Source organism: Odocoileus virginianus, chromosome 10 (assembly GCF_023699985.2).
Source record: "Odocoileus virginianus isolate 20LAN1187 ecotype Illinois chromosome 10, Ovbor_1.2, whole genome shotgun sequence".
In the NCBI taxonomy this organism is placed as follows: Eukaryota; Metazoa; Chordata; class Mammalia; order Artiodactyla; family Cervidae; genus Odocoileus; species Odocoileus virginianus.
This window is the reverse complement of record NC_069683.1, coordinates 63,045,407-63,117,495: the sequence shown is the minus strand read 5'-3', so window position 1 is coordinate 63,117,495 and position 72,089 is coordinate 63,045,407. Positions and strand designations below refer to the sequence as shown.

The window sequence follows — 72,089 nt, the reverse complement described above, 5'->3', positions numbered from 1 at the left end:
ATGAAGGTATTTTGATGATGGTCATTCTGACTGGTGTGAGGGGATACCTCACTGTAGTTTTGATATGCATTTCTCTAATAATCAGCAACGTTGAGCATCTTTTCATGTACCTGCTATCTATCCATATGTCTTCTTTGGATAAATGTCTATTTATGTCTTTACTCAGTTTTTGATTGGGCTGTTTTTATTGATATTGAGTTTCATGTGCTTTCTGTACGTTTTGGAAATTAATCCATTTTCAGTAGCCTTGTTTGAAAATATAGTCTCCCAATCCGTAAGTTGTCCTTTCATTTTCTTTATGGTTTCCTTTGCTGTGCAAATGCTTTTAAGTTTAATTAGGTCCATTTTTTTTTTTTTTTGGTTGCTATTGTCATTTTTAATTTGCTTACTTTTACTTTTTATTTTATATTGGAGTATAGTTGATTAAAAATGTAGTTTCAGGTTTACTGAAATTGATTCAGTTATACATATACTTGTATCTATTTTTCTTTAATTATTTCCCCATGCACATTGTTACATAATATTGAGCAGAGTTCCCTATGCTATATAGTAGGTTCTTTTTGATTATTCATTTTAAATATAGCAAGGCATACATGTCAATTCCAAATTCCCTAACTATTCCTTCCCCCCGCCTTTCACAACTGGTAATCCTACATTCATTCTCTATATTTGTGAGTCTGTTTCTGTTTTGTAAATAAGTTCATCTGTACTTTTTAAGATCCTTTATGTAAGTAGTATTTTTGTTTTTATTTCCATTATCCAGGAGATGGATCAAAAAAATATTGCTGTAATTTGTCAGTGTTCTGCCTATGTTCTCCTCTAGGGCTTTTATAATAACTGGTTTTATACTTACATCTTTAATCCATTTTGAGTTTATTTTTGTATATGGTGTTAGACTAATTTCATTGTTTTATAAATAACTATTCAGGTTTCCCAACACCACTTATTGAGGAAATTTTTTCTCCATTGTATATTCTTGATTCCTTGTAAATTAATTGAGAATAAGTGTGTGAGTTTATTTCTGGGTGTTCTATCCTGTTCTGTTGACTCCTATTTCTGTTTTTGTACAAGTACCATACTATTTTGATTACTGTTACTTTGTAGTATTTTTTGAAGGCTTGAATACCCATTCTGTTGATGATCAAAAATCTAATTCTCATGATTCCTAGCAAATTCAATTAATTTAGAGTTTTCTCAATCAATTGTAAAGGTAATTACAATTCCTTCTTTCTTTCTGGTCTTCGACACATGAAGATATTTGCTAATAATCACAATTTCAATAACTCTCTAAACCTGGAAACTATTTGAACCACATTTCTGGCACTATTAACTACACATAAAAGTGGTACACTAGCCTAAACGAGGCTGTATGTCTGTGTTGTGTTATGCTGTATTGAGTCACTCAGTCTTGTCTGACTCTTTGTGACCACATGAACTGTAGCCCACCAGGCTCCTCCAGGCAAGAATACTGGAGTGGGTAGCCATTCCGTTCTCCAGGGGATCTTCCCAACCCAGGGATCGAACCCAGGTCTCCTGCATTGCAGGTGGATTCTACCAGCTCAGCTACCCGGGAAGCTTGACTATATGCTTCAAACTATACATAGTACTTACAATGTATGTTTTTTATGGCATGCTTAGATGAGATGGGGATATTGGTAGAATTCCTGCAACATTTACCAATTCCCCAATTGGCAAGCACATAATCTGCTTGATATCATATTCTGTTATCTACGGTGTTCCTAATTATTTTACTCTGTTAAAATCCTATAGCCCAGATATTTTTATTTAGCTAAGAAGGGAAGGAAGAGGGAATTAATTTAGATTCTTTCCTTAATAGGCAATTTTTGCAGTATATTATTTAAGTTGAAAGCCAAGATGAAACACATTTTATTCCAACTGTTCTGCCTCCCTATTATGTCTCCAAGATGAATATTAATTTAAATAGGAGAGAGTTTATAAAAATATACAATAAAGGTGCATAATATAATATAAAATTATATACAAATTATATGTAATACAAATATATAATATATAATATAAATTTAATCAAACAAAATTATAGCTAACTGCATTTAAGCTTCACTTGCCATACCTAACACACTTGCATAGTAATTTGTATATGATTGATATAAATTTATGTAGAATAATTTTAATTTAATTTAACATCACTGGCAATATTATATCATTACTTATTTTTATTTTCTATTACCAAAATTTAGTAAATAATTTTATTATGCAAATTGTATGCATTATTCTTGTGGAACTCTCCAAGGGTTTTATTAGCACAAATTTCTAGACATAAAGGTACTGAATTAAAAGTGAAGAATATATAATTTTCTTCTTGAGATGACAAAATGATTTCAAGACAGGCGTAACTAATTTACATTGTAAGCAAGTTAAGAGGGTACTATTTTTTTTTAACAACTCCTCACAAAAACTTGTAAAGGTAAGAAAGATAATCTCATAAATTTGAATACTTTCCTTACTTCAGAAAATATGCTAATAACTGTGATAAAAACAAATTAGATATGGTGGTGGGAGGTTGAAAAATACAAAGCCTGCAGAAACCCTTGTCCATGTGAGTGAGGCATAATATGAATGAAATCAGAACAGACCACTCCAATCACAGTATAATAAACAAGTAAAAATAAATATAGGCATATTATTCTTTGGATATTTGCTCATGAGATTTAGTGATAAGGACAGAGATTTTGGTACAGGTTTTTTATAGACTGAATTTGGTAGATGAAGTTATGTCTGATCTATTTGATATTTAAAGAGCTTAATCTTTGCCACCTTAACAATATAATAATGGCAGATGAGATTGATTTTTAATTATCAGCAATCCATCTAAGTAAGGTAAGAGAAAACACTCTATGAAGCATCTGAGGAAATTTTAAAATGCCACTAGGAGTGTCTGGAGCAGAATGTCATAAAAAGAGCTTTAATAACTCTGAGTCTATCTTATTTTCCTTATGTTTTTTTCATTAGTCCAATAATAAAAGATGATCAATTCCAGGACAACAATGCCAAAAATTAAATACAGAAGAGAATTGATTCCTAAGCAAGGGCATAACCTGGCATGGTCTTACTATAGTATAACCGCAAAACCTGGATTCTAACTAGCAGTAAAAATACCTAAGAAAAATCTAAAATATTATGTGCCAAGTGCTGTTTTAAGTACTTTACATGTTATTAAATCTATTAACTTTCAAGATAGCCCTGTGAGGTGTGTGTATCACATTTATTTTATAGATGATGAAAATAATCAGAGTTAAGTAAGTTGCCTAAATTCAAAGATCTGTTGAAAATACAAAAAGACTAGATTGTTTGCTCAAAGTAATGTCTTATTTGGCTTAGGGTGATGATATTGATAAACAGAACATTGAACACCAAACAATTTTATAGATTTATCTATAATTGCCCACTTAGATTAGCCTGTGTATTTCTCACTAGAATAATGACTACACTTTCCAGTAAATCTGTGTAAACTTGACTTGAGATGGGCGTTTAGTCAATGTTTGTCCATAAAGAGACTCCAGTTCCCAGATTAAAAGAGCCTACGTCAGATATAATTTGTGAGAGTGACCTAGAAATATGACATATCAAATTAAACAAAAATAGGATTAATTCTTTCATGAAAGCATTGTGAAATGAATCCCATTGGTTGAATTCTACTAATAAGTAGAGGACCCACCAGTGAAGCTAATGATAGAAAAGCACTGAAAAATAGTGTATTACACTTGCATACTAATCTCTGAAGACTAAGTTATTTTTTAGGGTATCCAGAAGATCTTTTTATATTTTTTTTTCCTCTAAAGGAATGGCTGAATATGGATAAAGAATTTGCAAATCATATGCTTTTGGGCACCCTTGATCTTTATTAATAATCAGGAAATAAATGAAGAAGAAAGGTTAAGTACTGAGGTCTGTTCTTATAAGATATATCCTTCTAACTAGACCCTAGACTTTCAAAGAAATCCAACAAAATAAAAGAGTTATCCTTAAAATGTGGAGCTGACTTCATACCATAGCTGAAATTGTTGAGAATAACCACTATTCCAAATTCTCCCTGGCTTGAATGATGAAGAAAGTGATCAGATGAATAATGAGATTATTTGTTTTTATCTGGCCATGTGAAATTTAAAGGTGATCTTACTTTCAGAAACAATGTTCAAGGCAGATTGGATATACATAGTCTCAGAAGTATATATTTATAATATCCCTGTCGTGTAAAGCAGTCTTTCTGCTTAGCCTAGGTCACCACATAATTGTCCTTCCTGTTTACACTCTTCCTTAAGTCTTTCATTTCAGCTCTTTGCAGATTTAATTTCAAATAAAATGTTCATAAACATATAATATAATTGAAAACGAAAGGCAAAATTTCTCATTTGATATTGCCAAATTACACAAGAGAATGCTAAAATAACTGTGCACTTTGCCAAAAGAGTCACTTTTGGCTTTTAGAAGACTAATCATATAGCTTGATGAGAATTGTTGGCAAACATATCACACCACTGTCATAATTCAAAAGTACACCCTATTAAAACTACTTAAAATAAAGAATGGGCCCTAACATTAATAGTGTTATTTGCTATATTTCACAATCATACATTATTAACTAAGGTTTAAAAAAATTCCTAAGCATTTATGCCTATAAAATTGAATATCTAAGTATTTTTTTAAAATATGCATTTCCTGTTAAGCAAAAACTAACATAGTGGCCTGTGTTACCAGATCCTGCACAAGGAAATTTAGATCCCATTTCTAACTAAATCCATGCAACAGTTTCACAGGGTAGATATTATTATCCTCACACTACAGTTGAAGAAAATGAAACACAGAGACCAATGTGCCATGATTCAAATAGTAATAGTGGTCAAAATCCTTAACCCATGTTACATTAACCTAAGTTGAAAGCATTTATTTAAAAATACTGTGATTTAATTATTTTACTTAGTAGTATATGTACCACATACTACGTAGTATAAAGTAGTATAAAGTCTTTATGCATAAATGATTGTGTGTGCTAGTCACTCAGCCCTGACTCTGTGACCCCATGGACTGTAGTTTGCCAAGCTCCTCTGTCCATGGGATTTTCCAGGCAAGAATACTGGTGTGGGTTGCTGTTCCCTTCTCCAGGCGATCTTCCTGACTCAGGGATCAAACCCAGGAATTACCCATTGCAGGCAGGTTGTTTACAGTCTAAGCCACCAGAACAGCCCTATAAGTGAATACCACTTAATAATTTATTTTACTCTATTTGATGTGACAATCATCTTGACAAATGTTATGCTATGTACCTTATATTATTTCAAGGAAAATAACTGACATTGGGAAAAAAATGACTTTTAGATTAGTGATGAAGTGTAAATTTTAAATAAAGGTAGGGCGAGAGTGAAAAAGTTGGCTTAAAGCTTAACATTCAGAAAATTAAGATCATGGTGTCTGGTCCCATCACCTCATGGGAAATAGATGGGGAGACAGTGGAAACAGTGTCAGACTTTATTTGTGGGGGCTCCAGAATCACAGCAGATGGTGACTGCAGCCATGAAATCAAGAGACGCTTACTCCTTGGAAGGAAAGTTATGACCAATCTAGAGAGCATATTAAAAAGCAGAGACATTACTTTGCCAACAAAGGTCCGTCTGGTCAAGGCTGATTTTTCCAGTGGTCATGTATGGATGTGAGAGTTGGACTGTGAGGAAAGCTGAGCGCCGAAAAATTGATGCTTTTGAACTGTGGTGTTGGAGAAGACTCTTGAGAGTCCCTTAGACTGCGAGGACATCCAACCAGTCCATCCTGAAGGAGATCAGTCCTGGGTGTTCATTGGAAGGACTGATGCTGAAGCTGAAACTCCAATACTTTGGCCACCTCATGCAAGGAGTTGACTCACTGGAAAAGACCCTGATGCTGGGAAGGATTGGGGGCAGGAGGAGAAGGGGACGACAGAGGATGAGATGGCTGGATGGCATCACCAGCTCGATGGGCATGAGTTCAAGTAAACTCTGCGAGTTGGTGATGGACAGGGAGGCCTGGCATGCTGCGATTCATGGGGTCGCAAAGAGTTGGACATGACTGAGTGACTGACTGAACTGACTGAAATGAAGACATTTTTAGCTTGATAAAGTTTTATAATGTGGTATAATTAACATAATTTTTTAGTATGGTTTCCTTTCAATGGTTTCAAGACGTGAATAATTTAGCTATCACTCTATGCAGATACTCATGAATTATTGATCTTGTCTCTGTTTAACCAAAATTATTTTGCTCCAATTTTTCTTAGATGGCATTTATTATGTAGAAATACAAAGAACCCGATTATTTATGAATTAGAATGATAGACCAAAATTCTTTAAAAATTTCAAGCAATGTTCAGTTTCATGAGCATTATTTAGCTTCTAAAATTATGTATTATTTATCTTTATTTGACATAGTTTGCAGGTTAAAACAACACAATGACTATAGAACAAGAGGACATTTGACTACAGAATGAAATGAATTATACTCAGATTATCAGGTAAAACTTTCTCAGGCCTAACTTCCAGTTCATCTGTATATAAAATCTAAGGTAGAGTGCAATGAATCAGTATAATGGAGATTACTATTGGTTAAAGCAAAATATGCAAATTTTAAAATTGAACTCATAAAATGTTAACTTTGAGCCTGAGCCATAAACCTATTTTGGAAATGCAAAAATTGGTTTTCCTGTAAACTTTTGTTCCACATGAAGTCCTCAAGAATATTCAAGGACAAAAATGTTTCTCTTTAATTTAAAAGGCTATTTTTATATGCATGTGAAATGCTTCATGCAGCTTTTCTGCCTAATTCAATCCCTCAGTATGTTGCAAAGTCAGTTTGAAAATCTTTGTTTCTTCATATCATACTGAAGGTTGTTTTCAAGAAAAATGTCCTGCAAAGAAAATTTGAGTATGTGGGAGAAAAGAAAAGCACTGATTAGTTGGTTGGATAAGAAATAAGTGTGACATACTGTTCTTTCTTCTTGTTTTGATGGAAAAAGATGAATATATGATGTTTCTTTTCCTTTCAGAGCAATGCCATGTACTATCAACAAATACCAGCATGTGTATTGCTGCTCAAAAACACATTTAGTGAAGGATCACAAGTTCCCTCCTATTTATTGATGTGATAAAAATAACTTCTAAATAATAGCTCAGTGAAGAGAATCAGGAAGTATTAGGTCTGATCCTTTGATTTGAAAAACATTAAATGATGAAAATAGAGTAGAGGAGAATGAAGATGCACATAATTATAGAGAAAGAAGCAGGGAAGCATGTAAGGAGCGAGGAACAGAGTACACACTATAGCTGGTCCTCTTTCTAAGGAAGAGAGTTTATTACCTTTGTGAACACACTCTTTGGCAAACTATCTTTTATTACACACCTATTATCCAAAATATGATTTATGATAATCATCATGTTTAATCCTTGTAACAAAAATGTTCATCACATAGAGGCACTGACAACTAAAAATTAAGTAATTTGCTCCAGATTACAAAATCTGGATGCAAACATACTTCCTAAACAATCACTTCTCATTATATCAGTAAGTCTAGTTTTGGACTCTGTGTTTTCTGAGGCATAGATACATTCACTTATTCTTCAGTCTTGTGTTTGCATATTAAAATTTGTGGCTTTCAATATCCTATCAAGTCTCAGCTCAAATGCTATGTCGTCAATGGAACACTGCCTGATACTTCACAATTGAAAGAATTTTTTTAATTCAGAACTCATGACTCAGTTAACTTTCTCATTGCACGGCACTTTGTACTACAGTTAATTTTGCAAATATCTGTACTAAATTGTAACTTATTTGAGGGTTATACTCATCTCTCATTTTTCAATTCTCTACATTTCTACAACTGTCAGATACACCATAATTACTGAGGAACGGACTCATTTTAGAATGAAAGGACAAAAAAATTGACAAGGCGACAAATAAACCAGTCAACAAATTGTCTTTCAAATAGTTGATCTGATCACAACATCTTTAAAATTCAAAGTGGTATTTGATTTTGTATGGAATTTCAGATTTGCAAGATTTTTGATAGCTTTGGTTTTGCATAGAATGTATATATTTGAATCAAATATTTCCCTGGTACTATCAAATAGTTTTCACCATACTTAATCATCAAATAATAAAATTGTTTATATTTGTTAGTATTAAAGAAGAATTTACAATTCTTATTTAATTACAATCTCAACAGAACATTTCTGAAGGGTAAGCAAAAGTGACATTTGCCTACAGAATCATTATTTATACTGATTTAAATTTTTATATAGAGAAAGTGTAGTAAATATGAGACAATAAAATTACTGGAGTTGTCAAGTAAGTTTCATACAAATATTGTAAATATTTCAACTCAACTTAATGTGAAAGCTTTAGTATTTTAATAGTAATATGGAAACAGTTTTTATCTCAGAGCCATAGATTTTAAGTGCTTATGTATAAAATGTATTAATGATGACATATATTAAGAAACATTTAACTGTAATGAATAGATTTTAATTTATAAGCAAATTATATTCCACTATATGAAAACAAAGAAAAATTTATTATTTATAAAATCAATCTTTCCTCTTTTTTGCCTCCACAGAACATAAGAATCTTGTATCTGGACATACTTCTCACGGAGTTCTCATGGCAAGAATACTGGAGCAGTTTGCCATTTCCTCCTCCAGTGGAAAATGTTTCATCAGAACTGTTTACTATGACCCGTTTGTCTCGGGTGGCCCTGCACAGCATGGCTCAAAGGTTCTGAGTTACACAGGCCCTTTTGCCATGACAAGTCTATGACCTGTGAAGGGGATTGTCATGGTGAAGGGACTTGCATAATTCAGTGAAGTGCTGAGCCATGCCTTGCAGAGCCACCCAAGATAGGCAGGTCAAAGTGTAGAGTTATGCAGAAGGAGATAGCAAACCACTCCTGTCTTTTTGCCTTAAGTACCCCATTACCAGTATGAAAAGGCAAAAAGATATGATGCTGGAAGATGAGATGCAGAGGTAGAAAGGTATCCAGTATACTACTGGGGAAGAGTGGAGGGCAACTACTGATAGCTCCAGAAAGAATGAAGTGGCTAGGCCAAAGCATAAAAGATGCTTTGTTCTGGATGTATCTGGTGGTGAAAGTAAAGTCTGAGGCTATAAAGAACAATATTGCATATAAACCTGAAATATTGGTCCACAAATAAAGTTAAATTGGACATGGTCAAGCAGAAGATGGTAAGATTGAACATTGATATCTTAGGAATCAGTGAACCAAAATGAACATGAATAGGTAAATTTAATTCAGATGACTATTATATCTATTACTGTGTGCAAGAATCCCTTAGAAGAAATGGAGTAGCCCTCATAGTTAATGAAACTGTCTGAAATGCAGTACGTGGGTGCAACCTCAAAAAATACAGAAGGGTCTCAGTTCATTTCCAAGGCAAACCACACAGCATCACAGCGATCCAACGATGCTGCAGAAGCTGAAATTGGTGGGTTTTATGAAGACATACAACACCTTCTAGAATAACAACAAAAAAGAATGACATTTTCATCATAGGGGATTGGAATGCAAATGTAAAAGGTGGAGAGATACCCTGAATAAGAGGCAAGTTGGGCCTTGGAGTACAAAATGAAGCAGGACAAAATCTAACAGAGTTTTTCAAGAGACCACAATGGTCATAGCAAGCATCCTTTTCAAACAACACAAGAAACAACTTTACACATGAGCATCACCAAATGGTCAATACTGAAATCAGATTGATTATAGATTGATTATATTCTTTGCAGCTGAAGATGGGGAAGCTCTATACAGTCAGCAGAAACAAGACCTGGAACTGATTGTGGCTTAGATCATTAGTCCCTTACTGCAAAATTCAAGTTTAAATAGAAGAAAGTAGGGAAAGCCACTAGATCATTCAGGAATGTTCATCCTGGGTGTGCTAAGTTGCTTCAGTTCTGTCTGACCCTTTGAGACCCTATGAACCATAGCCCACCAAGCTGCTCACCAAATAGGATTATCCAGGCAAGAATACTGGAATGGATTGCTATGCCCTCCTCCAAGGAATCTTCCCAACCCAGGGATCGAGCCCAAGTCTCTTATGTCTCCTTTGTTAGCCAGAGGGTTCTTTACCATTTGCTCCACCTGGGAAGCATGACCTAAATCCAATCCCTTATTATTATAAGTGGAGATTAAGAATAGAATCAAGGATTAGATCTGATAGAGAGAGTGCCTGAATAACTATAGATGTATGTTTGTAAAATGTACAGGAGGCAGTGACCAAAACTTACCAAAAAAAAGAAACTCAAGAAGGCAGATTTGTTGAGGAAAGAAACAATAGGCAAGGGATAAAGGGAAAGACATACCTAACTGAATGCAGAGGTCCAGAGACTGGAAAGGAGATAAGAAGGCCTTTTTAAATGAACAGTGAAAAGAAATAGAGGAAAGCAATGGAATGGGAAAGACTAGAGGTCTCTTTAAGGAAATTGGAGATATCAAGGGAATATTTCATGCAAGGATGGGCACGATAAAGGACAGAGATTATAAGGACCTAACAGAAGCAGAAAAGGTTAAGAAGTGGCAAGAATACACAGAAGAACTATACCAAGAGCCATCATAATAATCAGGATAAGTACGAGGTGTGGCCACTCACCTAGAGCCAGACATCCTGGAGTGTGAAGTCAAATGGCACTTAGGAAGCATTACTATGAACAATGCTAGGGAAGCTGATGGAATTCCAGCTGAATTTCAAAACCTAAAATATGATGCTGCCAAAGTGCTATACTCAAAATATCAGCAAGTTTGGGAAAATTGCAGTGGCAAAAGGACTAGAAAAGTTCAGTTTCATCGCAAAGAAAGGCAATAACAAAGCATGTTCGAACTACTGCACAATTTTGCTCACTTCACATACTAGCAAGGTTATGCTCAAAATCCTTCAACCTAGGCTTTAGCAGAATGGAGGTCTTCCAAATGTACAAACTGGAATTAGAAAAGGCAGAGAAACCAGAGATTGAATTGCCAAAGTCCATTGGATAATACAAAAAACAAAGGAATTCCGGAAAAAACATCAATGTCTGCATCTTTGACTACACTAACACCTTTGTGAGGATCTCAACAAAATGTGGACAATTCTTAAATAGATGGGAATACCAGACCACCTAACCTGTCTTCTGAGAAACCTGTATGCAGGTCAAGACGCAACAGTTAGAAATGGATTTGATCCAACTGACTGGTTCCAAATTGGGAAAGAAGTTTGACAAAGCTGTACACTGTCATCCCACTTATTTAAATTATATGCAGACTATATCAAGTAAAATACCAGGCTGGATGAATCACAAACTAGAATCAAGGTTCCCAATAGAAATATCAACATCATTAGATATGTAGATAATAACATTCTGAGGGCATAAAGTGAAAAGGAATTAAAGAGCCTCTTGATGAGGGTGAAAGAGGAGAGTGAAAAACCCTGCTTGAAACTCAGCATTCAAAAAACTAGGATTATGGTATTCAGTGGCATCACTTCATAGCAAATAGAAAGGGAAAAATTGGAAACAATGACAGATTTTATTTTCTAGGGGCCCAAAGTCATAGCAGACAATGATTCAGCCATGAAATTAAAAGATGCTTGCTCCTTGGAAGGAAAGCTATGCCAACCCTTTGGTTGTTCAGTCACCAAGTCCTGTCCAACTCTTCATGACCTCATGCACTGCAGCATGACAGGCTTCCCTGTCCTCCATCATCTCCCAGAGCTTGCTCAGATTTATGTCCTTTGAGTCAGTGATGTCATCCAACTATCTCATCCTCTGCCACCCTCTTCTTCTCCTGCCCTCAATGTTTCCCAGCATCAAGGTCTTGTCCAATGAGTCGGCTCTTCACATTAGGTGCCCAAAATATTGGAGCTTAAGTTTCAGCATCAGTCTTTCAAAGGAATATTCAGAAATCATTTCCTTTTGATTGATCTCCTGGTTGTCCAAGGGACTCTCAAGAGTCTTCTCCAGCATCACAACTCAAAAGCATCATTTCTTCAGCACTAAGCCTTCTTTATGGTCCAATGCTCACATCCATACATGACTGCTGGGAAAACCATAGCTTTGACTATATGGACCTTTGCAAAGTGAAGTCTCTGGTTTTTAATATGCTATCTAGGTTTGTCATAGCTTTCCCTCCAAAGTAGCAAGTGTCTTTTAATTTCATGGCTGCAGTCACCATCTGTAGTGATTTTGGAGCCCAAGAAAATAAGATTTGTCACCTCCTCTACTTTTCCCCTATATATCAGCGATGAAATGATGGGACCAGATTCCATAATCTTAACTTTTTGAATGTTGAGTTTTAAGCCAGTTTTTCACTCTCATCAAGAGATATTAAGTCCCTCTTTGCTTTCTGTCTTTAGAGTGGTATCATCTGCATACCTGAAGCTATTGCTATTTCTCCTGGCAATCTTGATTCCAGCTTGTGATTCATCCAGCCTGACATTTCTTATGATGTACTCTGCATAATTGTTAAATAAGCTGAGTGACAATATACAACCTTGATGTACTCCTTTCTCAAGTTTGAACCAGTTCATTGTTCCATGTCTCTTTCTAACTGGTGCTTCTTGATCAAAACATACAAGCATGATTAAGGATTCTGTCACAAGAGCAAGGTAGAAACATAAACCAAATATATCTACACTCAGCTATGTCCATCAGATACTGTGACTCCAATGGACTATAGCCCACCAGATTCCTCTGTGCATGGAATTCTCCAGGCAAGAATACTGGAGTGGGTAGCCTTTCTCTTCTCCAGAAAATCTTCCCAACACAGGGATTTGAACCCAGGACTCCTGCATTACAGATTCTTTACCATCTGAGCCACAAGGGAAGTCCTGACACTCCTAGACAGTGTATTAAAAAGCAGAAACAACACTTCACTGGCAAAGGTCAGTACAGTCAAAGCTATGTTTGTTTGTTTTTTTTTTCCCAGTAGTCATGTACAGATTTGAGAGTTGGATGATAAAGATGACTCAGTGCTGAAGAAGTTATGCTTTCAAACTGTGGCACTGGAGAAGACTCTTGAGAGCCCCTTGGACAGCAAGGAGATCAAAATAGTCAATCCTAAAGGAAATAAGTCCTGAATATTCATTGAAAGGACTGATGCTGAAGCTCCAATACTTTGTCCACGTGATGCAAAGAGCTGACTCATTGAAAAAGACCCTGCTGCTGGGAAAGATTGAGGGCAAAAGAAGGAGGAGAGGGCAGAGAGTGAGATAGTTAGATAGCATCACTGACTCACTGGACACGAATTTGAGCAAACTCCAGGAGATATTGGAGGACAGAGGAACCTGGTGTGCTGTAGTCCATAGGTTTGCAAAGTGTTGGGCCTTACCTACCAACTGAACGAAAACTATACTCCTATATTAGGATGACTTAAATGTTAAGGTATATAGAGAGAGACTAGAATGCTATAAGTTTCCAGAGATTAACAGATGCATACCACTTTTCAGCAGTAAAATACCTTTGAGAATAAACAATCTTGTGCAGTTGCAAAGTCAATGGCACAAGTTCAATTCTATACACAAAAGTTTCACTTAATTCTTGTCATTTTTAAATTTTAATTAGCACTCTATCCGTGGATTCCATTATAGACAGTATTATTTAATTAGCACTCTATTCATGGAGTTCATTACAGACGGTATTAATACTTTTCATCAACATTCAAATGAAAACCATATCATTGATTTTACTTTGCCTAATTGTGGAATGCTAAGATTTCCAAGGATTTCCCTGGTGGAATATTTCTTATAAACTAAGGAGAAAATGAAAGCTTTACAGAACATGCAAATATTCTGGACATACTCCTCTAAAATACTGGTTTTTAAGCTGTTATGGGCTGAACAGTATCTCTCAAAAATCACACTTTGAAACCTTTACTCCTGGTGCCCCCAAATGCGATTGTATTTAAAGAAAAGGCATTTAAAAAGTAATTAGATTAAAGCAAAGCTTGTAAGCTGTTAGAAATGGCAAATGACTACTGGTGTCTTATAAGAGAAGATTCGGAGACAGACAATATGTGAATATGTCACATATGTCATATGTGAAGATACCAGAAGATAAACATCTACAAAACCAGGAGAAATGTCTTAGAAGAAGTCAACCATGCCAACACCATGTTCTCAGACTTCTGACCTCCAGAATGATGAGAAAATAAATTTCTATTCTGTTGCTCAATCTGTTGTTCTTTGCCATGAAAGCCATCTCAACTTCTAAGATCTGATTGCAGATCTTAGATCTTCTTGGTTTCCTTCTGCCTTTTGTATTCAGCCTATATACATATACCAGGGTCATCTTATTTATACAAACAAAAGATGAATAATTTTCCATATTTTAATTTCCTTAAACTTGCAAAAAAACATCATGTTCCAGCTACTCAAAGTCTTGGTTCTAAAAATCCTAAAAAATGTAAATAGTTGGGAGCTGGTATTATAGAATCACTCTATCTGATTCAAATTCACCTTCAGTACTCACACTTCTTGACTTGAGGCTTTGGCTTTGTTAATCTTTGAAACAAGAGAAATGATGATGCATATCTTAAAATGTTATAGTAAGGATTAAATTAGATTAATATGTATAAAGCATATTGAACTGTGTACAAAAATAGAGTAGATATAAAATTTATTGTCAAACCAGGATTCTTTGAGAGTGATAAAGGGTGCTTCTCATAATCATGCCAGTGCATAGTCAGAAATTGATATTATCTGGACACATGTAAACATAGGGAACATGAGTAAATATTTACTGTTTCTATGATTGATAACTGATAAGCAAAATGTTACAATAGATATAGTTAAGATCCCTATAGCTTCTGGCATAAATGTAGGTTTCATTCACCATAAATTAATTTCATGGCTCCTCTCACTACTTTTGCTCTATGACCATGTTCATTCCAAGCTTTTAAGAAGCATATATTGTGGAGTGTTTTCCTGAGTACAGTAGTTTAGTCACTCAGTTATGTCCAACTTGCAACCCCATGGACTGTAGCCCACCAGGGTCTTCTGTCTATGAGATTTTCCAGGCAAGAGTAGTGAAATGGGTTGCCATTTCCTTCTCCAGGAGATCTTCCCAACCGAGGGATTGAAACCAAGTCTCCTGCACTGCAGGTAGATTCTTTACTAACTGAGCTACCAGAAAAATCCTGAGAAGCTTAAATCAAGTTTGTAATGAATGATATACTCACATCAAACATAAATGGGACATAGTCCTATGTTTAAGCACAGAAGTTTGATCCCCCAATTGCTGCTCTGTGAATAGGTCCATCAGCATCATCTATCTAGATTTAATATATGTGCATGAATACATGATAGTTGTTTTACTTTTGCTGACTTACTTCACTCTGTGTAATATGCTGTGTTCATCCATCCATTGAAACATATACATTACTATATGCAAAATTGGACAGCCAGTGGGAATTTGCTACATGATGCAAGGAGCTCAAATCCGGTGCTCTGTGACAACCTAGAGGGATGGCATGGGGTGAGAGGTGGGAGGGATATTCAGCAAGGAGGGGACACATGTATACCTATGGCTGACTCGTGTTCATGTATGGCAGAAAGAAGCACAATTTTGTAAAGCGATTATCCTCCAATTAAAAATAAATAAATTTAAAAAAAGTCTGATCCTCACTACATTTCAGATACTTACCAGAATTTTCTCTCTCAAGGATACAAAATGGGATATAAACCTGTCCTGCAATGGGTATCAGGCCCATAAACATGTGTTGACTCAGAGTTGGTTTGCAAGATCAGCCTTGTATACAGAGAGGATGGTGATTAGTGTTTGTGAAAGGTTGTTTCTAAAGCCTGACAATTTGCCCCATTTTACTTGAGTGGTTTATCTTGTGTGATTTGCTTTCTCTTTCAGTCAAGGAATTCCTAAACCACTCAGATTAAGACTGTTTTAACAGTAAGCTACTGTAACTAGCATATACTGTGAATACGCATGCATAGTGTAAGAGGAATTTCAATATCTCAAGATAGGCAGGCTTTTAACTACTAGGACATATAAGGCCAGCTGCATATAAAACACTCTAAAAATAAACCCACAGTAGACCTAGGGATTTTTTTGGTTTCTTTTTGATATGTTACTTTGCAATTTTACTTATCCCTACACAAGGCTTCCCAATTTAAAAAAAAAAAAAAAATGTAAGAAGCTAAATGTAAGAAATAATGCCTCTTAAAATACTTTTTAGATGTTCACAAAGGCATGATAAATGCACAAAGAATTAACAATTCACCTTGCTATCTATTCATTACGTTAATTGTTTGAGGATAGGAAAAGATTCAAGCTCATGAAGGCTATGCCTCAATGTTTAGACAATTTATATTTGCCAGAGCTGACATAAATGTAGATAAATACTATTTTTTTTGACACATCTGGATTTGCTTCAGAAATTATCTGTCAGAAGGTTGGGATGGGTCAGGTTAAAAAAAAATATTTATTCTTAAAACTACCATCCATAACAAAATTAGACTCCATCATTCTCAATTTTAGTGTCTGATAAAATGAACCTTTAAGACCTTTTCTATATTTGCAACTAATAACCCCACAATTTAATCTTACTTAAATAGCCTTATTCTCATTTTTTCATAGGCATAGAATGTGTCTGCTTAGAAATTGCAATTTTAGAAAAACAGTATTTCATGCTGTGAGGTTTTTATTTTATGTAACTGTATTTGACATGTTCCCAATAATTCAGATTTAGGAAAATGGTTTTGGGGAAAAAAAGAAGTTCATTTGGGGAATAGCTTAGTTCTAACAGGATATCCTTAAAATAATTATCTTTAGTTTCAAATATCTATATATTAACAATCAATTGTTATCTTTATATTGTATTGTCTTTTATTAATATTGAAAACCCAAAGGACATGCAGTCATGTAGTTTATATTGTTTGCACCTGTATGTTATTAAGAAAAACTGGGCACAAATGACTTCTAATGAAAGTTGTGGATATTAATGTGAATGATAATAAAGGATAATGGATCCAAAGATTTATGTTGACCCCAAAATTTTCTTCTGAGTTCATCCTTACTTTTCTGAAACTGCCACCTATTTTGGTGAATAGACATGATAATTGATGCATTATGGTATTGGGCATCTTGCTCATCTTTCATTCCTCTTTTTCATCCCTGCTAGTAACCAATTTAGCAATGCTGTGCTTAGGCAGTTTGGGGACAAGGAGGGGCTATTTCACCAGCTTCCTACTTTTCCACTTTTTCCATTTCCCATAGCTGGTATTAGACTGAATGGCTTTTTCTACAGTTAGATAAAAATATAAACTCTAAATACTATTTTAAAAATTTTAAAAGCTTCAATAAGAACAGCAACTTCTCAGGAATCCTACAGTTCTCTGAAAGGTATTATTTCTCTTACTATTAAAAAAAAAAAATCAATGTGGGCACATAAAACCCAGCTCAGGTGGCAATACCTGTATATTTTCCCCAAAACCCTGTCTCTCTTTTACAACCATTTGACTCATCTTCTACATTCTGACACCTGTGATTAAAGAATTTAAGGGCTATAATTTTCTACATGTAATGATTAATCCTAACTATATTCTGCAGCTTTAAACCACTCAAAATAAATACAACTCTTAAAAAGCTATTAAAGTTTCAGAATTTTTAAAAAGTCATCAATAATGTTAGGCTGCAGAGCAAATGTAAATCTATAGCCATAGTCATGTTACATATTAGAAATTTGGTGGCTGTATTTGCAGATTTCGCATTAGCAGGAAAAAGACCTATTTTGGTAATGAATACCTTTGCCCCATTGAACAGAATAAAGGGGACCTGTAGATTGTAGATTACAAACATCTGATAAATGGTTCCTCTCATGGAGGGACAAAATATAGTAGATGACATAGAGAGTGGAAACGTTATTCCAAATTTCATTCCCACTAGGCAAAGCAATGCCATCACGAAAACATAAAGAATGGGGAAACTGTTTGAAATAGAGCAGGAATTTATGGCCCTTGCCCCATCCCCCCACCCCCCGCCCCCATGGCCTCATCCTTCCTTTTGTCTATGGAAAAACTTCAGTTAAACTGTTTTGTTTAATAAGAGAAATGAGAAGATGCAGATTTTAAGAGCAGCAGTCCAACACAACTAAACAGTAATAGTTTAGTCATTAAACAAAGCCAAGGACCTTTAGTTCAAGCACTATAGATAATATTCTGAGTCATATCTTGTGAGTTGTCCTCTAGATACAGACACCCCTACCAGGTGAAGGAAGTCAACCATATGATAAGTGGGATGTAGACATGACATAAGCACCACAATTCCAACAACTGGCCTGAAAGAAATGGGAACAAACTGACCTTGGAATTGAAGATTAACTGTACTTAAAACGATCAAGATGAGACTGGTCAGACCACTAATGACCAATTTCAAGATACTCTCAGGGCTGATTGTGCTGTTTCTCCATGTAGTTCCCTGCTTCCACCTGTAAAAGCTCTTGCCCACTGATTGACAGTTGCGAAGGGCGTCTCCCCCCGTCCCTATCGCTGCTGTTTAGTCACTCAATCATGTCTGACTCGTTGCAGCCCCATGGAGCATAGCCCGCCAGGCTCTTTTATCCATGTAATTCTCCAGGCAAGAATGCTCTAATGGGTTGCCGTTTCCTTCTCCTGGGGATCTTCCCAACCCAGGGAACCTGGGTCCCTTGCATTGCAGGCTGATTTTTTATTGACTGAGTCACCAGGGAAACCTGCCCCTTGCCACTCCCCATTGCAAATTCAATGGAGATTTCAAAATAAGGCAAATTTTCCTTTCCATCAAACTTGCCACTTTATTGGCTTTCAAGTGACTAGTAGCCAGACTCCCCTTTCAGTAATAAGTTTACTTTACAACTCTAACATACACCCTTCTGGGTGATATCCCATGGGTTTCCTTTAACTGGTTCACTCGCTTTGAATTCTGGCCCCCTCCTACATTTTTTTGTTTGTTTTGTTTTTGTTTTTTTGCATTTCTTAAAAATTCTTTATTCCTGCATATGTTAGGTAAAACAGAGAGCAACATGAGTATGATCACCAACAAATGGTAACTCTATCAGGGCTAAAAATACAGCCATCCAACTATGTCAGGGTTTACAATTGCAAATTTTATTTTTTTTTTCTTTTTTTATTTTCATTTATTTTTATTAGTTGGAGGCTAATTACTTTACAATATTATAGTGGATTTTGCCATACACTGACATGAATCAGCCATGGATTGACATGTGTTCCCCATCCTGAACCCCCCTCCCATCTCCCTCCCCTTCCCATCCCTCTGGGTCATCCCAGTGCACCAACCTCGAGCACTTGTCTCATGCATCCAGTCTGGACTGGTGATCTGTTTCACACTTGATAATATACATGTTTCGATGCTGTTCTCTCAGATCATCCCACCCTCACCTTCCCCCTCCTACATTTGATTCTTGTCACCTCTGGCTTTCACTGTTCACCATCATTTGTGTTAGCACCACTTCATTCCCTATCCTTGATTCCTTCAAATCCACCAGGGCCTGGGCATCTAAATGTCCCTAACAAGTGGAGCGGGCATATGCACATGTGTTTTATAATTTTTAGTGTGGACATGATTTGCAGGACCTGGTACAAAATGAAAAATGCAGAGCTCTTTGTTCAGAAAACAGAAGGATAGTGCCTTTAAAGTTACTAAAACATTAAACTTTTTCTTCCTTTCATGGTTTTTCTGTCTGTACTTGACATGCTGTTTTTAATTTGTATTTAATGTCATTCTACATAAAGATAAATTAAGTTGTTAAACTATTACTATAATTTTATCATGTATCTCTATATCAAACAATTCCAGTTTTAAATGCAAATATAATTGTGTTCAACTAACACATGTGGAACCACCTGACAATTCATATTTGTAGCTAATACATGTGTATGTATTTTGTTCTTTCTGGAATGATGGAAATGTTAAAGGAAACTAATTCAAGTATTTTACTTGATACACTCACATTCTACCAACATTCTCAACTGTTAGCTTATTAATGAGCAAAGAAAAAATAAAAAGAGAAGGAACCAGTGTATTGCTTTATCTTTCCCATACTTTCTGTATCATTGTTTTCAGTGTAAATGATTGGCTGATACAGGGAAGTAATATGAGTAAGAAAAAATGGGAGAGAATTCCTAAGTTATTTATGTTTTTTTAGAGTGGGATTGTCTCTGTTCTGTATTCAAAGTAGAAATAGTGCCTAGTTGCTCAGTCGTGTCCAACTCTCTGTGGCCCCATGGACTGTAGCCCACTAGGCTCCTCTGTCCATGGAATTTTCCAGGCAAGGATACTGGAGAAACTGCCATTTCCTACTCCAAGGGATCATCATGACCCAAGAATTGAACCTGTGTCTCTTGCATGTCTTGCATTGGCAGATGGATTGTTTTTCAGCAGCTCCATCTGTTCTGGTTCAAATAGAAAGCATGGTTTATTGGGGTTGTCAGCCCCCCTACTGAATCAGTCATTGTAACATGCTTACTTTGTACTGATGGGTTCAGGACAGACTGCCCCCACATACGCTACTTTTGGCATATTATTTTGAATTAAATTTACTTGAGGAAAAACTTGTACAAGAAGGACATTCTGATCTTTCTCTACATCCCCCTGAAAGGAGGAAATAACTCTCCTGTGTAAAAGGTATTCTCAGTACAAGTAGACAGAGAGAAACTCTTATTGCCAGAAAAAGGGAATTCGGGGCTGAGAAATCTGTGTTTACAAACTCTGCTCCATTTCCTCACTAATTAGTACCCAGCATAAGTTTCTTTATCCTGTCAGTTTGTCACGAATATGTTTCTTTGTCTAAAAGCTGTAAAAGCTGCTTTGGCCATTTCTTTGGGCTTCATGTTTTTATGGAGCTCCCATACCTACATATTTAATGTTTTATCCTGTTAGTCTGTCTCATGTCAATTTAATTCTTAGACCAGCCAGAAGAGCCTAGAAGGGCCGGGAAAAAGCGGCCCCTCCCAGTTGTACTTACTCTGAGACTCTGCACTCCAAGGCATTACGGCAGCCCTAGAATTCTGTGCTCATGTGGCACAGTGAATGTTTCATGCAAACGAGGCAGCAAGGAAAAGCAAAGGTACATAGCAGGTAGCTTCCCTGCTCACATATGTTCTGTTGTCCCACTAGCAAACCACAAGCTCAGAAATTAATAAGAATTTCAAGAGAATAAAAGCACATCATCAAATCAAGAATATAGTCCTTCAAAGGGACCCTGAGGGAATGAATAGATGGGACATTCATGAAATCAGCACTGGTGGTCTCTTCCCATCCATCAATTCCTCCTGTTAAACAGATATATTACTGACCCCTCAAAATTGGGACTGCCATCTCCTAATATACATGCCTATTACTCTTTCCTCCATGAGTCACCTTTTCAATATGACTTAACTTCAGAATCTTCTATTTATTCCTCTTTTTTTTTTTCTGTGCTTTCATGTCTAATGATTCAAGAACTGTATTTATTGGTGTACATTTATTTCTAACGTTAGAAAACTACCTGAGAGTAGCTTAAGAAAAGTGAGAATATTGGATTACATAGCTGAGAAGAACTGAGGGAACACATAGAATAAAGAAAGTGTTGCAAAAAACAGGACAATAAAAACTAACATTGTGGCCTTAATATCACCAGGCATTTGCTTCTCCAACTGTGTCTTAATTCCTTTCATTTCAACTAATAGCTTAAATCCAAATGAGTTCAAGTTTAGGAATCACATGGAGTGTCTCACACATGGTAAGTATTCAATTAAAAATATTATCATCATTTATAATTGCTATTTGTATTATAAGGTAGGAAGTTAAGCTTGAGCGATGAGGTATGGCCTGGCTGAAAGGGGTGCAAGCTGACCTCTAAACCCCATCCCAGACACACCCGGGAGGCCTCACAGATATGCTACAAAATAACCACAGAGACTTTTCCAACACCTGCACCCTAGGCACACAGTGGGTACAAACTAACCACAGGGACTTCTCCAAGTAACCTTAAGCAGGTAGGAGCCTGCTAAAGGTTCATAAATACTCTCCACCCACCCACACGCGCACACACACACACACACACACACACACACACAATTATAACGAACTGAGTCTGAGTTATGGGAAGACACACAACAGAGCCTGCTGTTTTGTAATTTGCATTTGTCAATCAGCCTTGACCATATGCTCATTTGCATTCCCTTTTATTTATTGGTGATGGGCACTTGCACAGGTCACAACTGAAAGGAGGACAAGGAAAGTATAAAAAGGGGGAAGCCAAGAGGAAGGAGGAGGATGACTCCTTTGGGGTCAGCCTGTTCCCATGTCTTGGGACTGTGGGTCTAATAAAAGACCTGTCTGCTTGAGTGAATTGAGCTGTAACTTGTCTGTTGTTTTAAACCCTTTACACAAGAACCCAGGAAGAAAAATTAAACTGACCTGGCAGTATTATTATTCTTACTTTCATGAAAGAATAGGGGAGGCTTCCTCCATCCATTCCAGCTTGGCCTTTCTGGAGAGAAAGATTATCACTCAAGTAATATCAAGGTTAAAAGAAAGGGGAAAGTATTGGTAAAGAGGGACAATTTGGATTGTTTGCTTCCCAGTATCATATGGTACAAGTTGGGAACTCACATTTAAAAAAAAAAAAAAATTGCTCTTTACTTAAAAAGAGTAAATCAATAACAATGGCTGTGTCATTTTATGATGCTCCTGATTGCATTGGCACAAATAACTTTGTTTTTCCATTTTGTCTGCTACTTCCCTAGTTTGGGAATTTAATAATTTTCATAAATAGTGTTCTGGGATTATATTTTAATTTATTAGTTGACCTCCATTGTATACCATTTGTAATCTATCAAATAGAAGTTACTGTATGAATATTCTTATATGTTCTGATTCATGACTATAATACTCAAGCAAGACTAATAATTCCACATTATCTCATTATCTAAATCCTAATATGTAAACTCTGAATATTTTCTAATTCTGACTCTATTCTTTTTTATTTCAGCCAAAATACTTCACCTTTCATTTACACTGAGTCATGCCCCAACATGCCTTATAAATTCTCAATCTCTTACTTTTGTTCAAATCGATCTGTTGATTTCAAATACACTGATCATCAATATCTTTCTAAATCCAAATTAGTTTGTATAAAAGTATTTTTTAACTATAAAATGCAATATAATTATTACCATTATTATCATCCATTCTTCAAAATTTAGTTCATATGCTAAAATTCACTGATAAAGCCTTTACTAATTTATCATTTCAAAAATAATCTCATATTTTTATGCTTTCATAGTGTATTTATTTTCATATGATACTGCTTTTTATTCATATTTTTGGATTCATATAATATGTTGTACATAGTGTCACCTAAAATAATATGGTCTTTCTTTTCACATAATCTTCAAAAGCAAAAATTGAATTGATTTTGTCTGAAACACATCATAAAAATATCACATGATTTCCAAACTAACAATTTTTTATTTTTCCTATTTTTTTCTTCCTTATGTAAGGAAACATTTAAAATTTGCAATTTTTTAGTTTCAACTTTTTCCTTTCTAAAGTTCAAATAAAAAATGCTTGCTAAATTAAAACAGTATGCATATGTTATCCCTATAATTTTTCTGAATATTTGTGTCTATCAATTTTTCACTGAGTCATGTTCAAGTCTTTGCAACCCCATGGACTATACCATCCATGAGATTCTCCAGGCTAGAATACTAGAGTGGGTAGGCATTCCCTTCTCCAAGAAATTAATATAAGCATAAAGATTTTAGGTGATTTATAGCTATTTATCTTTGTATATGTCATGTGCATGAATTTTTCTTGTAAAAAATATTATTTTAAGGTGGCAAATCAAGTATATGAAGATAAATATAATGAGATCAATTTTAAGTAATCTTTTTAAGGAAAGTCACCTTCTATGGTCCCTTTTGTTATCTCCTAGAGCAGACCTCGTGGACTGAATTAAATCAACCAGATGTTAGTATTATCAGAAAACCACTGGTTTATATATTTTTGCCTCATTGTACAGCAGCACTACAGTGGCAGACGTGAATAGTTGAGATAGAGCCTTCATGGGTCACAAAGCATTGATAGTTAGCCTTTTACAGGAAACAAAGCTTGCCAACTCCAGGGTCTGGTAAAACATTTAGTAAGTTGTCAATAAACATGGTATTGATTTTAATAAAACCATATATAGTTATTGCAGGTCTATTTTAAACTAGACTGTCAGCATATTATTTTCTAAAAGTTTTATGAAAGGACATTTTAATTTTCTATAAACTTTTAAATAGGTTTTCTTTGGAATCCTACAGGGTCTGGTTTTCTACAATCTGACAAAAAGTTGAATACATTTCCTGAATTTCATGTTACATACTATATTGTGTCAATGTTTTTTCTATGGTTTATTTTCAAGCAGTATTATAGAACAGGTTAGAAAGCTATACAATAATATAATTATTCACAACATTACATGGGAAATGCATGGTACACAGTTCTCTCACGCCATTGGAATCAAAAATGGTGAATGTGACTTATTTTGTAAATGTCAAAGTTAATGTTTACTTTATTAATGAGCAATCAAAATACTCCACAGTTAGAGATACCGAAATCAAAATTATTTCATCTTTATATTGTAATTGATTATGTGTTTTTTAAAATTCAAGAATATCCAAAATTTTTTAAAGATGAAGCAGTGAGTATTCCCAAATTGTTATAAAGTTATTTAAGTAGACTTAGAAATGTGACCATCCAAAAACTTGATTTTTTTCTACTATATATAAATTATAATTCAGCTGTTATTTATCACTATAATAAAGCATCAGTTATTGATTTTCATCATATCTAAAGTTGGCAAAATATTAGTTTTTGTCAGATATTTTGTTTTGAAATTTTCTTTCTTAGTCTCACATATATAACTTAGTTTTTCTCAGAATATATCAGCAATTCGTAGACTGGAGGATAGAGATAAGAAAACATTTCTAAATTTTCAGAAAATATAGCTAAGTGTTATGAATATTTTAGAAAGTTTCATCCACTTCTTTGAAGAATTTGTCATGTACAAAATGTTTAGGAGCTCTCTGAGGTGATATAATCCACTATGATCACTACATAGTGTAGAAGTGGAAGTGAAGTCGCTCAGTCGTGTCCCACTGTTTGTGACCCCATGGACTGTAGCCCAACAGGCTCCTCCATCCATGAGATTTCCCAGACAAGAGTACTGGAGTGGGTTGCCATTTCCTTATCCAGAGGATCTTCCCAACCCAGGGATCAAACCCAGGTCTCCGGCATTGTAGACAGACGCTTTACTGTCTGAGCCAACATCCCAAATCAGTCATTAGCCTAAATAGCGCTTTTGACCATCAGACTTACGTACACCCAGTGGTCTACACACTTCTCTGCTAGATTGTTTCACAGGTACTGAAACTCAGCATTCAGTAATAAAATCCATCTTTACTTCCTTGATTTGTTCTTTCTCTCTTGTCTTTTAGCTGCAAGAAAGATTTTAGGACTCACCAGTTTCTATCTGTCTGAATTCAAGAGGCTCAAGACTGCAAATACAATCAATCGCAATGCCCTCTCAGTTGTACCTTACTAAGTACATCTCAGGTTTCATTTCAAATTTCTTTGCAGGGCTTACAATGCTGCAGATTTGGGCCTTTATTTACCACTCCCAGCCTGAGCTGCCAGCATCCTCTACCGTCTACTTCTTTCTTTTTCTTTTTTTCTTATTGGAGGATAATTGCTTTTCAATGTTGTGTTGGTTTCTGCCATACAACAAAGTGAATCAGCCAAAAGTATACACATGTGCCTTCCCTCTTGAACCTCCATTGAAACATCTATATTACCATATGTAAAACAGATCACTAGTGGAAAGTTGCTGTATAACAGCCTCTGCCTGTCTGTCTCTCTGTGCAGGTGTTGTCATGAAAAAACCATGTTTATGAGAGAAAATTGATTCATTTAAGTGAAAGAACCATTTTCAGTGTTCTTTCATTCATGTCTGACTCTGTGCGACCCCATGGAGAGTAGCCTGCCAGGCTCCTCTGTCCCTGGGATTCTCCAGGCGAGAATACGCGAGTGGATTGCCCTGCTGTCTTCCAGGGGACCTTTCGTGACCCAGGGATTGAAGCTGCATCTCTTATGTCTGGCAAGTAGGTACTTTACCACTAGTGCACCCTGGAAAGTCCATACACACTCTATTTTTCACTTCTCAAGCTATCTTAAGTTTTATATAAGTACCCCTGAAAAGTTTTCATGATTCTTTAAGATTTGGCTGACTTTCCCCTCCTAGTTGTTCATTTTCTAGACTCTATTATTACTACTGTAATGTCCACACTCACTTTTAAGTAAATCTACTCAGTAATATGCTGGGAAATATTTAAGAACTGGCTCTCTGGAAAGCAAAAGACTAAGAATGTAGTATTTCACAAATCTCCTTGATGAATCTGATTTCATCAAGACTACTGATATGAATTACCTGATTTGCACAATTCTTAAAAATTTGACAATTGGCTATGATAAAGGCCAGATTCAACACACTACTGATTTTACACTATATATACCTAGTATATGTCTCAGTTCAGTTCAGTTCATTCACTCAGTCCTGTCCGACTCTTTGCGACCCCATGAACCTCAGCATGCCAGGCCTCCCGGTCCATCATTATATGTCTAGCACCTTGCATAATGACAGAGCATAGTGAAGACACATTAAATGTATATTTTTATTTCAGATAAAAAGAGAAAAGTGGCAGGCAATCACAAATGCTCATTCCATGAATGTCTAATGAAATTATTTAAAAAATGTTAAAGAAAGAAAATAAAGCAATTTTAAAAAAGCTAGTTAGGAGGAAATTAAGATAGCCAATAAGAATGCTAAAAAAGAAAGGGCATAAAAGAGAGGGAGGTTCCCAGCAGGGAGGGAAGAGAAAGGAAAGGAGTTATTGATGCGATTGGGTTTAAATCTATGATCTTATTATTTATTTTGTATTTTCTTATCTTTTGTGGTCATTTTACTGCCTTTTATAAAACCATATTTCTTTTTCTTTAATTTTTTTTAAATTTTCCATTATATCATTTATATTGACATATTGCTTATGCCTCTTTTAATTTTTTTTTTAGAATTTTTCCAAGAATTTACATATACATTTTTAACTTATTACAGTTTACTTCAAAAGATACTCATTCCATGTCATGTATGGTGGCCTACAATATACTTCCATTTCCACCCCTTATCCACTGTATTGCTTTGTTGCATGTTTTACAACTACATATATTGTAGTGAAGTGACTCAGTCATTTCTGACTCTTTGCGACCCCTTGGACTGTAGCCTACCAGGCTCCTCCGTCCATGGGATTCTCCAGGCGACTACTGGAGTGAGTTGCCATTTCTTCTCCAGGGGATCTTCCCGACCCAGGGATCAAACCCTGGGTCTCCTGCAATGCAGGCAGATGCTTTACCCTCTGAGCCACCAAATGCAATTTATTTGTATAAATAAATAATAGCTTCAGTAACAAAAGTGTCTTTTAAATAAGTTGAGAAATTTAACAAAATCGGCTTCTATATTTGCCCTCCTTTGCCATTTTCAGTGTTCTTCATTCTTGCAGATGCCAATGTCTTTACAATTATTTCTCCTCAGCCCAAAGCACTTTTGTTAGCATTTTAGTAAAGTGTGACAGTTGTCAATTCTATCATTATGTGTAATTCTAAATGTCAAATTATTTTTCAGTTTTTTAAGGAATTTTCTTTTGTGCAGTAAAAATATTCTGGCCTCTTTTCTGGTAAAATTTAGTCATTTTAAAAATCTTTACACTTTAAAAAAAAAAAAACTTTATACTTTTCAGTATATAGCATCCCCACTCACACTATTTTTAAGAATTTCTTTTTATTTTTGCTTTTAACAGTTTGGTTAAGGTTTACATTTACATAGGTTTGTTTATTTTGTCTTCATCCTGCTTGGGGTTTACTGAATTTATAAACTTTAATTGTTATTTATCATATTATGAAAAATATTATATTTTAAATTTAGTAAGCATTTTATTTTTAGAACAGTTTCAGATTCACAGCAAAATTGGACAGAAATTACAGAGTTCCTGCATACATACTCTTCCCAAACATACACATTCTCCCCACTATCAAATTCTGAACTGCCACGGTATGTTTGTTACAATCAATGAATATACACAGATACTTTGTTATCACCCAAAGGCTATAATTTATGTTTAGGGTTCGCTCTTGGTGTAACACATTGTATGGGTTTGACAAATGCATAAGGACATGTATCATGATTATCATATCTTTCAGAATAGGTTCACAACCTTAAAAATCTTCTGAACTCTGCTTCTTCATCCCCCCTTCCCTACAGCTACAGGAATCATAGATCTTTTTATTGTCTCAATAGTTTTTCCTTTTCTAGAATGTCATATAGTTGGAATAATACAATATGTAAACCTTTCAGATTGACTTATTTTACTTAATAATATTCATTTAAGTTTCTTCAATGTTTGTTTATGGCTGGATAGCTCATTTCTCTCTAGCACTGAATAATATTCCTCTATTTAGATGTACCTCATTTTTAGTTATCCATTCAACTACTGAAGAACATCTCAGCTGCTTCCAAGTTTGGGAAATTATAAATAAAGCAATTATAAACATCTATATGCAAATTTTGTGTGTATCTGAAAAATATGATTATCATGATATATATCATTATGTAGTTGTCAACACCCTTACAATGTACAATGTTTTCAATTTGTTTTATTTCCTTTTTTCTTCTTACTACATTAGCTATGAGTTGAATACAAGGTTGCAAAACAAAGGTAAGAAGGAGCATTTTTCCTATGTTCCTGCTCTTAGAAGGGCAGATTTGAATGCCTAATCATTAAGAATATTTGTTGTAGGTTTTATGTAGATTTTTTTTATCAAATGTGGAATGCCTCCTCTATTCCTAGTTTGCTGAGTTTCTATCATAAATAGATGTTGTGCAAAGTCGCTTCACTCATGTCCGACTCTTTGTGACACTATGAACTGTAACCCACCAGGCCCCTTTGTCCATGAGATTCTCCAGGCAAGAATACTGGAGTGGGTTGCCATGCCCTCCTCCAGGGGATCTTCCTGACCCGGGAATCAAACCGTGTCTCCTGCAGCCCCTGCAGGTGGATTCTTTACCACTGAGCCACCAGGGAAGCCCAAATAGATGCTGGATTTTGTCAAAAGCTTTATCTTCATCGATTGATATAATTGGAGCTTTCCAGATGGTGCTACTGATAAAAAATCTGACTACCAATGCAAAAGACAGAGGAGATGCAAGCCCCACCCTTGGGCCAGAAAGTCCCCTTAGAACCAGAAATGGCAACCCACTTCAGCATTCTTTACTGGAGAATCCCATGGACAGAGGAGCTTGGTGGGCTATAGTACTTAAGGTTGCAGAGTCGGACTCTACTAGGCATATACAGCATATTGATATAAGCACAGATGTTTTTCCTTTAGTGTGTTGAGGTGAGGGGTAACATTAATCAATTTTTGAATGTTGAATGAACCAGGCATACCTGGGATAAATTCCACTTGGTTGTGGTCTATGATTCTTTTATCATTGTTGAATTTGGTTTGCTAATCTTCTATTTAGAATGTTTGCATCTGGGTTTGTGTGTGCTATTGATTTTCCTTTCTTGTAATGTTTTCATCTGGTTATGGTAGTAGAGTCATTCTGGCTTCATAGAGTGAGTTAGGAAATAGTCTCTCTGATTTTATTTTCTGAGAGAGTTATAGAGAACTGTATAATTACTTTCTTAAATGCTTGGTAGAATTTACCAATGAACCCATCTAGGAATGACATTTTCTGTTTGGAAAGGTTATTAACTATTCATTCAATTTTTTGAGAGATAGGCCTATCTCTTTCTCCACTGAGTTTTGGCAAATTGTGTCTTTAAAGGATTCGGTCGATTTTATCTAGGTTATTAAATTTATAGGAATAAAGTTGTTCACAGTATTTATTATCCTTGTAAGTACGTAGGATCTGTAGTGGAGTCCCCCTTCATTTCTGGTATTAGTAATTTTGTCCTTTCTCTTGTTGTTTGTTAGTTGCAGTTTAGGTTTTCTTACTCTGGAACTAGTTCCCATAGAAGTTTCCTCTATTCCCTGCTTCTCACAATCATAAGTTATGATTCTCTGTATTTTGCTCTATTTCTCTGCCTATTTGGGGAACCATAATTTTCTCTGGAAACTCACTTGTCTGTCAAGTCTAAGAAGTATTGTTGGTTTTCAGTCAATTTACCTTTTTACTTTTTAGGATGGAGTAGTGACTTTTAAGCTCCTTATGTACCAGACAGAAAAAGAGTTATTATTTTTCTAATATTCTGCCTGTAACTTTCTCTCATCTCCTTCTCAGATTTCAATTACATGTAAGTTAGATATAATAATATTGTTCCACAGGCCATTTGCAAATATGAGGTTTCTATTCTTTCTTTTGTATTAATGATCATCTTTCTTGTTATATCATTTATATTTGTCATATCTAACATTTTATTAAATGATTTACTGTAATTTTTTATTAATATTTCTGGTTAACAGCAAAATAGTGGATTTCAGTTCCTGCTCCATTAAACTTCCCTTTGCTTATTTATATATTAATTAAATTTATTTAATTGATGATAATTTTTGCATTTGTTCTGATTTGTTATTATGGAGAAATAGATTTTTTTTAAAATTTTAATCCACAAACCATTCTGATAAGGGTGCTAAACCAGTTCAGAGAAAAATTGTGGGATAAGGACCTTAAGCTGGATATTTGTGGACAGTGATGCTTGGAAAATTGCTAGACATTAACTCTACATTTTCCTTCTAAATGAAGCTGTGGTCTTCTTGAGTTTTGAGTTTGGCTTAAGAATAGTGGAAAACTCTGATGTCTATATATTTTCTTTTCTGGACATATATTGTAGTATATACAGAAGAATAATACATATAGGAGGCATATTAAAGTAAGAAAATACATTTACTAAGCTTGAATGGACCCTCTCTTCAAGACAGCCACTTCTTTTCATGGAAAGTCCAAAGTTAGCAGCTTGTAATACTCTACACTAGAGTAGGTAGCCTTTCCTTTCTCCAGGGGATCTTACCAACCCAGGAATTGAACTGGGGTCTCCTGCATTGCACACAGATTCTTTACCAACTGAGATATCAGGAAAGTCCACTACTCTATCCAGCTTCTCTCATTTTCCAATATTAACATTTTTTGTCTGAAATAGCAAACAAGCAATTTAATATGATCTTTCTTTCTTTGGAAGTCAACCAGATTTTAGGAATTTTGATGGCAGGGAATTCCCCACCCTCTACTCTTTGTCCCTTTAATGATTCTAGTTAAGAAAATATGTTTTTATTTACTGCAATGGAAAATGTCATTTATCTGTCCAAAATTTCCATGTGGTTTTTTGGAATGGTACATACTTCCAGTTATAAGATAAATAAGTACTAGGGGTATAATTTAATATATGACAAATGTAGTTAACACAGATGTATGTTATGCATGAAAGTTATTTAGAAAGGAAATGCTAGAGGAAAATTTTTATTTCTTTAATTGTGTACCTGTATTGCATCCAAATGAGGTGATAAATGTTCACTTAACACATCGCAATAATCATCTCATGATATCTTAAGTCAAATAATTATGCTGTACACCTTAATCTTATACTGTTGTATACCAATTATACATCAATAAAACTGGAAGAAGAAAAATTGAATAAAAATTATATCTTATATAAGTTAATTAGTTAATTATAGTATACATTCAAGTTGGTTTCTAGATTTAAAATAGTGGAGGAATAAGTTGTATTCCAGAATAAAACCTTTTAAAAGAAAATTAAAATACAAAGTGTGAACACATATGCTTTAGTTCAGTTAGCTCAGTCACTCAATCATCTCCAACTCTTCATGACCCCATGGACTGAAGCACACCAGGCTTCCCTGTCCATCACTAACTCCCAGAGCTTGCTCAAATTCATGTCCACTGAGTCGGTGATGCCATCCAACCATCTCATCCTCTGTTGTCCCCTTCTCCTCCTGACTTCAGTCTTTCCCAGCATCAGGGTCATTCCCAATGAGTCAGTTCTTTGCATTAGGTGGCCAAAGTAAGAATTTCAGCTTCAGCATCAGTCCTTAAATGAATATTGAGTACTGATTTCCTTCAGGATTGACTGGTTGGATCTCTTTGCTGTCCAAAGGACTCTCAAGAGTCTTCTCAAACACCACAGTTCAAAAACATCAATTCTTTCATGCTCAGCTTTCTTTACAGTCCAACTCTCACATCTATACATGACTCCTGGAAAAGTCATAGCTTTGAGTAGATGGACCTTTTTTAGCAAAGTAGTGTCTTTGCTTTTTAATATGCTATCTAGGTTGGTCATAACTTTTCTTCCAAGGAGCAAGTGTTTTTTTTTTTTTTTTTTTTTTTTTTTAATTTCAAGGTTGAAGCCACAATCAGCAGTGACTTTTTGAGCCCCCCAAAATAAAGTCTCTCACTCTTTCCAGAGTTTTCCCATCTATTTGCCCTGAAGTGATGGGACCAGATGCCATGATCTTAGTTTTCTGAATGTTGAGCTTTAAGCCAATTTTTTTCACTCTCTTCTTTCACTTTCATCAAGAGGCTCTTTAGTTCCTCTTTGCTTTCCACCATTAGGGTGGTGTCATCTGTGTATCTGAGGTTATTGATATTTCTCCTCGCAATCTTGATTCCTGCTTGTGCTTCATCCAGCACAACGTTTCTCATGATGTACCCAGAGTATAAGTTAATTAAGCAAGGTGACAATATACAGCCTTGATGTAATCCTTTCCTGATTTGGAACCAGTCTGTTGTTCCATGTCCAGTTCTAACTACTTCTTCTTGACCTGCATACAGATTTCTCAGGAGGCAGGTCACATGGTCTAGTATTCCCATCTCTTGAAGAATTTCCCACAGTTTGTTGTGATCCACAAAGTCAAAGATCAATTTTTTTTTGATGAACCAACAGATGTTGGCAACTTGATCTCTGGTTCCTCTGCTTTTTCTAAATCCAGCTTGAACATTAGGAAGTTCACAGTTTATGTTCTGTTGAAGCCTGGCTTGGAGAATTTTGAGCATTACTTTACTAGCATGTGAGATGAGTGCAGTTGTATGGTAGTTTGAACATTCTTTGGCATTGCCTTTCTTTGGGATTGGAATGAAAACTGACCTCTTCCAGTCCTGTGGCCACTGCTGAGTTTTCCAAATTTGTTGGCATATTGAGTGCACCACTTTCACAGCATCATCCTTTAGGATTTGAAATGACTCAACTGTAATTTTCTCACCTCCACTAGCTTTGTACATAGTGTTGCTTCCAAAGGCCCACTTGCGTGTACAAAGCATAAGTCTTGAACTCTCTAGTAACAATATACTAAATTTTCTTTGTCAGTGCATTTCTCAGCTCCCACGATATAGACTGAAATTAAAAAGTACCCGTATGTTGACAAGGGATATCCTGCTCTGCTCAGCTGGTTATTGTTAGATTGCAGTTTAAGGTACAACATTGATCTGTGGTACTCAGCTATGCTTTGGTTCAGTCAGAAATCTCAGAACTCTGAAGAAGGGAAAAAGAGAAAGTAAGAAATGAAATGCACCTTTTTCTCTATGAATATTAAAATGTAAACGAAAGAAAGGAAAAACCTGAAAACTTATTCTATCATAAGTTTGAGCTGATGTGATACATAAGCATTTTCCATGAAGTATGCTTTGAAACCTTGGTAATATTGGAGAGGATTTAAAAGCTGTTTTAATGTTTCAGGGAAGTTATGGTGTAGATGTAACTCTGTGACCTGACGCTAGTTTTAAGTGATAAAATTGTTGTGCACTTAATCTGAAAGGACAGTTCTAAATAATAAAGTAGCCAGTGTTATTCCCCAGGAGAACTGAGACCTGGTTAATCTGTTGTGAACTTTGGAGACACAATTTATACAGCAGACTTCTAGATGTGATTCTACTTATAGAAAAAAAAAATTGTATGTGTTTTACAAATTGTTTACTATTATAATAAAAAGACCTTTTGACAGCTGTGTGTCATTTTATCCTTGGTCAGCATGTGTCATTTGAATCTTATATGTATATCAGTTATGTGAATCCACAGGTAATGTGTGTAAATGCCAAACATGGTAAGATTTTATCTTATAAACATGATCAGATAAAATAACCCCTGATAGAAACTAAGGAAAGTAGCAGAATTTTTAACCTGATGACTGATATTACATGATTTATGTTAAATATTTATTCTTTTAATCAATGAACTAAGCATCAAATGATAAAAAAAGAATAAAATTCAAATTAGCAACATTAATGTTTTGACAAAAAAATACTGGTTTACTGAAGATATCACCAATATCTAGTGTATGAGAAATAGGAATTTTTTATCTTTACTTGGATATTCTTATGTTGGCATGATGGATCATATTTGGACCGTATTACCTTGCATAGTCTTTTGAATTCAACTTAAATATATTACAGTGAGCCACATTATGGTTAAATTCTACCACTTTTTTCCTTTATTCAAATTGTCTAATGACATGCTAGATGCCATTTTGTTTCATCTGGTGATGTTATAATTATAAAAACAAAGGCAAATATTTGCACTAAAATCTAATATCTATACTTTGTTATATCACTGGTCATGGAGAGAGAATACACTCATTATTTTTCTTTAAAATTTCAGTAAAAATACAAAATTATATACACATACCTATGCATATTCACACTAACAATTCTTTAATGCTAAAGAATTTATCTATGTCTATTTCTCTGAGACATAAAGAACAAAGAATATCAGAAACCAGTATTGTACAACCAATCATGGCATAAACTGGAAACACAATTCATTAAGCAAAAATATTGGTTTAGGCTAATATTAGGTCAAAAACATCAGTGCCAACAATGAGGGCCATGTTTATAATAAAAGTCTTAACAGAAAAAGAGAACATGGAAAAACAATACTGGTTGAAATGACCTAACTTAATAATTTCACTTTTAAAGCCCTGGTCTTAAACATCTTTTAATCAAGGCAAAATCCACCACTAAATCCTTATTTAGTGTCTTAATATGGGGTTGACAGAACATAAATATTTATATTCATTAATCTCTAGATCAAACTAAGATGAATGTTTTGAAAAATTAAATAGTAAAGGTTAATAAAATTGAAAGAACTTGTCAAAAAAATCTATACATGAGTTGTTATTTCTTTTTCTGACAGGAGAAGGGACATAGGGTTGAAACTCAAGGGGGCAGCACCAGCATTATATTCCTTTCAGATATGGGCAGCAGATGTCATTAAAGTGATCTCATTATCATTTTACTTTTTTTTTTGGCAACAGGATAATGTGTAAGGTAATTTTCATAAATGCTGGAAACCATTTTCACATTTTACACAGTTGTACATGGTATAAAACATACAGCTAGTTGGCTGTAGGAAATACCAATTTTTCTTGACCATTTTTCTGTATTTTTCAAATGAAGAAAAAAAATGTTCTCTTTAAAGAATTTTTTGGAAAAAAATCTAATTCTAAAAAGATAATCTTTACTGCAAATCATTGTTTAATAACATCAGGAAATGATTAACACTATAGAAAACTGAATGGAAGGCATTATAGTTTCAATGAGGAAAAATTCTTAAATTGAATGAAATTTACTGTAAAGTTAACTATTATATGTGTGGCTATTTTTATAATGAATTTTTGTACTCCATTATAATTCAACTTTATGATATGGAAAATACTCATTATTTTATTTACTCGGTTGTTTAATATTAATTGCAAAAGATAACTAGGATTTTTGGTTTTCAATCATATAATAGATTCATAATAAATTTCATTATAAAAAATCAGAATAGTAGCACATAAGAATCATATTTGTGCAAATTATGAAAGAGTTGTGCAATGATTATTTTCATGGGTAAAAATCAGTTATTTAAAATATTTTCTCTCTAATAAGTAACATGATGCCCAAGATAATTTCTGCTCCACCAAAGAGACACAATTAAGCCTTTTATAGATCTTATTTCACATAACTGAAGGATATAGAGAAATATATTTTATTTAAATATTTAAAGGTTACTGTAGTAAAGAAAATATTGACTTAAGAATAGGAAATACAATATGGATGAATGAATGTGACAAAAATTCCCACAAACTGGGTCTTTTGATAAAAAAATTCAGAATTTTGACCCCCAAGTTGAGACAATACATGCTATTTTAATTCTATTTTAATTTTCCCTGCTTTCTTTGACTAAGAATTAGTAATAACTGGATAACTGGTGAGGTGAGTGATATTGGATGAAGTGTAGGGATTATGAAAAGAATGAGAAAACTAGGATTGTCCTTAATATATCTTGCTCAAATGATGAAAGATGAGTCAATAAAAATAAATCCAACAGTAGGATATACAGATTTGAGGAGTAAAAAAGGATATACATATATTGGACATATTTGGTTGAGGTACATATAGAATTATCATGTGAAGCTGTGTGCTAACAGTTGGCCATCATAGTCTGAAATTTTAGATACAACAGGAATCATAGTGACTGAGAGTAAATAAAATGAGCCAATACAATTATGATTAATTAAGAGCTCTGATGAAATGCTATATGATCCTAACAATCAGGAACATCTGATGAATCTTTTGAAGATTCAGGTTCCTAAATTATTCCTCAGATCTACTTTGGCAATGAGGCTCAAGAATTTACTGTTTTTTTCTTAAATAAGCATTGCAATTGATTCGATGGATAATAAAGCTTGAGATCCATTGATTTAACTGAGCAATAAAAAAATAACACAACAGCCAGCAAGATATAAATGTCAAAAAAAATGCCAAGAAAATAAGATCACAAAAAGCAGGAAAGGAGATCAAGGAGAAATGGTCCATAGGGTTAATGCTGCACAGAGGTCAAATAACAAAAGATGTGAAATATTTCTACTAGATTTACAATCCAGTAGTGCTTAATAATCTTATCCCAAACAATATGAGCAAAATAGTAAGGAAAAAAAGAAAGAAAACTGAAGACTGAGGAGCAAGACTATGGAGATTTTATTATGAAACAACAAGTTTTGTCTTGAAGAACATTTTTAAGTAATGTAATATACAGAGAAAAAAGTAAACCACTGGCTTTTTACTTTATTTTTTTAAGAGTGAAGAAGCTTATTCCAATAAACCAAAAATTATATATTTTCTAGTCAATATAACATCAAACAGACAATGCTTTCATCAATTCACCACTTTTATAACTCGTAATTCCACACTGTAGCTCCTGGTTCATAATAGTATATCCAAGTTAACCTGTAATTTCCTTTCATTTTAGGAGCAGAGGGAATAAAAGATGTTGCAAATCACATTTTATTGAAAAAAAAATTAGAAGAGGTTTTTTTAAAAATACTGACAAATGTCTAAGCCATCAGCATCTGCAATTTACCACAAGTCTAGTGGAAACCATGTTGAATTCCTTGATGTGTGATTAAATAGTTATAAATAATTTAACACACACACATCCTGTGAGCAAGGTAAGTCTCAGAAAAGTAGCTACAACATAAAAGGATGTCCGGTTGTCACTTATTAATGAGACCAACAATCCCCTGTACACATGAGTCTTTTATGAAATGTTCCACTGAATGCTTTATGTTATTGAATTTTTTGCTCAATACAGACAATTTGGGAATAAGCAAATAAAAGTCGATGTTGTCTTCAAGTAATCATTTTTCTGGTCCTTGATTCCCTCTGCCACTATATTTTTATTGTGTTTGGGCATTGAGAGTGGAAATAATTAAAAAGATTTTCATTTTGTATCCTCACTGTGTCTAGAAAAAAAATCAAATTAATGTTTTAAAGAAGTTTTCCTGAGTTGATACTTGTTGAAGAAGGAGGGTAGGGAGGATGGATCCTACAAAGAAGGATCCTTTGTAGGACGAGGATTTTGTATCTGTTAAAAAAAAGAAAGAAAGAAAGAAAGAAAGAAAGAAACTCCATTGTTTTAAACATTTGCCACTCATACTTGAGTTTGCAAACATAGGCAATGTCATTCAAACTTGAGAAAAATGCTTAATTTGGGATCTTCATAGAAATGAATTGAACACTTGGCTGCAATCATTGCCATACAACATTTTCATATAGCTGAGTTCAGGGAAACTAAGCTGTTTTTTTCCCCTGCAGTCCATTGTGTATCTCAACACTCCCTAAAGATTTTAGAAAAGTATCTGCTTGCCATGTGAGATTCTGATGACAATATAAGTGCCTTACGCTTCAGATGTTAATAGAAAAATGCTATCATTGTCATTTTATTACAGTTAGTTGCAATAGTGGTATCCATATCTCACTGTCATTGGACGATGCTAATCCCAACCATGTACTAAGTATATTATTGTAGTATTTAATTTAAATTTTGTACAAAATTTAATCTTTGGTTTTACTAATGCAAGAACTGAAGAACAAATATGTTAAATTACTTGCCCAAGATACACAACAAAATGTGGACAATTTTTAAACAGATGGTAATACCAGACCATTTTACCTGTCTACTGAGAAACTGAGAAGCAACAGTTAGAACTGGACATGGAAAAACAGACTGGTTCAAATTTGGCAAAGGAGTACTTCAAGGCTATATATTGTCACTCTGCATATTTAATTTATATACAGAGTACATCATGCAAAATTCCAGGCTGGATGAATCACAAGCTGGAATCAAAAGGCCAGGAGAAATAACAACTTCAGATATGCAGATGATACCACTCTAATGGCAGAAAGCAGAGAGGAACTAAAGAGCCTCTTTATGAAGGTGAAAGAGGAGACTGAAAAAGCTGTCTTAAAACTCAACATTCAAAAAACTAAGATCATGGCATCTGGTCACATCAATTCATGGCCAATAGATGGGGGAAAAGTGGAAACTGTGGTAGGTTTTATTTTCTTTGGCTAAAAAAATCACTGTGAACCATGACTATAACCATGAAATTAAGACTCCAGTTCATTGGAAGGAAAGCTATGACAAACCTAGATAGTGTATTAAAAGGCAGAAACATCACTTTGCTGACAAATATCCGTATAGTCAAAGCTATGGTCTTTCCAGTAGTCATATACAGATTGACAGTTGGACCATGAAGGCTGGGAGTTGAAGAATTGATACTTTCAAGTTATGGTGCTGGAGAAGACTATTGAGAGTCCCTTGGATGGCAAGGAGATCAAGCTAGTCAATCCAGGAAAAAAATCAACCCTGAATATTCATTGAAAGCATTAATGCTGAAGCTGAAGCTGCAATATTTTGGACACCTGATGCAAAGAGCTGATTCATTGAAAAAACTCCTAATGCTAGGAAAGATTGAGGAGAGTGGGAGAAGGGAGCAACAGAGGATGAGACGATTAGATAGCATCACTGGACTCCACAGATATGAAGCTTAGCAAGCTCTGAGAGATAGTGTAGAACAGGGAAGCTTGGCATGTCCATGGGGTTGCAAAAAGTCAGACATGACTGAGCAACTGAACAATAACAAGATACAAAGCAGAAGCATCTTAGTAATTTTCAAGCCATAATTAACATATATACATATACATATATCTATGCTAATCTGTTTAAATAGTCAAAGCTAATAACCAAAAAAATATTTTTGATAAAAAATAAAATAATGATTGCATATGGCTACAGTTCACCTGAGAAAGTTATGAATAACAATAAGAGGCTATGTCAAGACCTGGAGTTTAGAACACAAATTAATAGAAATAGAGATTTAATAGTGAGATCAAAGAAAGAACAGATGCCTATGTAAATTCTCTGACATCTTGGATGAAAGTCTGTGTTCTAAATTATCAGTCCATATGTCATTAAAATAAAGAAATAAGAACTCAGTGAGGAATTAAAATATTCCAAATCACAAAAAACAAAGCATCTTAGTAGAATAGTTTTTTTTCTGACTCATCACTTGCCTGCATTTGACAGCTGTGGGGATTTCTTTGGGCTAAGAAAGAAATATTTTTGGTTTTGGTCTTCACTTGTCTTCTCTCTTTCCTCCTGTTTCCATGGAAAGGGATAGAGTAATTACCCTTAAATGTGCCCTTCTTTAGTGTTGGTGCAAAAACTAATAAAATAAGTTACCAGATGACAAAACAGTTTTTTGTTTGGTATCTTCAGAAGTAAAAATTCAAGTGAAAGGTTTGGTTTGGGAGATGGATTAAAACTCCTATCTAGCAATGGAAAATGAGACAAGGAAAGGTAACCGATAAAAAGGTATGTTACCAAGACACAGATCACTGTGGCTATCTGGAGATTAACCCTTCTGGGAAACCTCCAAGAGCATAGCACAGAACACTTGGCTGAGATTTATCTCACCTGAAGCATGAGAGAACTGAGAAGCCAACTTTCATCCATCATTTGTTGGAGATTGTTATGGGTGAGAGATAGTGATATAAATAAAGCATTATCTCTGCTTTCTTTCCTTAGAGAGGATTTGTTCTGAGGAAGGCAGAGGTTCTTGCAGACAAATGCCTTTATGAATTTTATTTACCAAAGCTCAAAACCATTGGAGAGATTATGATTGGTATTCTGAGCACCTGAGAAAGCAGAGTCCAGGATCAAGAGAAAGTCTTCAGCACACAGTTGGTCAGCAAGCACAGAAAAAGAGGCTCAACATCACTAATTATTAGAGACATGCAAATCAAAAGCCACAATGAGGTGTCACCTCACATCTGTCAGAATGGCCATCATCAAAAAGTCAACAAATAATAAACATCAGTGAGGGAGTGGAGAAAAGGAAACCTTAATACACTGTTGGTGAAAATAAAAATTGGCAACCATTATGATTGCTAAAGAAGGAAAGCATAGAAATTCCTTAAAAATAAAATTACTATGTGATCCAGCTATCTCATTCTTGGGCATATATATGGAAGAGATGAAACATGCAATTCAAAAAGATATATGCACCCCAGTGTTCATAATAGCACTAAGACACAGAAGGATTGTAAATGTCCATCAACAGAAACACATGAACAGATAAAGAAGATATGATATATATATAAAATGGGATATTATTCAGCCACAAAAAATAGTAAAACATTGTCATTTGCAGCAACATGGATAAACCCAGACCTTATCATACTGAGTGAAGTAAGCCAAAGACAAATATTATATGATATCACTTAAGTATTGAATATAAAAAAATACATATGAACATTTTATAAAACAGAAACAGACTCATAGACATAGAAAAGAAATGTATCGTTACCAAAGGAGAAAGAGATTGGGGGATAACCTAGAAGTTTGGGACTAACAAATACATTTCACTACATATAAAACAGAAAAACAATAAAGATTTACAGTGTAGCACCAGGAGCTATATTCAATATCTTATAATAACTTACAATGGCAAAGAATATTAAAATTATATATATGTATACTTGTATATAAATGTAGAACTGAATCACTTTTCTGTACACCTGAAAGTAACCTGATATTTTAAATCAACTATACTGCAAGTTAAAAAAAAAATTCTTCAGACAAAGAGATGATAAAGCTAGAAGTTCAAAGTTAAGGATTAGAGGATATAGGACAGGGTTCAAACAGCATCTTCTACAATTTATGTTAAAATTTCACATGCAACACAGCAGTTTATAGTGTTGGTTTTTTTTTGTTTTTTTTTTTTTTTAACTAAGAGATATAGTGCATTTATAATTTGGGAGATTATCAATTAGTTAAGTTTCCTTCATCCCTCTTTTTCCCCTCTTTTCTAACTCTGCCTTCAAGAAATTGAATGGAGTTAGCCTAATTTTTGTCACTTGATTCAGCATTTCTTAAATTTTTAGTTCCATTCAGTTACTAACATAAATTAAGCCAATTTCTGTGGTCACAGGAAACTGATAATCCAGTTAAAAACCCATTGTAATTAGAAAGCTGTATCTTTTTTAGTGAAGTTCCCATTCTCCTGTTTTATCTTTCTGTTTTGTTTTGTTTATTTGTGGCCCCACCATGCGGCATGTGGGATCTTAGTTCCCAGATCAGGGGTCAAACTCATGGCCCCTGCAGTGAAAGCACAGAGTCTTAACCACTGGACTGCCAGGGAAATCCCCATTCTCCTATATTTCTAATTTGAATTAACATACCAAGATGATACATAGGAAATTAAGTTATAACAACTACAATTACATTAAGAAAACTCAGATAGCCTGTTTTTTATATTAAGAAAATTTGCTTTTGAATATATCCTTGCTTTCACCTCTTTTCTTTAAAATGTTATCATGAAATGTGTTGGATACCAGAACACACTTGCTGCAGTGTTTGTGGCAAAGAGGTCAGTGAACACAAAGACACTTTGAGATACATTAGACAGGTGTCTTTTCTAACATAACTGTAAAAATGTGAGAGACTGTCATTGGAAATGCAGTTGATCAAGCACTGACATTGGTCCCCTTTGTCTTTGATTCCAGATAGTCAAATCATTTATGAAGAGCAGGGTATTTATGTGACAGTACATAGCTAAAAGCTTTGTCTTTAGCAATGTTTATAAAACAGTGTAGCTATAGCTGTTTCTGCTTAGGTATTGAATATACATCACATTCTGCATTTAAAAGACAATTGGGTAAGGCAAGTGGTCATTGGCTCTTCTAACTGGACCACTTGCTAGTCCAAATCATTTTCATGATTAAAACAAAATAATATGAAAATACTTTCACACAAATATGTTTTATTTTTTATTTGATCATGTTTTTCTAATGAAAAAAATCCCCAATCTAAAGTGTGTACTCATTTCTCTATGTGTGGGTGTATATGTGTGTGTGTCTACATCTTCTGTCATAGAGCTGCATTCAGAATAAGAAACCAGAAATGGTTAGCAATACTTTTAAAAGATACTTTGTTCTTCTGTGCTGGGTGCTTTCCTGCCAAAATGTGGATGTGAAGAAATATATATATCTATCCTTTTTCATAAAAATTAGTAAAGAAGAAACCTAAGAATAAATTCCAATATAACACAGAAAAGAAAGAAAATCTGACCAGTTATTATTGTCCTTCATCTATTGTAAATTTAAACTACATAGGCAAAGCTGAAGTGCCAGAATTTTAGTTTACTTTTTTAGGGGGAAGATCTAGGCTTGCAGCTAAACCCTGGCAGAGACTGTACCCAAACACTCCACACATATTCCAAGGGGGGAAAGTTCAGTCTTTGATTTATATTTCCTATATATTTACTAACTTTTGTATTTAGAAAATTTTTTCTTTGATAATAAAATCACCTCAGAGTGCAAGTCTGGATTAATGGTATTTAATTAAAAGTTTTATTTTATTTAATTAAGTGACCGGTGTTTAATAAAGTCCACTTTAAATATTTGAGAATAAGTTCTCCAAACAGAGCTCCACATACTGAATGCAGAAACTTTGCACCAATAGAGGCACTGGTATGAAACAGAAAAGTCAGAAAGTGAGTTTTTTCAATATTAATTCAGAAATGACTATGCTTCTAGGACAGTGCAATCCCTATACAGTGTAGGTACTTAAAGATCAAATGAATAAATGATGAAACATTTTTGTTTTTCAGTTAATTTGATGAAAATGTTTTGTCTTTAGTTTATGTCTGATCAGTTGTTGGAAAATATCATTTAATGTTAATGTTTTTACATTGTATACCTCAATAAAAATACCCAACTTAACTATTCAAACTACACTATTTCTAGTTCTGGATTTTTCTGACATATTAATAAAAGAGATATTGTGAATATAATTTGGAGTTATAGAGACTCAGTAGAAATGAAGGGAAGGAGAATTATTTATAAAAGGCAGAAAACTGTTTGGCAGAATAGCTTGAAGATCAGGTTTTGAAGCTGACATGGTTTGTGGTCCTGGAGGCCTATCTCTTATTTCTACAGCTATCTCTGCACTGGAGAAGGAAATGGCAACCCACTCCAGTATTCTTGCCTGGAGAATTCCTTGGGCAGAGGAGCCTGGCGGACTGCAGCCCATGGGATTACAAAGAATTAGACATGAGTGAGCTACTAACACACACACACGTAGCTATCGCCACATCTATCTATATTTTTTTAATCATAACACACTGTAAGATGTGAAAGAGTTGTTTTGTTTTGTTTTATTTTCCTCTAAATATTTTTGGTTTCTTTCTTCTATATTTAAGCACATGTCTTTTCTGTGCCTTAGGGAAGATTTATGTCTTGGCAGAAGGCAGAGGTGCCTGTAGGCACTTGCCTTCCTGGCTTTTGTTTAGATATGCTTAAATCATTGAAGAGATTATGATTTGATTTGTGTCCAAAAGTCTAGGGAAACAGATTTTGATGAACAGAGAATGAAACGACTATAAAAGAAAAACTGTTTAAATTGTAATTTATACCAGAATAAAAATATTCCCTGGGAGTGGAGATCAGATATTTTGGGAGAGAGAGGTAGGAATAGAAATCTAGGACTTTAAGGCTTCTAGTTACAGCCACTATTCGATGCCTCAATTACTACATGAAGGAAACAGAGGAGATGGAATTGAAGGGGCCAAGTGGACCTGTCTTAAAGCTCTGCTATTACAGGGTAAGTGATAAAGATATACTATAGAGACTTATTGAAGAAGTATTAGTAATGGCTCCAACTCTCAGACCTTTTCAGAATGAAAGGCTCACTACATTAGGAAAAGTATCCCAAAATGGCAGAAAAGCTGGCTGCCATCAAAGGGAATGAATGTTGTGCTGCATATGCAAGCAGAAAGGTACTAACTATAACCCTATATCCACATGCAGACGTGACTATTTCAGTAGCCATGTAATTTCCTTCCTTGATCTGTTGCCTACACTTAAATATGTCAACCAATTCCCCTCTCATCTCATTCCTTAGTAGTTAACGTGAGAAGCTCCATTGTTGATTAACTTTTTCTTGGAATAGAACTGCTTTACAGTGCCGTGTTAGTTTCTGCCATGTAGCAAACTGAATCACTGGTATGTACACATACACCCCCTCTTTTTACATTTTCTTCCCATGTAGGTCACCACAGAGCAATGAGCAAAGTTCACTGTGCTATACAGTAAGGTCTAATCAGTATCTGTTTTATATACAGTAGTGCATATATGTCAGTGCCAATCTCCTAATTCATCCCGCTTCCCTTCCCCCCTGATATCCATAAATTTGCTCTCTACATCTGTGTCTATATTTTTGATTTGCAAATAAACTCATCTGTACCATTTTTCTAGTTTTTACATATAAGTGTTCATGCTTCAGTCATGCCTGACTCTTTGTGACCCTGTGGGCTGTAGCCCGCCAGGCTCCTCTGTCCAAGGGATTCTCCAGGCAAGAATACTGGAGTGAGTTGCCATGCCCTCCTCCAAGGGATCTCCCATCCCAGGGGCTGAACCTGTATCTCTTACATCTCCTGCATGGGCGGGCAGGTTTTTACCACTAGTGCCACCTTGGAAGCTCTCTACACATAAGGGATATATATATATATATAATATATATATAATCTCTATATCTCTATATATCTCATATATATATATATATATATATATTCTCTAATTATTAGAGAAATGTCAATCAAAGCTACAGTGAGGTATCATCTCACACCAGTCAGTATGACCATCATCAAAAGACCTGCAAATAATAAGTGATAGAGAGGATGTGGGAAAAATAGAACCCTCCTATACTTCTGGTAAATTGGTACAGCCACTATGGAGAACACTAGGGTAGTTCCTCCAAAAACTAAAAATAGAAACACCATATGACCTAGGTGTACTCGCTTTTTCAAAAGCTAGAAGCATTATATTGGCCAAAGATATAATGTTGCTTTTCTAGAAATCAACATTGAGGGCTAATATATAACAAGTCTGTATCCATTTAAAATGTACAATTTGATCCATTTTGGCAGTTTTATACACTCATTAAACTAAAGTGGATATGTATAATTTCCTTGAATATTTTTCTTTAACTGCATGTTTATTACTAGGGTCTTTGCCCAATTTTCAAACTTTGGGTTTCATCACCAGTAAAATGAAGGCAACTGCTACCTCTCCTGGTTACTGGGAGGATTAGAAATAGTATGTATTAAGTGCTTATCATGAGAACTGACACTGAAAAGGATTCAAGATCCAGAAATTTCTTCTCCTTCTGCTAGACACAAGCTTATATAATCAGACCCACTAGCAATATTTTTTAGAAGTTTAATCATGATAAAAGTAGTTTTCGTGCTCCCCCATAGTCCATCTTTCAGTCTGTTCACATCAGAGGACAACCACTGGTCTGCTTTTGGCTGGTATACTTTAATGCGCATTTTTAAGAATCTTGTACACGTACAAATGTTATGATACTACCCCTACCCCCAATCATACAGAGTGCACATTTCCTCATCTTACATTAGTGGGGTACAAATGAACTGTTATTCATATATTTTATCAACTACAGTTTATCGCTTACTTTGGGCTTCCCTGGCGCCTCAGACAGTAAAGAATCTGCTTACAATGCAGGAGACCTGGGTTCGATTCCTGGGTCAGGAAGTTCCCCTGGAGAAGGGAATGACTACCCACTCCAGTATTCTTGCCTGGAGAATTCCATGGACAGAGGAACCTGGCAGGCTACGGTCCATGAGGTTCTCAAAGAGGTGAACATGACCGAGCGACTAAGCACACGTCCTTACTTCACGGTTCACTCTGTGTCCTGCAGCTATATGCGTTTGGATAAGTGTGTTGCGTCATGTATCTAGCAATATAGGATCATAGAGAATAGTTTCCCCTGTGTTTCATCTATTCTCTCACTCTCCTGTGAATCCCTCCCTCCCAGCTCCTCACAAACATGTACCATTTTACTGTCTCTATAGATTTGCTTCCTTTTCGATGTCATGTGGTCAGAATTATACAGTGTGTAGCCTTTTCAGACTGTCTTCTTTAAATTAACAGTATATATTTATGGTTCTTTCATGACTTAGAGCTTAATAGCTCACATCTTTTTAGAACTGAAGAATGTTGTTTGTCTTGGGTTTGATCCCTGAGTTGAGAAGATCCCCTGGAGAAGGGAAAGGCTACCCACTGCAGTATTCTGGCCTGGAGAATTCCGTGGACTGTATAGTCCACGGGGTCGCAAAGAGTCAGATGCGACTGAGCGACTTTCACTTTCAGATATACCATAGTTTACTAACCATTCACTATCTGGAGAAGATCTTGGTTGCTTTCAAATTTTGGTGATTTATAAATTATTATTGACTAAAATGTCCATAGGTTTCTAAATAGACCTATTATAAGTAGTCATATGCAGGTTGTTGTGTAGACAAAACTTTTCAGTTTCTTTGGGTGAATACCAAGGAGCGTTATTGCTGGATTGTGTGCTAATTTTATTTTGGTTTTATTATAAATTGCCGAACTATCTTCCAGAGTGACTATTGTGTTTTGCATTCTTATTAGCAATGAATGAGAGCTCCTGTTGCTCTATCTTGGCTAGCGTGTGTCTTTTAAAAAAATTATCCATTCTAATGTAGTTGTATTTCATTATCTTAATTTGCAATTTTCTTATGACATATGGTGTTGAGCATCTTTTTATTTTCCATATGAGTATCTTATTTGGTGAGATGACTATTCAGATGTTTTGTTTATCTTCTTGACTGAGTTTCTTTTTTGTTATCACCGAGTTTTGAGAGTTCTTTGTATATTTGGATTTAAGTCCCCTATCTGATATGTGTTTTGAACATATTTTATCCAAATCTGGCTTGTCTTTCAATCCTCTTTGTATTTTCTTTCATAAAGTAGTGCTATTTAATTTTCATAAAGTCTAATGTTAATTTTTTCTTTAATAGATCATGCTTTGTTGTTGTATCTAAAATGTATTTAAAGGAAATATTTAAGATAATTATGTTATAAATGGAGGAGATGAAGGGACATAAAGGAAGAATGGTTTCTACACTTGACTATAACTAGTAAAGTGTTAACAGTAGTAGACTGTGATAAGTAATGCACATGTGATATAGAGCAACCCTTCAAAGCTGTATAAAGAAACATACTAAAAAACACAAAAGATAAATAGAGTTCTAAAAAAAAGTTCAAGTAACCCTCAAAGAGGCAAGTAAAAGAAGACAGAAAAATATAAAGCTAAGGGAACAGAGGAAAAATTTTAAAAGCAGACTTAAGCCCTAGCACATTAATAATTACATTAGATTTAAATGGATTAAATGTACCATTTAAAAGACAAGAGATTGTCAGAGTGAAACCATGTGAACCTTAATCAAAAGAAGCAGTAGTGACTATGTTAATGTCAGGTAAACTATGCTCTAGACATAAAAAGAAATTTACTAAAGAGAGGTACATTCTATAATGATAAAATTCACTTAGAAGGTATGGCAATCTCAAAATCTATGTTCCAAAGAATAGAATTGTAAAATACATGAAGTAAAAATTGATAAAGCTGAAATGAGATATAGACAAATCCATAAGTACAGTTGGAAACTTCAGCAATCTTCTCACAAAAATTGGCAGAACAATTAGAAAACCAGTAATTATGTAGAAGAACTCAACAGCACCATAAACCAGCAAGATCTAATTGATGTTTATAGAACACTCAACCCAACAGCTTACTTTAGGAGTAAAAAGCCAGATAAAAGGATTTTCCACACTTCCTAATCAGCAGGAAATCTGGTTAGATTTTACTGGTCAGCTGTATTATACAAAATTGGAAAGGCAGTGTTATGGACTGTATATTGGTATCCTCTGAAACTTCATATTATGAGACTTTAACACCAAATGTGGAGATGGAAACCTTGGGAGGCAATTAGGCTTGATAATGGTGTGGTTCTGATTATGGGATTGTTGGATATATAAGGAGACGAAGAGAAATTTCTCTCTCCGTGGATGTAAGGACACATAGAGAAGGCAAGCCAGAGAGGACTCTCATAAGGAACTGAAATGACCAGCACATTGATTTTGAATTTCTCAGCCCCCAAAACTATGAGAAATAAATGTCTTTTGTTTAAGGCACCTGATCTATGTGTGTGCTCAGTTGCTCAATCGTGTCTGACTCTGCAAACCCATAGACTGTAGCCTGCCAGATTCCTCTATTCATGGCATTCTCCATCCAAGAATAGTGAAGTGGATTGCCATTTTCTACTCCAGTTCAATCTATAGCCTTTTGTTACAACAGTCCAATCAGACCACAAAATGTAGAACTTGAGAACTGGAGAGAAAATTACCTACTGGAAGCTACTTCAGGTAGGTAGCTAAAATCACTGTTGATTTTCAGCAGTTCCAAAACAAATTTAAACATTAACTCTTTTGAACCTCAGGCATGTCAATTCTTGTGGTAGCATCCCTGACTCTCTGTTTTATCAAGCTTCCCCAAAATTGTTTTGTCTTCCTTGGTTCTCTCAGTCTTCCCATTGGTTATTTGAGTTTCTTTTTACCCATATTATATTTTTCTTACTCAAAGTAACTATGGGTTTTAAATTTTCCTTACTTGTCGATATACTTGCACACATTAAAGGTATCTGAGAAGCTCATTATCTTGTGTAAAGTAGGCAACTTCCTAAATAATGGACATATTGTAGTGATGAAGAAGAAACATGAGTCATTTTGATGTCCAGACTCACACTTTGACATCAGTGGAATGATGCACTTAATCATCACTTTGCTGGGAGTGGACATGAGAAGGAAGAGGCATTTTGGGGCTTCTATCATTCATTAATACAATGTTTGCATATTGGAAAAGCTAATTTACAAATTCATTTACAAATGTCTAACTTATGAATTACTCTTTGGAAAAATGCTCTTTTGGTAATATTCAAATAGTCTTTTTAATTACTATATAACCCTTTGTAATAGACCAAGTAATATATTATGGACAGTTGAGTGAACATAATACAAATCAATCTTTTGGACACTCTAGTCTATTTACTGTCAGATTAGTCTCCTTAAATTAGTTCTAATTATGGTATTGTTCAGCCTTCCAAACCTTAATTGGGTTCCATTCTACACACACACACACACACACACACACACACACACATCATACACAAAATGCCCAAGTACTTACCCTGATTAATAAGGTGCTCCGTAATGATGATTGATCTAATGGTTTACCATTTTTACATTTGTACCTCTTTTCATGTACTCCTAGTTGAAAGAATGACTAGCAATTCTCTTAACACATTTTACTCTTCTCTAACTTTGGGCTCAATCATTCTATCCTTTAGTATGAAATAATTATGTCCCAATTTTATGTGTGAAAATTTCACCTGTTATTTTTATTCTAGCTTAAAAGTGATCATATTTCCCTATTTTCCCTAACATGTTAGCTTTCTCTCCTTTGAACTCTCACAGTTATTTATCTCAGCCTCAGAGAGCAATTCCTTGTTTGTATCTTTAATTTTATTTCTTTATATAGTTAAAGGGATGTTAAATTTGATGCCTTCCTGCTATCCAGGCTCAACTAAGAGTCTACATTTGATATCAAATTGAGATTCTAGATCATATATGCACAAATTTCCACTAGGTGACACCTAAATTTATCTATCTTCTTTTTCCCATCACTAATCACAAGAAGATCAATCAGAAAACTTGGAAGTGGTAAATTTTTTGAGAATTTGTTAAGGATTTGTTACCTATCATGATGAAAAACATAAAATGCAGGGAGATCCACAGCAGGTCTCACTCCTGGTTTTATGTTTGAAGAAGTTTGCTAGTTCTGGTGCTGACAAGTGGCTAGAATTGTACATAGAAAAAGAACTACTGAAAGAATCTGACATATACCCTGCACTTTTTTTTTTTTTGCTTCTGACACTTAAACATTAAAGAAATGTGAAGGAGAGAGGCTGATGGGAGGGTGAATAGAGAAGGCTACAACAACAACAAAAAAATTATTTTTTTACTGTTGATGGGTTTCTCCTGAATCAAGTGGGATTTCAGAAAGTAGCCAGATTTGAGTGGGCTTCAAAGGACCTCACTCAAGAGGTCTTCCTTCAAAAAGAGGCATCTTTAATGTTATCCCAGAGGAACATAACCAATAGTATACATGTATCAAGATAGATAGACTATACTTTGGCTCATATGATTATGGAGACTGGAAAAGTTCCAGTACTTGCCAAGTGAGGCCATCAATAATCTCGAGCCCCAGGAGAGCTAGTGGTGCAGTTCCAGTCTGAAAATCTGAATCCAAAGACCTGTGATTAGAAAAGTTGATGGCATAATTCCAGTGTAAAAGCTGACAGGTCCAAGCCCCAAGAAGAATCAATATTTCAATTCCAGTATGAAGGCAAGACAAAGTCAAAGTCTTAGTCCAAAAACCATTAGGCAGGAATGACTATCTCTTACTTGGGAAAAAGTCAGCCTTTTGTGATACTGAGCCTTCAACTGATTGAATGAGGCCTACCCACACCAGAGAGGGCACTCTGCCTTACTCAGTTTACTGGTCCAAAAGTTAATCTCAATCAAAACCACCCTCACAGAAGCATCCAGATCAATGTTTGACCAAACAACTAATTACCCCACAGCCTAGTCAACCTGGGAAATAAAATTAATAAGCACACTCAGTAAGCAGAGATAAAAGCTTACTTCTGGATGCTGATACTGACTGGTTAAAGGATGAGGTGTGGAGCAGGCCTCACATTCTTCAGGTCAGAGAGATCTCTTAGGAAACCTACACATATGCAATAGGTCAAAGGGCAAGCATTCAAACATCTAACACATTCAGAGCGCACCAGCACTGAATCAAGTTTAGAGTCAGGTAAAAATTGCTTTTCCTAATTCCAATATGTCCACTCCTGCAGTTGTGAAAGAACCAGAGGCAGCCTTGCTCTACTGATTTTCAGTATGACTGAGACCCTAGTTGGAAGCAGGTAGGCTTTGAATCAGAGAAGAAAAGGCAACATTACTATCTGGATTTGTTGTTTTAGTCACTGAATAATCAGATAGTTGAATTACAAAATGAACTCTCAGGGCTGTGAAAGGTCCTTTATTTCCTGCTTTTATTCAATTTAAAGCAATGTATCAAAGAATCATGGTATATATTAGTATTTTCTTCTATTACAGCTTCTTTTTTTTAATTTATTTATTTTTATTAGATGGAGGTTAATTACTTTATAATATTGTAGTGGTCTTGCCATACATTGACATGAATCAGCCATGGATTTACATGTGTTCCCCATCCTGATCCCCCCTCCCACCTCCCTCCCCATCCCATCCCTCTGGGTCTTCCCAGTGCACCAGCCCTGAGCACTTGTCTCATGCATCCAACCAGGGCTGGCAATCTGTTTCACACTTGGTAATATACTCGTTTCAATGCTATTCTCTCAGATCATCCCACCCTCACCTTCTCCCACAGAGTCCAAAAGTCTGTTCTATACATCTGTGTCTCTTTTTATGTCTTGCATATAGGGTTATCATTACCATATTTTTAAATTCTATATATATGCATTAGTATACTGTATTGGTGTTTATCCTTCTGGATTACTTCACTCTGTATAATGGGCTCCAGTTTCATCCATCTCATTAGAACTGATCCAAATGTATTCTTTTTAACAACTGAGTAATATTCCACTGTGTGTACCATGGCTTTCTTATCCATTAGTCTGCTGATGGGCATCTAGGTCCTTTTGTCTAGGATCAAGTGTAGTATCTGTTCTTATCAGTTTAATACATGCTTTTAATAATAAAATTCATGATACCTCTATGTTCATTTTATAATAGGTAAATGATCCTATATACTAGAAATATAGACGCTTTACTGTAAGAAAAGGCTTATAGAAAACAAAAAGGAATAACAATTCCAAACTTTTGCAGCTGCAAGTTTCTCTTATTATCCTGGTAGATACTTCCACCTTAGAAGATAAACTGTTATAGTTTGCTCCTGTTTACCTTGGTTACTAAGACATATAATGATAGCCAAGAGAGAATTGCCTCATGCTCTTAAATGAGGTTTGTGATTATCTTTTACTGAATACTAGGCATTTATCAGGGCGTTGGAGGTACAGCATTGACTTCTGATTTTAAGAATAATGCTTGGGAGTTGACTATATGGAGAAATAAGTATAGTAATCAAATAAAGCCTAACTAGTAACTAAATAGCACAATATACTATAAGTGCTGTTACAGAGCTGCATAACAAACCACTCTAAAACTTAGTGGATAAAACATTTATTTTGCTGATAAATGTGCAATTGGGACAGAGTTTGTTAATAACAGCTCTCTGGCTCCACTCAGCATTATACAGTGGCTGGGTCCACCCGAAGGTATCTGGGCCAGGAAGACTCAACTAGCCGGGACTGGAAAAATGGGAGCTTTCAGTCATCTTTTTTTATCTCTGTATTCTCTGTACATAATCTCTCCAGCATTGTCGTTAAAGTAATGACAAACTTCCTCTGTGGAGACTTGAGACTCCTAAGGTAAATGTCAGCAACAAAAATCTGGTGAAAGCTGATCACCCTTCATGATCCTGCCTCAGAAATCATGCAATATCACTTCCCAATAATCTAGCTTCCTGGGTATGCCAAATGATAAACCTCACCTTACGAAGGATGAGTAATGTTACATCGTAAGAATAAAATATTGACTGGGGTGTTGCATGTGGAAAATGCATTCAGCCACAGGTGCAGAGGAGAGGAGGACCTATTTCAGACTGGAGAAGTCAAGGAAGTCTCCCAGGAGTGGGAGTCAGAAATATAGTACGGGAACCACCTGGCTCTCCCTTGCTTAAGTGTCTGTCTACCCATCAAGCCACTCTTCACACTTATTTACACGAATGAAATGCAAATTGGATGTCATCCCCGTGCCAAACACCAAGCATTTATTTCCCAGTTTAAAGAACCTATACTAGCACTGTCATATAGAGCTTATTGTGATAGTCTCTTTGCTGTACCTTATAGTAGCAACTAGCTTGATTTTGCCTATGGAAGATTTAAAATGTGACTATTGCAACTGAATATTTAATTCCACTTAAAATAAATTAATTTTAATTATTTAAATACTATATGTGGCCACTATTAACATTTTGGATAGCACAGGCATTTTGAGATAAGTTCAAAATCCTTAAATTTATACTTTAAAATCCTTGTAACATCACAATGCTATTATTATTCTATTTTAAAACTGAGGTTAATAAGAAATGTTTTCTATTTAAGATGATAGAATATGTCTTGTAATCTGAAAATGTTATTTAACCTAGGTCAGTGTGAATACTGGGAGCTTCTATGTGCAACATTCAGCATTAAGTCGAGAAAACACTTTCACTGGGATCTGCTTTATTGTGTTCTTTTCTGTAATGTGACATGTTACAACTTCACACACTTTAAAGGGTTGACTAACCATGGAAAATAAAATCAAGGTGTTTTCTAATCCTCTTTGAACTATTGATAACATCTAACTGCGGGTAATTTAGTTACTCTTAGCAGACTTTCTAAGTGATCATACTGTTCATAGTCCAGAGCTTTTCTGCATAACTTGTCATACCTGTGTAGTTGGTCCTGGGGACAAAGCAATTTTACGCATTGTTAGTTCTCTTTAGATTACCTCCCCTAAACAAGGTAGTGAAGTAGTCTCTTTAACAGAACTTTAACAATATGGTGGTTTACAGATCCATAATATTGCCCAAACAGAATTTTTCTTGAAATGAACTTATTTAGTCAAATATTTTTGACAGAATACTCAAGAAAGAAAGAAAGTGATGTCTCTCAGTCTTGTCCAACTCTTTTTGACCCCATGGACTGTAGCCTACCAGGGTCCTCTGTCCATGGGATTCTCCAGGTGAGAATACTGGATTGAGTAGCCATTCCCTTCTCCAGGGTATCTTTCTAACCTAGGGATCAAATCCCAGTCTCCCGCATTGCGGGCAGATGCTTTATCATCTGAACCACCAGGGAAGCTCTGAAAGACAATTACATTTATCTCACTACCTTAAATTAACAAAACTGAAGATACCAAGGTGATAAAGAGTCATATGCTTAGAATGGACCTGAAAGAGATCTGAGTGGTCTCTTTTACATACTTATATAAGCTCTTTTTTGGTCTATATAATCTGACCCATAAATTAGTCATCTTATTTTCAACTCATGGTTTCGTTTTGCATTTTCTAGGTAAAAAAAAAAAATGAAACTTGGCAGGCAAGATAAAAAAAAAAGAGCAATTAAGATTCTGTTTATTGTGAGTTGTAATTCACAGTTCCTGCTGATTAGTAAAGAGCAATATTTGAAAGGTTGATTATTTTGATGTTTCTTTGTTACATTTAGCGTAAGAATAACTTTCCTCCATGTGCAGTCAACCTATGAATGCAAAGCACCCATTTTTACAGGAGAGAGACAGCCTTCAAGGGTCATAAATCTAAATATCCCCATCTAAATTGCCCTGCATTTCCTTTTCACCAAAAGTTTCCTTGTAGGATGGAAAGTGATCCGACTGTGGGGATGAGAACAATACTTCAGCAAACTGCATCCTCCAAATGCCAGGGTTCACTAGAGTGCACAGTTGGGAAGCAGAACATTAAGTGAGACAGAATTCCTTGGCAGGTGATGGCATTGGTGTCTAGGATTGAGTTATGGCTTTGCCAGCTGCATCCAGCCTAAAATTAAAGGAAAGAAAACATGTAAGTGAAACATACTCCAGGTATATGAAGTTGGGGGACTACATATTATTTAATTCTGTATTCATGTCACTTTTTTTTTTAAGTTCATGAGACTGAGAAAACATTGTATTGAATGACACAAATAAATATTTGGTTCATCTCAGACAGCAAGTCCATGAATTACCTCATACGAGTCATTTCACCTGGAGCTTTCTATTCTGGATGTGTAATTAATGCTTAAATTACTGACTTGCTCAAGAAATAAATCAGTCATGCAAGTAAAATCACTAGTTACCCCAAATTGGTTGGTTGCTTAGTCGCTCAGTTGCTTAGCCCACTAGGCTCCTCTGTCCATGAAATTTCCCAGGCAAGAATACTGGAGTGATTACCATTTCCTACTCCGTGGGGTCTTCATGGCCCAGTGATTGAAACCACATCTCTTGCGTCTCTTGCATCAGCAGGTGGATTTTTACCACTGCACCGCCTACTCCAACATCTCAAACTTTAGGGTACACCAGGATAGGCTGGAGAACTTGTGAGTTCAGTCTTTCAAGCATTGTATGAACATGAAGGCAGTCAGCAGCTTCAACTACTTTTCATCTTTCTAATAGGAAAGGTAACACAACACAGGTTTTAGTAAACAGGTTTCATTAGGAATAAAATAAAAAATAGTTTAGGTAAGTATAATTAGTTTTTCTAAATTGGGGCACAGAAAATAATACTGTATAGTTTTAGTGCAAGTAGTTATATAACCATTCTTATATCACTTGATAAAAAATAATGGTATGAGTTTATATTATATAACTCCAGTTTATTAAAAAGGAAACAAAGATTTTTTTTTCTTTAAGAAATCTTCAAAAATAAATGACCTATTTCTAGACTTTAAAATGAATCATTGTAGTAGGGCAAACCGTGTTTCCTCCAAATTCATGCCTATCCTAAATCTGAGAGTGAACCATATTTAAAAATGTTCTTTGCAGGTGTAACTAAGAATTGAAACAAAATCATACTATGTTAGAGAGGGCCCTGAATTTAATGAAAATGTCCATATAAGAGGTATAAAAGGACACAGCTACAGAGAAGAGGGCAGTGAATGCAGTTTAGAGTGTTTACAGGCCAAGAGATGCCCAGGGTTGACAACAATCACCAAATTCCAGCAGAAAGTCAAGGGGCAATTCCTCTTGCAGAGCCTCTAAAAGAATCAACCACCTGTCACCACCTTGATTTTGGATTTCTGGTCTATTGAATTGTGAGAGAATAAATTTGTGTTAAGCCACCAAGTTTTTGATAAATAGTTATAGCAGCCCTAGAGAATTAATACATCATAGTAGGTATGAAAACAGACATATGAGACGTTTAAAGTGTTTACTCTGTATTTCATCAAGTAGTTTGTTGCATGTGGAAATTCTCAAAAATGTTTTCGAGTCCCATGGAAAACAGGCAATGCTTTCACTGGTCATTATCTGGTCCCTAAAAGACTTCTTGGGCTTCCCAGTTGGCTGAATGGTTAAAAAAAAAAAAAAAAAAATCCACCTGCCAATGCAGGAGACTCAGGTTTGATCCCTGGATTGGGAAGAAGCCTGGAAGAAGGAAATGGCAACCTAATTCAATATTCTTGCCTGGGAAATCCCATGGATGGAGGAGCTTGGTGGACTACAGGCAGTGGGGTCACAAAGAGTCAGACACGAGTTGGCAACTAAACGGCAGCAATAGCAGACTTCCTAGTCCTCTGCATTGTTTCCACTGTCATTTATTATGACATCTTGTGACTTTTTGGTTGATAGTTATTTTCCACTTTGACCTTCAGGTCCTCCTTATACTATTTGCTCTGACGCTACTCTTCCAATAACAAGGTTATATAGCAATTGTCTACACACACAGGACTTTCTATCTCAGATAGCAGGCAATAGGGCTGAGTAATTCTCGTGGTTTCTGTCTCTGTGCAAGCATGGGAACAAATCTGTTGCAGGCTTTCGAAGCCGGAGTAGTCTGTTAGAGAACAACCAGCCAATAAAACTAGTCATGTATACACACACACTTGTATGCACTCCTACCTTCGGAGAAAGTTTTCACCGCATGCCTGTTTTAACTTTACTGTTATGATACTCTCTTTTCAAAGGCCCAATTACTTCTTTAGCACAGATGCTCCACCAGCAAGAGGTTTAAAAAAGAGGAGGCTTTAACATATGCTAATTGACATGGTGCTGGTTCAGTTTGGGCTACAGAATAGGCAATATTACAGTTCTCAACTGCTCTGCTAAACAGCAATTACTGAGCATTTTAAGGTCATATCAAAACTGTCCTTCCTGCTGGCCTGTCAATACAGAGTCCCATCTGTATCCATCAGAAATGTGCGACTTTTGCTATTGTAATTAGTTTATAAATAATTCATAAAAGAATATGCCTGCTTACCAAAACCTGAATATTGAATTTCAGCAGCTTTAGATTTACCATTTGCCTTTTCCCTCCTAGATTTTTTTTTTTATTCCTTTAAGGAATGAATGACTTTAAAGAGTTTAGTGTATTCCCATTTAATTGTTTGACTGTGAGTCAGAGCAATTAATGTACTGCTGTTTCTCTGAATTTGTTGTAACAACAACAAAAAAAAAACTTGATTAGAGAATCATTGGTATAGCAGAGGCTGCATTAATTTTTCTGGACATATGTATATTATCGTTCCATGTTTAAAAACTTAAAGATTTCAGTTTATCCATAAAGCAGTGTGTCCATTTTGCTCCTAAATATGTATGTGTGTGTGTGTATACTATATATGTCTACATATATACAGTATATACATAATGGCACTCAAGTTGCCTATCATCTAGTGCAGAAATTAAAAAATATCATTTGTGAGTCAAATACAACACACACCTGTTTTAACTTTACAATGTTTTTCTTTCGTTTTTAAACTCCCATTATGATTTTTTTTTTAATTTAACAATTGACAGTTTTCATATAATGATTTAGAATATTGACTTCCTTGATAAATCAAAATATGCTATACAAAGAAGCTTACCATAAGTAAAAATTATCAAATGTTTAATGATATTTTACTCATACTATTATCTATAAGACTAATTGTGATTACTTGTAAGAATAATTGGAAAGCAAGTACATGTGTGATGAATTTTTAATGTTTCAATTTGTCCAAGTTGATCTTTGTTTCCTAGAATCCTCTTCCCTGTATTTTCCAGAACTATGGATGGAGATTTGTGAAACTGTACAGGAGGCAGTGATCAAGACATTCCCAAGAAAAAGAAATGCAAAAAGGCCTCTGAGGAGGCCTTACAAATAGCTGAGAGAAAAAGAGAAGTGAAAGGCAAAGGAGAAAAGGAAAGGTATACTCATGGGAAAGCAGAGTTCCAAAGAATAGCAAGGGGAGATAAGAAAGCCTTCCTCAGTGATCAATGCAAAGAAATAGAGGAAAACAATAGAATGGGAAAGACTTGAGATCTCTTCAAGAAAATTAGAGCTACCAAGGGAACATTTCATGCAAAGATGGGAAAAATAAAGGATAGAACTGGTATGGACCTAACAGAAGCAGACGGTATTAAGAAGAGGTGGCAAGAATACACAGAAGAACTATACAAAAAAGATCTTCATGACCCAGATAACCACAATAGTGTGATCACTCACCTAGAGCCAGACATCCTGGAATGCCAAGTCAAGAGGGCCTTAGGAAGCATCAGTGTGAGCAAAGCTAGTGGAGTTGATGGAATTCCAGGTAAGCTATTTCAAATCCTAAAAAATGATGCTGTGAAAGTGCTGCACTCTCTGCCAGCAAATCTGGAAAACTCAGCAGTGGCCACAGGGCTGGAAAAGTTCAGTTTTCATTTCAGTCTCAAAGAAAGGCAATGCCAAAGAATGTTCAAAGCACCACATAATTGCACTCATCTCACACGCTAGCAAAGTAATGCTCAAAATTCTCCAATACAGGCTTCAACAGTATATGAACTGAGAACTTCCAGATGTTCAAGTTGTATTTTAAAAAGGCAGAGGAACCAGAGATCAAATTGCCAACATCCATTGGGTCACCAAAAAAGCAAGAGAGTTCCAGAAAAACATATGCTTCTTCTTTATTGACTATGTCAAAGCCTTTGACTATGTGGATCAATGAACTGTGGAAAATTCTTAAAGAGATGGGAATACCAGACCACCTGACCTGTCACCTATACAACAGGTCAAGAAACAACAGTTAGAACCAGACATGGAACAACAGGCTGGTTCCAAAATGTCAAAGGTGTATATTGTCACCCTGCTTAGGGTATATCATGCAAAATGCTGGGCTGGATGAAGCAAAAGTTGGACTCAAGATTGCCAGGAGAAATATCAATAACCTCAGATACACAGATGGCACCATCTTTATGGCAAAAAGTAAAGAACTAAAGAGCCTCTTGATGAAAGTGAAAGAGGAGAGTGAAAAACTTGGCTTAAAACTCAACATTCAAAACAGGAAGATCATGGCATCCAGTCCCATCACTTCATGGCAAATAGATGGGGAGGGAGGCGATGGAAAGAGTGAGAGACTTTATTTTCTTGGGCTCCAAAATACTGCAGATGGTGACTGCAGCCATGAAATTAGAAGATGCTTCCTCCTTGGAAGAAAAGCTCTGACCAACTTAGACAGCATATTCAAAAGCAGAAATATTACTTTACCAACAGAGGTCCATCTAGTCAAAGCTATGGTTTTTCCAAACATGAAAAATATCATGAAAAAATCATGTATGGATGTGAGAATTGAACCATGAAGACAGCTGAGGACCAAAGAATTGACGGTTTTCAACTGTGATGTTGGAGAAAACTCTTGAGAGTCCCTTGAACTGCAGGAGGTCAAACCAGTCGATCCTAAAGGAAATCATTCCTGAATATCCATTGGAAGAATTGGTGTTGAAGCTGAAGTTCCAATACTTTGGACACCTGATGCAAAGAAGTAGCTCATTGGAAAAGACCACAATGCTGGGAAAGATGAAGGCAGGAGGAGATGGGGATGACAGAGGATGAGATGGTTGGATCGCATCACAGACTAAATGGACATGAGTCTGAGTAAACTCAGGAAGTTGGTGAAGGACAGGGAAGCCTGGCGTGCTGCAGTCCATGGATTTCCAAAGAGTCAGTCATGACTGAGTGACTGAACTGAACTGAACTGAGATACTTAAAAGATATATAAGATGCTAAAAGGATATGCTTATAAGGTATTTGTATAATACTAAGGTATTTCAATTGTCTGCAGAATTGTTAACTCAGAGTTGTTCTTTTAAAACTCGCAACAGTCCATAAACTGTTACTGGATCATTTTGAAATAGTGTGATAAATATTTATTCTAATAATTATACTTTGAAAATTTGAATGTTTGTATTTTAGCTATCTTTTGTATTTTGTTATTCTAGGGGCAATATTTTTGTGCAAATACAAAGTATGTCTCTTCTGCAAATGTATCTAATTGCAATAGATTGAACTGGGTTCATTCAAACAAGCAAATGAATTGGATTTTCATCAGACAGCCTGGCAAGCACTGATCTAAGTGGCTTTCACTTTCTCTTATAGGCATATGAGATTGCTAACTCCGCTCTGGTAGCAAAGTTACAATTTATAATAAATCATGATAATAGAAGGTAGTATGTTTAAAAAGTGGCATCTGAGTAGTGGCAGTCTGTGTTTCTTGACTGATAAAAAAATACTTCAAGGAAGGATCATGATTTGCATTTGGTATTACTTGAAGAGGCACCTATGACAATCAGGCAGCTCTCTCTCCCTCTATCTTATCTATCTATCTATATGCACAATATTTAATATATTTATATATAAATATATATAATTTTTATATTTGTATGTTTAATATTTATATATATATATATTATATTTGCTTCTTACTTTGTGCTAGTGTTAAAAAACCTTCCTGCCAATGCAGTTTGAGACATGGGTTTGATTCCTGAGTTGGGAAGATCCCTGGAGAAGGAAATGGCAACCAGTACTCTTGCCTAGAAATTTCCATGGACATAAGAGCCTGGCAGGCTACAATCCATGGGGTAGCAAAGAGTCAGGCATGACTGAGCTCTCACACACACAAAGAGGCACCTATGACAATCAGGCAGCTTTCTCTCTCTCTCTAGATATATACATATATATATTATATTTAATATGTTTATATTTAATATATATTTAATATATTTATATTAATTTATATATGTATATAGCTTATATATTTGTATATTTTATATATATATTTTAATATATATTATATTTACTTCCTATGTTGTGCTAGTGTTAAAATACCTTCCTGCCAATGCAGTTTGAGGCATGGGTTTGATCCCTAGGTTGGGAAGATCCCTGGAGAAGGAAATGGCAACCCACTCCAGTACTCTTGCCTAGAAAATTCCATGGACATAAGAGCCTTACAGGCTACAATCCATGGGGTAGCAAAGAGTCAGGCATGACTGAGCTCTCACACACACAAAGAGGCACCTATGACAATCAAGCAGCTTTCTCTCTCTCTCTCTCTATATATATATATATATATATATATATGTTTGTTTTTTTTTCTTTTCCCAAGTCACTGTGACCATTGCTTTCAGTATGGCTTCTTTCTCATTTTCATCTTGAGTACATGAATTATTTTGATAAATGATGGCCTAAAGTTAAGTTGTATTATGTAATACCTTCAGCATAAGTCTATGAAGTTATGATAATAATGTCATTTCATTGCAATCAGCTAAATTCACTCACATCTATAAACAAGATGCTAATGAGCATTTATGCTATGAAAGTGAAAGTGAAAGTCGCTCAGTAGTGTCCGACTCTTTGCAACCCCGTGGATTGTAGCCTACCAGGCTCCTCCTTCCATGGGATTCTCCAGGCAAGGATACTGGAGTAGGTTGCCATTTCCTTCTCCAGAGGATCTTCCTGACCTGGGATTGAACCCAGGGATTGAACCTGGGTCTCCGCATTGGATGCAGACTCTTTAACCTCTGAGCCACCAGGGAAGCTATATTTATGCTATAGACAGTTATAATTCTTCAGTAGCAGATTTAGAAATAGTAACAGTTATGAAGCCATGTCCCAGATTAAGGACATGTCTGCCGTAGATATGGGAGGAAGGAATTGGAGTACACATGCTTAATATTTGCTTTCTCTCATATCCATGTAGCGTCTGTGATAAGAAGCTTCAGTCATGTTTGACTCTTTGCAACCCTATGGTCTGTAGCCCACCTCTGACCATGGGATTCTCTAGGCTAGAATGCAAGAGTGGGTTGCCATTGCCTTCTCCAGCTATCTCCCCAGCCCAGGGATCGAACCCATGTCTCTTATGTTTCCTGCACTGGCATTTGTGTTCCTTACCACTAATGCTACCTAATATCCATGGTACTTTTACTAAAAAAAAAATAATAATAAAAAAACTACAATTTTTTTCACTATCTAACCCCAAGCAACCTTCTGAAATTTTTCTAAGCAATTCTCTTTCATGTTGTCTCTAAATCATCTATTTTCAGTATCTATATTCAACAAAAGCTGACTGGTCAAAATATTGGTCATGATTTATGGTCATTTTATCATTTGAAAAGCAAAGGAATCATTCAAATTATCTTGTGAAGTCCTTTGCATCTGTAAGTTCTCAGATTGTTTTAATAATTCATTTTTCCAAGGCATTTATGGTCAGTCTAAAAACTGATAGACATTTCTATCATGAGATTACACACAAGTAACACAAGGATGTGACTTTTCAGTATATTTGAATATAGTCAAAAGCAGATTAGATGCTTCTGAGGCAAATAGTTTGATTTTAAATTTGGAGAAGCTAATCATATAGTGTATTTTAATGGAACTTGCCACTTGGTGAAATATAGTGATCATAAATTACTTTGTTCATGTCAACATTCTTAGCTTTAGATCTCCGTCCTCCACTAATAAAATAGTCAGTCACATACATTTGGCTCCAACTTCTACAGGAGTGAACATAGAACTAAAGCTGGAACATCTAACAACCTCCAAAGAAAATCTTATGAAGGGATCAGAAAAAGGTTAAAAAAGAATCCCTCTTCCCCTTTTTTTCCCATTGATATCTTTGAAGATAATATGTTCATGCATTCACAGAGAGATTATATATTCAAGAATAAAGTGAACAGAGAAGATATCAAAGTTAAGAAAAGGGAAAGATTATTTTCATTGATCTTTTGGATTTAGCCATATTCTAGGTGTTGAATTTTTAATTAGGCTGCAAGCAAATAAATTTCCTATTTCACTCCAGTTTTGTATTCCTGTTGTTTGCAAACAAAATATTGTAACATAGTAGATATCCCAGAGTATCAAATTATTTTCTTCAGAGTTGAAACAGTGGTTAATATCTTTTAATGTATAACAAGCCCTAAATTACTAGGGCGACATGTCTGGGAGTGAAAAGACACATGGATGTGCCAGAGAAGCGAGTACATCTGCTACAAGCCCCTTCAGCCTCAGTTCAGAACCAAGGCTTGGGGACATGTAGGCAGTACTTGCTCAGCCTGAGCTGGGGAGATTGCCCCTACTCCCTCCTCTTAGGGAGGGTCTATCCATGAGGTCAGGAAAAAAAAGGCTAGTAGCTGTGATCAGGTTCTAGCTCGGGGGCTGACCCAGGTGAAACTTCTAACCCCTCTGTGAAATGGGCTTAACTATACACACTGGAGAAGGGAATGGCAAGCCACTTCAGTATTCTTGTCTAAAAACCCCATGAACAGTATGAAAAGGTGAAAAGATAGGATACTCAAAGATGAACTCCCCAGATTGGTAGGTGCCCAATATTCTACTGGAGATCAGTGGAGAAACAACTCCAAAAAGAATGAAGGGATGGAGCTAAAGCAAAACAACACCCAGATGTGGATGTGACTGGTGATGGGAATAAAGTCCAATGCTGTAAAAAGCAATATTGCATAAAAACCTGGACTGTTAGGTCCATGAATCAAGGCAAACTGGAAGTGGTCAAATTGGAGATGGCAAGAGTGAACACTGACATTTTAGGAATCAGTGAACTAAAATGAAAAGAAGAGAAGGTAAAGGAGAAAAGGAAAGATTTGAATGCATTCCATTTGAATGCAGAGTTCCAAGAAGTAGCAAGGAGAGATAAGAAAGCCTCCACAGTGATCAATGCAAGGATAGAAGAAAACAATAGAATGGGAAAGACTAGAGATATCTTCAAGAAAATTAGAGATACCAAGGGAAGGCTTCATGGAAAGATGGGAAAAATAAAGGACAGAAATGGTATGAACCTAACAGAAGCAGAAGCTATTAAGAAGAGGTGGAAAGCATACACAGAAAAACTATACAAAACAGATCTTCATGACCTAGATAACCACGATGGTGAGATCACTCACCTACAGCCAGACATCCTGAAATACAAAGAAAGTATCTATGAACAAAGCTAGTGGAGTTGATAGAATTCCAGGTAAGCTATTTCACATCCGAAACGATGATGCTCTGAAAGTGCTGCACTCAATATGCCAGCAAATCTAGAAAACTCAGCCATGGTCACAGGACTGGAAAAGGTCAGTTTTCATTCCAATCTCAAAGAATGCTCAAACTACTGCACAATTGCACTCATCTCACGCTCTAGTAAACTAATGCCCAAAATTCTCCGAGCCAGGCTTCACCAGAACGTGAACCATGAACTTCCAGATGTTCAAGCTGGATTTAGAAAAGACAGAGGAACCAGAGTTCAAATTGCCAACATCCGCTGGATCATCAAAAAAGCAAGAGAGTTCCAGAAAAACATCTATTTCTGCTTTATTGACTATGCCAAAGCCTTTGATTGTGTGGATCACAATAAAGCGTGGAAAAATCTGAAAGAGACATGAATCTCAGACAGCCTGACCTGCCTCTTGAGAAATCTGTATGCAGGTCAGGAAGCAACAGTTAGAACTGGACATGGAACAACAGACTGGTTCCAAATAGAAAAAGGAGTACGTCAAGGCTGTGTATTGTCACCCTGCTTATTTAACTTATATGCAGAGTACATCATGAGAAACGCTGGGCTGGAGGAAGCACAAGCTGGAATCAACATTATCGGGAGAAATATCAATAACCTCAGATATGCAGATGACACCACACTTATGGCAGAAAGCGAAGAAAACTAAAGATCCTCTTGATGAAAGTGAAAGAGGAGAGTGAAAAAATTGGCTAAAGACTCAACATTCAGAAAATTCTTGGTGTTTGGTCCCATCATTTCGTGGCGAATAGATGGGGAAACAATGGAAACAGTGAGGCTTTATTTTTTTGAGCTCCAAAATCATTTCAGGCAGTGACTTCAGCCGTGAAATTTAAAGATGCTTGCTCCTTGGAAGAAAAGTTATGACCAACTAGACAGCATATTAAAATGCAGAGACATTACTTTGAAACAAAGTTCTGTCTAGTCAAAGTTATGATTTTTCCAATATTCATGTATGGATGTGAGAGTTGGACTATAAAGAAAGCTGAGTGACAAAGAATTGGTGCTTTTGAGCTATGATGTTGGAGAAAACTCTTGAGAGTCCCTTGGACTGCAAGGAGATCCATCCAACCCATCCCAAAGGAAATCAGTCCTGGGTGTTCATTGTAAGGACTGATGCTGAAGCTGAAACTCCAATACTTTGGCCACATGATATGAACAACTGACTCATTTGAAAAGACCCTGATGCTGGGAAAGATTGAAGGCAGGAGAAGAAAGGGATGACAGAGGGTGAGATGGTTGGTGACATCAGTGTATCAGTGGACATGACTTTGAATAAACTCCAGGTGGTGATGATGGACAGGGAGGCCTGGCATGCTATAGTCCATTAGGTTGCAGAGAGTTGGACATGACTGAGCAATTGAACTGAACTTAGCTGAAGCCCTAAATGAGAAACTTTTGGAATTCTTAAATAATATTTATATGCATTCACATTTTTTTAATATAGATGATCTTTTTTTTCTCTGATAGCATCATGATCAGAAAAGATGCTTGAAATGATTTCAGCTTTCTTAAACTTATTGAGCCTTGTTTTATGGCCTTGCATATGATCAACCTTGGAGAATGTTCCAAGTGCACTTGAAAAGAATATATATTCTACTCTTTTGGATGAGATGCTGTCTCTCTCTCTCATATATATATATATATATATATATATATTCATTTGATTTAATGTGATGATTGAAGATAGTGCTTTCTTATCAACTTTCCCTCTGGAAGATTTGTCCTTTGACATATGCAGGTTGTCAAAGTCCTCTACTACCGTTGTGTCACTGTCAGTTCCTCTCTATGTCTGGCAATGCTTCTTTTTTGTTATTTAGGTGCTCCTATGTTGGATGCATCTATATATACAATTGTTAGATCTTTTTGGTTTGATCTCTGATCATAATGTAATGTCTTTCTTTTTTTCTTATTGTAGTCTTTGTGTTAAAGTCAATTTTGCCTAATATACATATTGCTACTCTGGTTTATTGTTATTCCCATTCATGTTGAGTTTTTTTCCATCCCCCCCAATTTCAGTCTGCTTATGTTCTTAGACCTGAAGTGAGTCTCTTGTAGACAGGATATATCTGTGCCTGGTTTTTGCATACATTTATTCATTCTGTCTCTTTATTATACCAGTTAGTCATTTTGCATTTGCATTTAAAGTAATTATGTATAGGCATGTACTTACTGAAATTTTGTTAATTGTTCATGGGTTGCTTTTGTAGTTCATACTTAATTCTGTTTATTTTGTTCTCTTTCAGTGTGGTTTGATGACTATCTTCAGAGTTATGTCTGGATTTCTTTCTCATTTTTCTGTGTGCATCTCCTATATATTTTTAGTTTTTGATTATCATAAGATTTATGTATTACATATGTATATACATACATATATGTGTGTTTATCTTGAGTTACTGATCTCTTAAATTCAAATAAATTTTTAAAAACACTGCATTTTACTTCATCGACCCACGTTTATTGTTTTGACTTCAAATTTTATATTTCATTGGTTTGTATATCCTTTAAAAACTTATAAACAATATGCTATAAACCAACAAATGGATCACTGAAAAAATCAAATAAGAAATAAAAAATAACTGAAAACAAGTGAAAATGAAATAGTAAATCCAAAATCTAAGGGACACAGAGAAGCAATTCTAAGAGAGAAATTTGGAGCATTATAAACATACTTCAGGTAACAAGAAAAATCTCAAGTAAATAATCACTTAAAGTAGATAGAAAACTAAGAACAAACAGAATCCACATTTTAAAGAAAGGAAGAATTCTTAAAGATCAGAGCAGACATAAATTAAATAGAGGCTTAAAAAAATAGAAGAGACCAGTGAAACTAAGAGTTGGTTCTCTGAAAACATAAGCAAAAGTAATAAACCTTCAGATAGAATCATCACAGAAAAAGTGAATGGATCTGGAAAAGTAAAATTCAAAATGAAATAGAACAACTTACAACAAACACCACAGAATTACACAGGCTCATAAGAGATGGGTATGAATATTATATGTCAAACAATGAATAACTCAAAAGAAAGAGAAAACTTCTTAGAAATGTACAATCTTCCAACTGAACCAGGAAAAAAGAAAACAAAACAGATAAATTCAAACAGAATAATTATTTGTAATGGAATTAAATCTGTAGTAAGATAACTCCCTCAGAACAAAAGTCCATATGAAGATGGTTTCTCCCAAACAATTAAAGAAGAGTTAACACCTATTCTCAAACTATTGCCAAAAGTTTCAGAGAAATAATGTTTCCAATCTCATTCAATGAGGCTTGCATCACCCTGAAACTAAACTGGACAAAAATGCTACAGACCCCACCACTGGAAAAAAGAATTACCAGCCAATATTGTTGATTTTACATGGATGCAAAATCATCCAAATATTAGCAAACTAGATTCAATGATACAAAATATCATAAACTATGATCAAGTGGGATTGATCCTAGGGATTCAAAGATGATTCAGTGCTTGAAAATCAAACAATGTGATCACATTAACAAATTGAAAAGTCAAAATCACATTACCACTTCAATTGTTATAAAAAATTTTTTAATTAAAATTCAACATCCATTCATGATAAAAACTTCAAAACGTGGAAGAAAAGAAACTATACCTCAATATAATAATGACCATATATGATAAACCCACAGGTGTTTCACACTAAAAGTGAAAATCTGAAAGTATTTCCTCTAAGACTAGAAACAAGACAAAGATGCTCAGTTTCAGCAATCAGATAATAAAAAAATAAACTAAATAAATCCAAATTGGAAATGCAGAAATAAAACTGATACTTTTGCAGATGACATGATACTATACATAGAAGATCCTCAAGATGCTACCAAAAAATTACTATTGTTCATCAATAAATTCAGTAATTTTGTGGGATGCAAAATTAATCATAGAAATCTGTTGCATTTCTATAGAGTTACATTAGAAAGGAAACCAAATCATGAAAACCCTCCTAATAGTATGATTTGTTCCAGGGTTCTTTTAAGAAGGGACGTAATCCTCACGCACAGGACTCTTTATGGCCTTCTAGAGTTTTCTGCTCCAGCCAGTGTTCTCCAGCCAGGTGACTTATTGCACTTTCTGCAGAACTGAAAGCATGACGTCTCTGTCTACTTGCATCATTAGAGGTGGTGTTAATCTTCTCATTTCCGGCCAAATGGATCTGACCACACTTTCAACCCTGGTGGCTGCACATCTTCTAGAAATCTGTTGCATTTCTATAGAGTTACAACAATCTATCAGAAAAAGAATGTAAGAAAACAACCTCACTTATAATCATATCATACATCATAAAATACTTACAAATAAATCTGATTAAAGAAGTAAAAGACCTGTTCTTGAGAAACTATAAGACACTCTTGAAAGAAATTGAAGATGACACAAACAGATAGAAAGATACAATCCATTCAAGTATTGGAAGAATTAATATTGTTAAAATATTAATAATACTCAAGGCAATCTACATATTAATGGTAATCTCTATCAAAATGCCATTGGCATTTTTCACAGAACTTGAAAAAAGACTTCTAAACTTTGTATGGAAACATATAGAAATCCAGAATAGTCAAAACAGTCGTGAGAAAGAATAAAACTGAGGGCACTTGCTCCCTGATTTCAAAGTATACTATGAAGCTACAGTTCTCAAAACAGTATGGTACAAGAACCAAACAAAAGAGACACTTACAGCCTTAGAACAAAATAGAGCCCAGAAATTAACTGGCACTTATATAAGCAATTAATAAATGACAAAGGAAGCATATATATACAATGAGGAAAGAGAGCTTCTTCAATAACTTCTGACTTCTGTTGAGACAGCAGGATGATTACTTGTGAAATAATAACATTTGGCTACTCTGTTACACCATGTGCAAAAATATATTAAAAATTAATTAAAAGGTCAATCTGTCTAAGATGGTGACTGTAGAAGGAGAAACCACCCCAACTCCTAATTGCTCACCGACAGAAGAGAAAGCATAATCTAATCAGGATGTTGCTAACCCAGAACACTATATTAAACATCCTTTACAGAACAGATGGGCACTCTGCTTTTTTTTTTTTCTTTTTCTTTCTTTTTTTTTTTTTTAGGAAGGGTAGACAAGAAAGGTTTAGGACTCCCTCAGGAGATTGTGATTGGTTATCAGTCCCATGCAGATGCAGCTACTAAGAGTGACTCTACCACTAAAAATAGGTTTTTTGTTTAAGAAGACACATTCTGAATATTTTCATAAGAGACTGCATCAAGCATTCGAGATTTGAAAGCTGAACAAAAGTCTCTTCAAAAGCAGAGTCAGTCATGTCAGTTGCTCAGTCTTGTCTGACTCTTTGTGACCCCATGGAGTGTAGCATGGCAGGCTTCCTTATCCATCATCAAATCCCGGAGCTTCCTCAAACTCATGTCCACTGAGTCAGTGATGCCATCCAACCATCTCATCCTCTGTCATCCCCTTCTCCTCCTGCCTTCAATCTTTCCCAGCATCAGGGTCTTTTCTAATGAGTCGGCTTTTTGCATCAGATGGTCGAAGTATTGGAGCTTCATCAGTTCTTTTAGTGAATATTCAGGACTTATTTCCTGAATTAGGATTGACTGGTTTGATCTCCTTGCAGGCCAAGGGGCCCTCAAGAGTCTTCTCCAACACCACAGTTCAAAAGCATCAATTCTTCAGCACTCAGGCTCAAATCTCACATCATACATGACTACTGGAAAAATCATAGCTTTGATTAGATGAACATTTGTCAGCAAAATAATGTCTCTGTTTTCTAGTATGCTGTCCAAGTTGGTCTTAGCTTTTCTTCCAAGGAGAGAGTGTCTTTTAATTTCATGGATTCAGTCACCATCTGCAGTGATTTTGGATCCCAAGAAAAGAAAGTCTGTCACTGTTTCGATTGTTTCACGACCAATTTGCCAATAAATGATGGGACTGATAACATGATTTTAGATTTTTAACTGTTGGGTTTTATGTCAGCATTTTCACTCTCCTCTTTCACTTTCATCAAGAGGTTCTTTAGTTCCACTTCACTTTCTGTTGTAAAGGTGGTGTCATCTGCATATCTGAGGTTATTGATATTTGAGGGTGAAGTCAAATGGGCCTTAGGAAGCATCACTATGAACAAAGCTAGTGGAGGTGATGGAATTCCAGTTGAGCTATTTCAGATCCTTAAAAGATGATACTGTGAAAGTGCTGCACTCAATATGCCAGCAAAGTTGGAAAACACATCAGTGGCCACAGGACTGGAAAAGGTCAGTTTTTATTCCAACCCCATAGAAAAGCAATGCCAAAGAATGTTCAAACTACCATACATTTGCACTCATCTCATATACTAGCAAAGTAATGCTCAAAATTTTCCAAAACAGTCTTTAAGAGAACATGAACCAAGAACTTCCATATGTTCAAGCTGGATTTAGAAAAGGCAGAGGAATCAGAGATAAAATTGCCAACATCTGTTGGATCATAGAAAAAGCAAGAGAGTTCTAGAAAAACATCTACTGCCACTTTATTCACTATGCCAAAGTCTTTGACTGTGTAAATCACAACAAACTGTGGAAAAGTCTTCAGGAGATGGGAATACCAGACCCTCTTACCTGCCTCCTTAGAAATCTGTATGCAGGTCAAGAAGTTAGAACCAGACATGGAACAATAAACTGGTTCTAATTTGGGAATGGAGTATGTCAAGGGTGTATATTTTAACCCTGCTATGTAATTTTTTTTTTTCCTGCTATGTAATTTATATGAAGAGTATATCATGTGAAATGGCAGGCTGGATGAAGCACAAGCTGTAATCAAGATTGCAGGGAGAAATATCAATAACCTCAAGAGGAGAGTATACAGCATTTAAATTTGATTTCCATCTAAATGTTTCTATGCTATAAGTCTCATTTTCCTTTTTGTTGTACTTCTGAATTCATATATACCTATACACCAATTTTGGCTAAAGCGTCCATTTTTCCAATCAAAGTATTACAGTACATATCATCCCTGGAATCCATAAATGTGTTCCTGGGCCATTATGTAATAGCTTAATAGAATTAAACATTACAAACACATTTGACACATCTACAGTATCAAAAAAAAAAAAAAGAATTTG

At 35.4% G+C, this 72,089-nt stretch overlaps 1 pseudogene; it reads left to right on the top strand.

The window, feature by feature from the left end:
• Positions 1-52,570: 52,570 nt before the first annotated feature.
• Positions 52,571-52,695, top strand: LOC139037270 (U2 spliceosomal RNA; annotated as a pseudogene).
• Positions 52,696-72,089: the final 19,394 nt, after the last annotated feature.